The 63559-nt window shown below is 35.4% G+C and overlaps 1 protein-coding gene across 1 annotated transcript; it reads right to left on the reverse strand.

The window, feature by feature from the left end:
- Positions 1-1318: 1318 nt before the first annotated feature.
- LOC144967536 (uncharacterized) lies at positions 1319-57519 on the reverse strand. Its single transcript, XM_078904924.1, has 12 exons — positions 57003-57519; positions 51413-51714; positions 47653-47748; positions 47288-47484; positions 46540-46790; positions 46052-46195; positions 42894-43157; positions 41379-41486; positions 6543-8085; positions 5474-5885; positions 3738-3968; positions 1319-1485 (listed from the first exon to the last, which is right to left on the reverse strand). The coding sequence occupies exons 1-12, from the start codon at positions 57423-57425 to the stop codon at positions 1443-1445; spliced, it is 4014 nt and encodes a 1337-aa protein (XP_078761050.1). The 5' UTR covers positions 57426-57519; the 3' UTR covers positions 1319-1442.
- Between the last annotated feature and the right edge of the window lie 6040 nt (positions 57520-63559).

Here is a 63559-nt window from a genome sequence, read left to right on the forward strand (position 1 = left end):
AATTTTATGATGACTTTTTAAAAAGAAAGTGAAATGACAGCAATGGATAATGGATTATGGATATAGAATAATCAAATCAAGGCAAGAAAAACAAGAAAATCAATGTCAATCTTCTCAAGCTAAAAGTGAAAGCCCTGTCACGTGGTATCTTCAATGATTTCTGATAAATTTCGATAAATGCATTATTATTTCTAACATTTCATACATTTCAAAGACAGCACCTTGTTTTTTTTTTTAAGTGATAGCAATAGCACCTCTTAAAGTGAACCTAAAGCATAATTTTAATTTCAAGCTTATTTTATTCCAGTTTTGATCTTAAGTTCAGACTGACAATTTCCACTGTATAACTGAACTTTTTTGTTGTTGTTGGTTGTTATTATAGTTGTTGTAATTAATTCAAATGTCTTTCATTAGAAAAAGTTACTCATGTTAGTGAATAATATTGGTGTAAGTATGTGTGTGTGTATTCGTGTGTGCATTTGTGTATGTGTGTGTTTCTTCATACTTCATATGTATTCTTAAAATTGTCAAAGAATAAATGTTTGAATGACAATTAATATTGTAAAGCGCTGCTGAGCACTTATGTGGAAGTTGAGCGTTATAGGGAATGAGATTAGCGGAAGAGTAGCATCCCCTGATTGGACGTCACCGGTGGAGAAGATATTTGTAAACAAACCAACGACAAGCCAAGCGCTCCAAATAAAAATATTATTATTCATATTTCTGTATAAAAATGCATATATAATCAACGTTATGCATTTTTGTACAGAAATATGAATAATAAATTTTTTATTTGGAGCGCTTGGCTTGTAGTTGGTTTGTTTACAAATAACTCTCCACCGGTGACGTCCAATCAGGGGACGCTACTCTTCCGCTAATCTCATTCCCTATATAAATAACATCATTATTATTATTATTATTATATTATTATTATTATTATTATTATTATTATTATTATTATTATTATTATTATTATTATTATTATTATTTACATTCAAAAGGGGTAACTCTGCCTCTCGGAGAAATAGTTAATCTTTGAACCAACAACAGAGTATGTAGTTTCATTGCAGTCATTTATTTCACTTGACAATAATTCTCAAGGATAATTATGGCAATGACCAAGAATACTCAAATGCACCAAATCTGAACAAACTTAAGTTTCAAGAGTTCCCTCCGTGAGGCAAAGTGACCCTTTTTGACGGTGTGTGGAACAGAGCTTTTAAAAACTCTGTGGTAAGGAGAATGAAATTTCAAATGAGATTTGAACCATCAACAACTTGAGACAAAAGTGAATTCTGCAACAATTGCCATACTGATCCTTTCATATGAATGGACGGTTTTACTGCAACATGATTTCAGACTGCTTATTTTGTTAAGCCGCAGCATACACTTGGATGAGCAGGGAAGGGACAATCCCAGTTGCACTTCATTTGCAAGTTCCATCATCCTGTAGGAGCCTGTTCTGATGAATACGCCACCTTCACTCTGGAAAATAAAACAACAGAATTCTTTTTGTTACAGGAGATTCAACGTTCTCAACATAATATTATTACAAACTCTCTAATCTCCACTAGCTAAAGCGAGTTCTAAATTACTCTTTACTCACATTCTCTCACTGTAATCGGTTGTAAAATGAGTACCTGGCAGTTAACAGTGAATTCTCTGTCGGAAAAAAATGGTAATATCATCTAATATGCGTGCTTGATGTTGCTGTTGGTCAGGGACACACTGTAAAGCACTTTGAGCATGTTTAGTGGATATTGCGCTCTATAAAAGCTAAAGTTTTTTGGAGCTTTTTCTTTCAAATAATACAAATTTCATTTATTTCAATACAAGTATAAAATTTCAAAGGACAAAAATCTAGCAAGTTTTGTGTTGCATTGTTTAAGATTATTTTTTTTATTTCCTCTTTTCTTAAATGATGTATTTTAACTCCATACTGCATGTTCCCACTTAACATTCGTGTAAGTGCATGCGTGTCATGAACAAACAGTGCCTGTTCACACTGCATACGTGTCTAATCCATCGATTTATCAACATAGATGTCAAGACTCAAGTCACAGTTTTGATGTGGTTAAGAAAAAGGAACAAGAGAAGTAAAAGGAGATTTTGGATCCATCTGAATTTGACAGAGACGTTTATACAGCAAATGTCATCATCTGCTACCCAGGGTTTTGGGTGATGAGGATAAATGCATTGAATATATTCGAATAAGACCAGATACATTTAGAAACCTTTCGAATTTGCTCACATCATGCATAGATAAACAAAGCACAAATTTCAGGAAAGCTATTTCTGCAGATGATGTTTTTTTTGTTTTTAAGGGTTTTACGGCGCTTGCAACACATTTAGGTTATATCAGCGCCAGTAAAAAGGAAGAAAATGGGATAGTAAAAAGTTCTAGAATTACAATTAAAGCACCCAAGAAAAAGTAAGACAAAGGGGAATTGAGAACAAATAGGGATCAGATGTAGATTCCAAGAGCATACCACCAATGTACTTAGTTTGAAATCACCTACAAGTCTCATCCAGACACAAACACAAAATCCAACAAAGAGGAATACACTCAAATGCTTACATTATGCATTCAAAATAAAAATAATAATACATAACAGAGAGATGATTTACAAGGAAAAAAATATCATCTCCCAAAACAATAACTATGCATTTGACTGTTTCCCTCCCAGCTAGGACTCCGGCCAGAGCCAGGACAAAACCAAGTAATCTCATTCCGAGACAAAGACAGAAAGCATGTTGGAAAACAGATATAAGGGGATAGAAGACACAGTATGTACCTCCCTGCCCGCTATGGGAGGTCAGGATCCTCACCCAGTCTGCAGATGAACAACTGATCATAACCTTGAGGTATGTTTATACATTGAAATAAACACAGTTCAGTACGCATACACCAGTCCACTTAAACCCACATACGGAAACTTCTCCACAAACAGCTATACAAACGTTTCACATACACATTACTATACCATCTACCCTATCTACCCACATAAAGCACATTAATTGTCAAAATAAGCTTTCTAAATAATTCAATTTTTAATTTGTTTTTAAAGGTTTCTAAATTTTCACTATTTTTGGTATTGTATGAAATGGAATTCCACAACCTAGACGCTGTTGCTCTGAAGGATTTGTTGTGGAACAAAGACTTAGAGGGTACCTCTGTCATAAGATACATATTATTATCAATACATGAAATAAACTAATGTTATTTACCCGTTTGTTTTTAATGGTTTTACGGCGCTTGCAACACATTAAAGTTATATCAGCGCCAGTAAAAAGGAAGAAAATAGGATAGTAAAAAGTTCTAGAATTACAATTAAAGCACCCCATAAAAGGTAAGATAAAGGAGAATTGGTTCAAATAGCAAATAAAGATGTAGATTCCAAGAGTACACTGTCAATGTACTTAGTTTGAGATCACCTAAAAGTCTTATCCAGACACAAGCATAGGTTCCCACTAAGAGGAATACAGTCAACTGTTTACAAATCATATATATATAATGTATACAAAACATAATAGAGAGAGATGATTTACAAGGAAAAAATATCATCTCCCAAAACTATACATTTGACCGTTTCCCTCCCAACTAGGGTATCGGCCAGGGCCTGGACAAAACCAAGTAATCTCATTCCTAGACAAAGACAGATATAGGGGGATAGAAGACACATTAAGTGCATCCCTGCCCTCTATGAGAGGTAAGGAACCCCACCCAGGTTATTTACCTGATGGGTCTCCCTGCTAACATCTGTACACCTCTAGCTGGATGAAGCACTGGGCCTCCCAGATACCTCTGCCTCACTAATCTCTGCATCATGGAACCCTGTGCTGCAGCAGGGGTTTGTATCAACCGAGGCCCGAGAAGTGAAGATCCTCCAGCTCTGTGCAACACTGCTGTCCTGCGAGCTAAAGGTGGGGCTTGATACATTGAACCACCGACCACTGCTTGAGCAACTCTGTGAAAAAAGAAAAAGAAAACTTAAGGTCAAACACATTTGTATGAATAAGGGACAAAAATGTAACATTATCATGGGTAAGACAAATGTGTAAACATTGTTATTTGGATAAGATATATATTTAAAACTACAGACTAAATTGTCCTTTAATATTTTCTTTAAAATGTCCAAATAGGTAAAAATCTCTTGTAAGACTACGCCAGCGAACAAATAGTTTTTACATGAGACAAATATTCAAAATTTAATATCACAAAAATAGAACTTACAAAACCCGACTTTCTTAACAATTATCTGTAAGTCCATAATTTTGGTCTTTTTTTGGGACTGCAGACCTGCTGCTCACTTTAATCTTTTACCAAAGTTCTTAAAAGCGTTTTTTGACATCATGGCAAGAAGTGCAATGCACTGGCCAAACTTGGTTCTCTTGTGTGCATAAAATAAATATAAACTGTTTGGGTAGAATTCAGTATGTGAGGCTGTGTCAAAATGTTTTTGTAACATTAGACAAAAAGGCACCAATGTCAACTTCATCAGAAAAAAACTGTGGAAGGATTTCGGTTTCATCAGTTCCTCATGGTCAGTTTCAGAAAAATTAATCCAAATACTGATAGTTTAACACCAGCAGCACAGAAGAAATGGCTACTTTGTTCTCACTTTTTCAACACTTGAACTGCTATACTTTTGGTTGCAGACCCTCAGGTTTTTAAAATATATTTTTAACAATTCAACCATGAGAACCTAATGTAAAACTAGAGCAAGTAATTACTTTCAAATAACAATACTGTCACATTTTGGCACAGTCGCATACTTTAAATCATGACAGATCCCTTCAAAACTGGATTTTGTTGGTCACATCATACTAAAAATAGGATTTTAAAGTTAAAATGAAAACAAATTTGAAATTTTAATTTTCGACTCTTCAAGAAACTATCAAAGATATAAACATGGTTGCTTCATATATTTTAACTTCAATTTTTACCATCTAGATCACCACATTCAAAATACTGTTTTCAAACAGTGTTGTAGCCTTGACTCAAGACAGCATCGAAATGCATGGATTTCTGTATTTTCCTATAGCTCAGCGATTACAACTTATGCAACTGGCACAGAAGCAATATAAACTGATTAATCAATGTGACTTTCTGGATCACTGGCATCATCTCTATCATCAGTCGATTCTTGAAGAGGCCAAACTGGACTTGGTCGCAGTTACTTTCTTTCAGCGCCATTGGCCGCACTGTGCAGCCAAAGCAGAATCCGTTCTACTGGCCAGTGCGGCCGGTCTTGAAAGGCAAAAATTAATAATAATGTAATCCAATCCTACGTTCTACAAAAGTACTATAAATTGAACCAGTGGTATCATTTCTTTCATCAGAACATTCAATTGGGGGGGGGGGGGGGGGGGGCCTCAATCAGGTGTCAGCCAGTTTGTGACGGAAATGCGAATATAGCCTCAGCGCTGAAAGAGATAAATTGTAACAACCTGTGTCATTCATTCACCATACCTAATTCCTTGGTGCAAAGCGGTAGCTCGTGCTGCTGCCTGCTGCGATGCCAAAGCCTGAGCCTGATGTTGTCTCAAAGCTGAAGCATGAAGGGCAGCAGCCTGGGCGTGGGCTGCTATGTTTGTGGGGATGACTCGTTGCTGAACCACTGTCTGCTGAATTGTACCTCCAAGACCGTTGGTCATTGTACGTTGTTGGACCATCATGGTTTGACCGCCGTTGGTGATAGTCCTCTGCTGCACTACTGCCTGCCCACCGTTCGGTAAAGCCTGTTTTTGGAGGACGGTTGCTTGGGCTGACATGTTTCCACTTGGCCCTGCCCTCATTGTCTGTGTCTGCATGATGGTGGCTCCCCCTTGGTGCTGGGCTATGTGCATGGTGGAAGCAGACATCATGGATGCTGGGTTCAAACCTGAAGAAATTATGGGGAGATAAAAGGTTATTTCAACAACACCTAAAGAGGGTAAGCTGTTTTACTGAACTCCAATAAAAATTTATGTTATTTTTCATGGTTTAGATGAAAAGATAATAACAGTGATACAATTGAATCTCTTCAGCATCAGTTTAAATAGGTAATTTTAATATCACACTGGAAATATGTTAAAAGCTTGATCATTGATACTACTATCTGGATCAAAAAATTGTTTGTCAACAACAACAATACCAACGCCAACAACAACAAACAAAAACTTTTGGCAACAACAAAGAAAACCAAAGAAAAGGTATCTCCTGAGATTAAATTGATGATATCAAGATAAGAAGCTTAGTGGCTCCATGCATATGCATAACCTTCAAAGTTTGTCTTTTAGAGAGAATTTAATGAGGTTAGAAGCCGCAGAAAATTTGTACCAAATCTAAGTAAAATTAAAAATAAACACATGAGAGAGAGGATGTTTGCAGAGTGGACATGGCCTGATCGAGATACACATCATCAGCTATTAAAACTCTTTTGCCACTCAAGTTCCCCTATATGTATTTCAATTTCAGTCTCTGAGAAAAATAGATTTTGGAAACATGTTTTACTATAATTATGTGCTATAATATTTATAGGGAGAGAAAAAAAAGTTACCTCCTCCTGAAACTGCAAAGCTTCCTGACCCGGAAGATGGAGCAATGGATGCCAAAGCAGCCTCTCTGGATGCTTCCGTTTTGAAACTCTGGTCCCCTGTGCGGAAAACTTCATCGTGATCACTACTGTTGTTGCTTTTTTCTTCCCCAGTTGTTGATGACTGCTTCGACGAGTGATCGGATGTTTGAACTTCACATGGTGGTACATAAGGAACAAGTGCAGTATCTTGGGAACTTGACACTGGCGTTTGGGGGCATTCAACAACCGAACTGTTTTCTTCTGTTCCAGCTACTGAAGTATAGTGACTGGTCTCGTAGCTCTGATAAACATTCGAGTCTGTAGTCCTCATATCCGTTTCTGAATCACAGTTCTCAACTCCATCCGTATCCATATCTTCACTCTGGCCGGATAAGTTTTGTTTATACGAAGAAGAAACATAATCGGAGCTATAATAACAATCTTTACACGACTCGCCACTTTGTAAATTTGCGTAGCTGCCGTCTTCAAAATTTCGTGAGCTGTTTGTTGGTTGACTGTAATCAGAGTTTTCAACTTTTTCGTTAACTCTCTCTGACGTACAAGGCATTGTTTGATATTCAACAGTTTTATTAACATCAGTATTTAAATTAACACAGCCATTTGATTTGCTTTGAGGTAATAAATTTTGACTAGTTTTAGGAGTATCACAGGTGTCGTTATGGAAAGAGGCTGACGAGATCAACCCGTTTTCCTTGGAGTATGAAGTAGTTTGATAATTTGTAACATTTTCAATGTGAGAGGTGGTTGAAGTCACAGTATATGATGTGGAGGGGTGATGTGTGTGTGAGGAAGGACTCGAGTTGGACAAGTGTGATTGAGTACGAGCTGATGTCGAGTTATGATCATGATGGAAAATACTATCATTGGTATCATTGAGCAATAATGTGTCACGTTTGCAGGATGCGTTATCGACCCCATATTCAGGGTCAAGACTGTCACATGAACTACGCGTGTTGCTGTTGTGGTATATAAAATCATTATCATACCTTTTCAGGCTGTCATTTTCAGCAAAATTCTTATCATTTTCATAATCCTTTGCTTCATGAGGTGAAGGCTGGTGTGAAGATATTTTGGATTGACTGTCAGAATTGGAATTTTCAACTTGATGATCACAACTGATGTATTCATTCTTATCACTACCTAATGAATAGTGATCTTCACTAGTGTCTGTTTCTTCACCCAACATGCAGTTGGTACCAGGATATGGAGCAGAAATATCCATGTCCTCTTGCGCTCTTTCTTCTTTCAGCAAAGATGTTCCACTTTCAGAGGCACTTAAATCTGAACTGGACAACTCTGCATCTTCTTTATCATTTGTCCAAGGTGGTTTTGGGACAATTTCAAACTTTGAATTATCTGTAGTATACATGGAGTACTCCTGCCCTCTCATAGCAGGATGAATATCCACCGTGGATTTCAAGTTAGCTGCATCATCCTCAACATCAAGATCACCACTGTCAACCGCATAGACATCCTTACAAATGGGATCCTCACTGCTGCAATCCTGAGAATACGAGTAATGATAAAATAAGGTTATTTTTTATAAAAAGAAATTACACAGTATGAATTTCATGATAAGATTAAAATATCTCTACTGAAATTTATCAATATCGATATTTTCATAATCATGAATATAAGTAAATACACTTTATAATAGCACTGAACAAAACAATATGAAGGTACCAGGCAAACACATCAAAACATTCCATTCTGTCATTCTCTCAATCAGTTCCAAGCTTTCATCAAATGCGATTTGTCATTTAAAACCCAAATAAATGCAGACAAAGTCCATTTAAAATATTCGATTGGCAAATTCAGCTTCCAAAGGGGATGGGAAAATAAAGTGGGAATAAAGAAGACATAATCTTATAGCGGTCCATTCCATGTCAAGAACTGTCATTGATTGGCGAATCATTTTATAGTAAAAGTATAGTACAAGATTTTGCCTGGGATCTCATGTCTATCTGGTCTCTAGGATCAAATCACACTATATAAAATAATGAAACACCCTGTTAAAAGGTTGATAAATGTAACTGTGAAAAGCCTTTTATCATTCAAAAATAAAACAAGTGGAGTGTAGGAGTGATGGCTTCTGCTCTTGTGTTGTCTCAACAGGGTAAGCGATTTCAATTGACGAAGAATTTAGATGAAATAAATATTCGTCAAAATGTTTGAATCTGATAAAAGAAAGTATGATGGAAAAAATTGAGGGTCTTCAGAGTACGTAACGTAGAAAGTTTATTATTTGCAACATGCATGATGAACCTTAAAATGCTGTTTATATTTTTATCTAATATACATTTTTTGCCACCAAACATCAAACTGTGGGTTATCGACCTTTGTTTGATGTCAACATCATAATTTTTAGTACAGACACTATCATCAATCGTCACACCTTGCATTTCACTAGCTATGATTTTATTTCTCTCTGCACTACGGACAATATGTTAAATATAATTAAGAGGATTACAGATTGCTTTGTCAGATTAATAACTTCACAATAGTGGATATCCATTATGGAACCGATACTACTATTACATAATCACACAATTTTACCCAAGGATGACCATAAACCAGCGTGACCCAAACTGATATTTGCAAAATCATATCCATTTATTGTTTTCCCAGTCCGAGTTCAAGTGTATTTGCATCATACGCACACCCATGTGTAAGTAACGTAAACAGGTAAAAATCTACATTAAGTAATATTTTGAAATTATTTATTCAGACTCAGAAATGTTATGATCATTTTTTATAAGGCATGTCTATATAAATAAATAGGATAGCAGTCGAGTTCTTCAAATGCTTCATAGTACTTCTCTCCTGTTAACTCAAGAGTCATTTTCTCTGGAGTTGGAAAAAAAAAAAAAAAAAGGGGGGGGGGGGGGGGGGGGTTCCACGACAAAATTTATTCCTTAAGACAAATATTACCAAAAACAGGGACCCCAATTATTATTTTTTCCTTCAGTAACATTTAGAATTAGGCTGTGATCGCGTAGCACAAACCAAATAGAATTACATACATTATTCAAAGCACATGATGCAGCTGTTACCATAGATGAAATGAAGATAGCAAAAATCACAAGAGATGTCAATCTTACAAATCAGAAATGTGTGTGTGTGTGTGGGGGGGGGGGGGGGGGGGGGAAGAGGACAATCCAGTGCAGTCCCTATTTCATAAGTAAAATTGAAGGCCAATTACTGTCATGACAATGTATAAATATAGTCAGTTCGTATATTCAGAGCTATTAGGCCCATAGGGCCAGAGTTTATCCTGGTTTCTATAGCGTGAAATGGACAAAAGCAATTACTTGCTAATTTTTGGATAAGACACTTGTGTATCGCAAAGTACTTTCCACTAGATCTAACAGACTCAGCTATTCACTTCATATTAATAAAAGTAAAATGGCAGCTTGACCAAAATACACAATTTTCTATTCAACAGCATGTGGGCTTGTTGTCTGTCCATTTGATCTCCCTTTCATCACTTTCAATAGAAAATATCCACCCCCCACCCTAGCCCACCCAATGTGTCATTTTCTTTATCATCAGGGGTTTCGATTTTTACACTTTCTACAGCTCCAAAAAGTTCTGTACAAAATCAATATTGTATGAATCAATACGAGTGAAGATCTTTTGAAAAAGGCTGATTGACAGCAAATTTCATCAAAATGACAACAAATTTCATCAAAACATCATTCATTTTTTGGGTATATCCGTTCCCATCTAAAAACAAACGCAACTTTAATTCCTCGCTTACCTTACTGATCCCCGCAAAATTATTTGTAAAAAAATAAACAAAAAAAAAAAAAACAACAGAAAAACTGTCTCTTGTCAAACACCAATATCAATATCTTCATGAGAGTTAATTTCAGAGATTTTCGGAGATTCAAACTGATAGAAGAGCTGTGTGTTTTAAAGTTATGAAAACTATAAGTCCCATTACAAACCAGAGCACAGACGATGAACATAGAATATTTAACATAAGAAAAGCAAAGTAAAAAAAAAAAAAAAAAACATAGAGCCACACTTCCACATGTGTACTCTAATTGTGAGTGTAGAAATAGAAATATCTGTCTTAGAATACAGTTACCTTCTTTACGAGTATCAGACTGTTACCTCAACCTCAGCATCCACAGCTTTCATGCCAAAAGGCAAGTCGAAGACCCCCAGTCACTGATGACAGCTTGTTAGAGTTCGCTTGTTGATTTCTTGTATTAACTATCAAGAATGCTTGTAAGAAGAGAGTGACATGTGTAACAGAGCATAACGCAACAAAGCCATCTTGTTAAAAATAGAGCACCGTGACACTCAGTCACAATTACAAAGCTGCATCTTAAGCTGTGTTCATAAAGAGGGTTTTATCCTTTTGAAGGCCTGGTACTAATCTAACATCATCTTCTATTATTGAACCTCACTCTTTTCACTAGGAGAGCAATAAAAGTGATGCTGCATGTGCTCTTTTACTGCTCTCTTGGTGAAACAGTTTGGTCTGCAGTAATAACAAAATAGATGGGAGGAAATTCTTAAATTTAGTCAATAGTTTCAGCTAATTTATTTATACAGATTAAGACACAGCTGTGTACACGAATGGTTATGATGGTAAGAAAACGGATTAAAACACAAAGAGATCCCAATTTACATCTCCCATAAACCCTGTTTCCACCCCCCATCCCTTATATGCACACGGGAAATTGTGTAACGACACATATATTTTTTTTTAAAAGAATCAATATATATACAAAATACAGAAAGGCAAAGGTCCAAAAATTCTCAGAGCATGGAGGAAAGAAAAAACATTTCATTTTTAAGTGTTTAATATTTTTCAATCTCAATTAAAATTTGCATAATTTGCAGCATTCAAATTTCGATGTCATAACTACAAAATTCCTTTACTCGCCACTAACGCATAATAGATTGTCAGGACGCAAATTATAATGAGAATCAAACTAAATAGCAAGCAATTAAGAAAAGTCAAGATATATCATAATGAAAATTCCCCGTTCAAAAAAAAAAATCCTTTTTTTAAAACGGAACTAGACCAGGAGTATATCACGTCGTAAGTTTGTTCGTTACAATAGGATAAAAACCGAAGTTGAGAAGTGTCTCCATTATACTCGGAAATCGCAATTCACAATTTGTCAGTTAATCCTGGAGCAATGTTATTTTATTATATGAAAAGGAAAAGACATTTGATATCTTACCATTTAATACAAGAGAACAGAAACTGCAATGCAAACTTTAGCTTCAACAACTCAGTCAAAATTGTTTAGACTTGAGTTGTATAGTTGTTTAAAAGACAATTCAAATTCTGCGTATTTTGTGATTTGTCCACATCGATATCCATCCCATGTTTTTTTTAAATGTTTTCTAGTTAAATTTACAGTGCCGATGTGTTGCCAGATTAATTTGCATGCACCCACAGACTATTACCCGACCAATTTTGATCGTTATTGATCAAAATATTTGTCTCGATCTGTGTTAATTTCCAAAATATTGAGGTTCTCCACTAGTTTATTTAAATAAATTGACAAAGATAGATACACATCAAAATAGTCAGAACCAAACGTCCATTCTTGCTCTTGAGCAATAAAATGATGGGCATAATACAAGTGCTGCCTCGATGTAGGTACCACAAGAGACAAATTATAAATATTTAAAATTTATTTTTCTTAATATATTCATAAAGCATTCTGATAGTCATGGAAAACACTTTTTAAATTTTTAAAATCCATACATAAATAAGAAATTGAGAGCAAATTCATTTTTCAAGAAGAATTTTTTGGCTTGCTAACTGATGTAAGAAAATGTTCCAACTTTGACGTCATGTAACTAACCCCTAAAAAGATTTATCATACTTGTGAAACACATTTTTAAAGCAAAGTGAACAGGTAAATAAAATATTACAAGATTTGAACCAGACACAATTTTTTTTCCTAAATCGACAATCTGTTGAAATTCCCCCAAAACACTCGCGAAAGTATGTTTTGGTCTCCAGGCATGACGAAATAGCATATTCAATATACTATATAAACATAATGCTCATACAAAATGACATGTAATTCACGTCAACAGGTAGAGAGTACTCCTGGGAAGAGATCCAATTTTTTTCAGACATTTTCTTCAAATAGTCTTTGAAAGATAAAGTAGTAAACATCAGGAAACACGCAATTTTGCATGTTGGCAGAAAAATAGCTAAAGCACAAGCAAAACTTATAAAAGATTAAATATCTCTCAAGATAATGGAGGTAGAAGAAAATTATCACATGCTATAGGAAACCAGACCTGCTGAATTAAAAAATCATCTTAACTTTTTGGTAATGTCAATATTTCCTTCTCAAAACTCAACATGAAATCATGAATGATAAGCACAATGTTCGAACCAGCAGCATAAAATAATAAATCAACCTCTTAAGACACCCCTATAATCACAAGACATCATGTTTTTACTACAACGTCTGTTTTCACTTCCATTCTACTTTATGGACTTGTCTGGTACTGGTAATTATATTGCGTGGTTTTGCTTTGGCCCTCTCCGGGATCCTTAACCGAAAGGGTGCAGTAAAATGTATTATTCCTCTTATGGGGGATGGTTTTTCCACTGTAAATCGTCTCTTTGTATATTATTAGGTGGGTATCTATATATTATATGTTGGCAGTAGAGTGCTTTCCTCTTATACTGGATCATGCACTTGTGCCCAGCATGTGTGTCTTTTGTGCCCTCAACTCCCTATCACTCCAAAGTCTTTAAGCGTATCCTGATTTCTGTGTTACTGAATGAAATGCTACCCTTTAGATAGGACGCTAGTCTGAAATAAAGTACTTTCCGCCACACACACCCTAAAGACCTAGCCGATCAACATGATGATTAACATACCTTTGCTTGAGAGGCACGTATGGTACGAATTGAGACATCACAAATCTCACCAAAACCAAAACTGAAGAAAAGATCTCTTTATTTGCTTCTTTTCTCGTCTTAAATTTATATCTCTTCCCGATTTAAAACAAAAACATACAAAAGAATAATATACAAACAAACAAAAACAAATAAATAGACGCCATCCTATTATCCATTTTGATCCAGTTTTTAGTGGCTCAAAGAGTGATTATTGAACTTCTACAGATAAACTGCTTCATTATCCACCAGCAACTCTTATTGTTCCAATACATAGTCTATCACTATCATGAAAGCATCAGAAAAAAAATTGTTAGAAAACATAGTGGCACTTCGAAGTCTTCTTTCTTACAAGTACCACTTTTCCCAAATAAAATAAACAATATCAATGCTTTTTCAATTTTCTAACATTCTAACACATTGGGACGAATCATTGTGTATCTTTTGTCTATTTATAAACTACAAGTAGTGGGTATTCCTATGCAATTGTTTTAAAAACGACATTAAACCTTCGACCGTAAAAACCTACTTCAGCTCTAACGATGTTAAACAATCATTTTGTTATAGCAACAACATGGCCGCCATGAGTGGAGAGTGAGTGTATAAATTCGTCCTTTGTTATTTGTTTAGCAATAAATAAACGTCAAGAGACAAACCAGAAATGAAAAAAAATTACATGTATAAATTGATAAAAACAAAACGTCGTTCAATGAAAACAAAGGCTAGAAAGTCTTCCAAAAAAAGATTACAGGTTAATAAAAACCGGAAAAATGATGGGTTTATGTAGGCTGTTCGATCATTAAAACATACCCACTTACCGACTTATCAATTGAAATAACAATGTTTATCTTATTTATTTTGTTTTAAACCATCTAAAACATAAACTATGAAGGTACTTTAATAAAATATTCATGTGGTTTTCGTGAACTCTATTCTTTTTGTCAATAATTTGAGATCTCATTCTCACGGCATTTTGAGTGCTGTTACAAACTACAATGCAGTGTAAAAATAAATCCGATAACACCTAAAGCTGAAGTCAAGGATTCGGTGGGCTTTTTAAAATTGTGATACCCCGGCCATTAAACAACCCTCATTAAAACAAATTGGTAGAAATAGAGATAAGATGTTTGTCTTTTAGACAGACTCGGTTCAAATTTTATATCAATAAAATGTCAGGATTTTTAGCTGATGTAGTTTTAAACAGCATTTTTGAACCTTTAATGCTCATTTTTTATTTTTGAAGTAGTATAGGAATATAAAGCTGAACCTTCCTCTTTAAGACGATACCAAATTTAGCCCTGTACGTTTTTTAATGGCCGAAGTATTAATGGTTGAATGGCCCAGTTTAAAATCAGTCCTTTTCTCGACGTGTGAGACGCAAAATATATAGGTTTTTTTCTGCCACAAAAATGACATCTATTGAGGTACCTACTCGATGGCAGATGCAGTACCCTGAACGCAAATCATCGGAGTGAAATGATAAAATAAAGATTACCAGAAGTTATGAATGCCCCAACCAGGAAATGGTTTGATTTATCACCGATATTTTTCTATACCTATACAAGTTATTAATTTCACTAGAATAGAGAGCTTGGCCATTGGCTAAGAAAAACTCATTAATTCAAAGAGGCTTAATACTATTATTAATAATAGATTAAACCATTATCTACACAAAGTATTAAGAGCATCATTGAAGAACTATTTAAAAAAAAAAGATTAAGAAAAATAATAAAAAATCAAGACACAAAACAAAACAAACAAAAGATTAAATTCGCATGCAAGCTAAATTATTGTCTTCCTGGCACTTTGAAAAGATCAACGTTGCAGGAAGGATGAGAGAGAGAGAGAGAGAGAGAGAGAGAGAGAGAGAGAGAGAGAGAGAGAGAGAGAGAGAGAGAGAGAGAGAGAGAGAGAGAGAGAGGGAGGGGGGGGGAGGGAGAAAATGGGAGAGGGAAGAATATAGTTTTGGTCTAAAAGATGCAAAGAGACAACACGGAATTATCCGGACATGTTCATACATACCTGCAAGCGAGTGAACAACAGTTGAAGGTTGAATTGTGAAGATCACTAATAATATGCAAGAGCAGAGCATCTAGTCTCCATTGATAAAAAAGTTATCCCGTCCCAGAGATGTCCCGTCTTCCAATATTAGACAGCAAATTAAGATAAATACTGGACAAAAAATAAGCTTTCCTTAAATAAAGATATCGCAAATATAAATGACACTGTAAGATAAGATTGATACAGCTGTTGCTGAGAGGAGTTTGTAAAAAGTAAAGTAAGCGAGCGCTGTTGATAAATTATTTCGGATGAGGCTTGTTATATTTAAAATTCAATGCGAAGCTGAAGTCAAAGATGTGAGCAATGCATGCAGCTGAAACTTTCTTTCATAAGTCTGCAATTCCTATAAATTTTAAACAAAATGATAAGTGATTGGCACGGGTTCAGATAACAAAATTTTCCTCAGGTTCGGATAAGAGAAAACAACATATCTCACAAATAAAATCGACACCATGTCATTATGTATATCGCAAAAATTATGCCGACGGTCAATTGCAATTCTCGCTCTTGGTTTTTCATCTTTTTTGTATATGGCACGTTGCAAATTGAATGAAGATCCATCCCATGGTATAAAACCCCACTCCAGCCATGACCTTCATGTTTCGTGTGACCACAAAGGCTGTGCTCCGGTCCCCACCCCCCATCCCCATAAAATACAATTGTAATCAACCAGTTTTCACACCTCAAATCCATTTTGAAAAGTAAAAAAAACAAAGAAAAATTCCATGTTACAAGACGCATAAAAATATTTCTCTGAACCTGTGGAAGAAAATGGAGAAAAAACTGGAAATATATAATATAATTATAATATTTATTTAAAATTTCCAGTCGACACAAATGTCACTGACAGTTAAAATGTTATAAAAATGTTTTTGTCAGTCTCTTGGGCGAATCAATGTGAAAATGACCAATAAAAAAGCAAAGCACGCAAATATCTTGTTATACCTTCAAATAAGCCTTCTCAAAATGCTCTAATACCAACTATAATTTGATCGTATGGCACAATTAAAATTCAGGTTTTAAGTAGGCAACTGGTTTTTCTGTATCAAAATAAAATATTTCGTTTGGTCAACTTCTTAACATTGTCTCCTCCAGAGTCCGGTTTGTATATTGTTTATGTTTTGAGAATTTTATTGCAAATTCAAAACCTCCCCGATCCCTGGGGGGTATATTTGCACCTTTACTTTGCATGTCAATCTTAGCGGCTTTGTCTCCACAACCTCCTCTGGAAATTCTGTCTTGTATTCCCCTGAGCCAGGCAAAAAGACATAATTCCTTTCATATTTTTGTATTCTTTGGAAAATGGAAAAAAAAAAATTCTACTCAATCTTCAAACACTCGATTTTTATTTTTTCTACTAAAATAAAATAAATCTCTAAAATAAAATAAAGAAAAAGGAAAAGAAAAAGAGCATCAACTAAGTTGGTAGAAGCCAGGATCAGTTTTCGTAAGCTGGCGTACATTGGAAGAAGTTTTTTTTCTCTATTTGAGCATTTATGATTACAATTACAATGACCCTCAACTTGTCAAGAAGGTGAGAATAGGGTGGTTTTTTTTTAATTAGTTCAATAAGTATATATTAAGGTAACCCCCAACTTGAACTAAGATAACAAAAAAAAACTTTTTTCACCCTATTTTGACAAGTTGGGGGTCATTGTAATCAAATCTTCTAAACTGGAGTGAATGGGAGGGGGGGGGGGGGGGGAAGAAAGAGAGAGAGAGAGAGAGAGAGAGAGAGAGAGAGAGAGAGAGAGAGAGAGAGAGAGAGAGAGAGAGAGAGAGAGAGAGAGAGAGGGGAGAGAGAGAGAGAGAGAGAGAGAGAGAGAGAGAGGAGAGAGAGAGAGAGAGAGAGAGAGAGAGAGAGAGAGAGAGAGGAGAGAGAGAGAGAGAGGAGGTAAGAATTAGCATCACCTGAGTCGGGGGAGGAGAGTCTGTATATACATATATCGAAATCATTTGATTATTCTTAGACGATTATTGACCAATATCAGGAATTACATTGACCAGAGAGCAGAAAGACGGAGTCGACCAGATCCATAAATTATCTATTTCTGTAAAAAATTGGATAACATCATCTTATTCTTATATCTACAATAATACAAAAAGGTAAAAATAAAAACTAAAAACTATTTGCTTATTTACCACATTCATCATTCGGTCGATATCACTACTTATCTGACCAGTATTTGAAGAGGAATAGAAACAAATAAAAAAAAAGAATGGGGGTGTTATTATTTATAATACATTTCCAGTCTGTCTGTAGTATGACTATCCAACAGTCTTTTTTTTTTTTTTAAACTCTCCTCCATCACGAGGAATAGTAAGTTTCCATAACACTAAAAACTATTTGTTTATATACCACATTCATCAATCGGCCGATATTACTATTTATCTGACCTGTATTTGAAAAAGAATAGGAACTAAAAAAAGAAAGGGGGTGTTATAATTCATAATACATATTCCAGTTTGTCTGTAGTAGGACTATCCAACAGTCTTTTAAAACTCTCCCCATCACAAGGAGTAGTAACAATTTCCACCGGAGACTGAAATTTATGAGACAGGAGACAGAGAGAGGGGGGGGGGGGGAGGAGAGGGAGAGTCATTAAGAGATAGGAGCGAGGGGTAGGAGCTAATCAGCTTTTCCCGTATCGCCAAAGGAAATGTGAAAAGTGTTATCTATGCTGTGAAATCAGATTATAACTTTTCATATCTTTTTTACCAACCTATTAAAATAATTTGGTTATTTGTAACAGAAGGTGTAAATACATAACACTTATAAAACTTAAAATCCTTGTCAGGAAAGCATATAGGCCGCTGGGTCTTTCCTCTAATTGACGGCTTATTATGCCATTTCACATGTAAGATCTATATTCAATAAAATGGGTCCAGAATTATTCAACTTCTTTCTTCTTTCAGCTTATCCCACATTTTGCAGGGTTGCCATAATGAAAGCCACATCTCCATGCAACTTGGTTAATAGCATCCAGAATTTAAAAAATATCCTCTGCTAACAACATGTCTCAAAATAAAAGTGAACTTTCGAAATAAATCCAGCGATATACTATCAAATAATGTATAATTTAACCACATAAAAATATTTGGGTTTAGTTTAAGGACAACTGGGCTATTCTGCATTATAAAAAGGTTAATTTGATGCAATTCTGTTGTTTTTGTTTTTTTTTTCATATTAGACCATAATATAAAAATCATTATTTTTTTTAAACGGGTTACATTGACTTGACATTGCGTCGTTAAACGAAACTTGCTAACTTGGGCGCTTATTTTAAAGTTAAAGTGAGAGTATTTGGACATGTGAGTTTTGAAAATTCATAAGATAGCCCACTTGCCCTTAATACCGTCCAAATCAAATTGTGCAATGTTCGCAAGTAGAGCCAACTTACCCATCTTTTGACACTTTTGCCAAGCGGCTCAGTACATTTATTAATAACACTGGGGCATTTGAATTTTCATTTACGTAATGTGATTCAATGCCTTAAAATGGTATTATGTAGGGGTGATTAAGGTGTTGAAAAATTAATTTATTGCGATAAATACAAGATTGGACTGTTTTTAACGAGTTTCAAAGAAAAAGAGTATATATAAATATAGAAAAGTGAGTGGAGCAGGCACTTATGTTGGTAACAACAAGATATGAAGTGAGTAGAAAAGTGCCAGAAGACAATAGAGAATAAAAAAATTTTTCCGCGGCGGTGGTGGGGTTTGAACCTGCGACCTTATTGGTACGACAACTCCGCCTGGCAGGTGAGAGCGTGGCTCTACCGTGTGAGCTATCCACGAACACAAAATATTTGTTTCAAACCCAAAGTCATTTCTAGATCCCTCTCTCACCCACTTCTTGAGATCGCCGATTCGTTCACCACCATCGCGAAGTAATTTTGACCAGCAGTTAAGCTTAATAGCCAATATTCTCATCACAAACATATAACACAGAAACGATTGAGACATTGAGTATGCTCCGGTGAATTTTTAATTCAGAAAAGTGAGTGGAGCAGGCACTTATGTTGGTAACAACAAGATATGAAGTGAGTAGAAAAGTGCCAGAAGACAATAGAGAATAAAAAATTTTTCCGCGGCGGTGGTGGGGTTTGAACCTGCGACCTTATTGGTACGACAACTCCGCCTGGCAGGTGAGAGCGTGGCTCTACCGTGTGAGCTATCCACGAACACAAAATATTCGTTTCAAACCCAAAGTCATTTCTAGATCCCTCTCTCACCCACTTCTTGAGATCGCGATTCGTTCACCACCATCGCGAAGTAATTTTGACCAGCAGTTAAGCTTAATAGCCAATATTCTCATCACAAACATATAACATAGAAACGATTGAGACATTGAGTATGCTCCGGTTGAATTTTTAATTCAGAAAAGTGAGTGGAGCAGGCACTTATGTTGGTAACAACAAGATATGAAGTGAGTAGAAAAGTGCCAGAAGACAATAGAGAATAAAAAATTTTTTCCGCGGCGGTGGTGGGGTTTGAACCTGCGACCTTATTGGTACAACAACTCCGCCCGGCAGGTGAGAGCGTGGCTCTACCGTGTGAGCTATCCACGAACACAAAATATTCGTTTCAAACCCAAAGTCATTTCTAGATCCCTCTCTCACCCACTTCTTGAGATCGCCGATTCGTTCACCACCATCGCGAAGTAATTTTGACCAGCAGTTAAGCTTAATAGCCAATATTCTCATCACAAACATATAACATAGAAACGATTGAGACATTGAGTATGCTCCGGTTGAATTTTTAATTCAGAAAAGTGAGTGGAGCAGGCACTTATGTTGGTAACAACAAGATATGAAGTGAGTAGAAAAGTGCCAGAAGACAATAGAGAATAAAAATTTTTTTTCCGCGGCGGTGGTGGGGTTTGAACCTGCGACCTTATTGGTACAACAACTCCGCCCGGCAGGTGAGAGCGTGGCTCTACCGTGTGAGCTATCCACGAACACAAAATATTCGTTTCAGTTTTCTAGATCCCTCTCTCACCCACTTCTTGAGATCGCCGATTCGTTCACCACCATCGCGAAGTAATTTTGACCAGCAGTTAAGCTTAATAGCCAATATTCTCATCACAAACATATAACATAGAAACGATTGAGACATTGAGTATGCTCCGGTGTATGGGGTGAATTTTTAATTCAGAAAAGTGAGTGGAGCAGGCACTTATGTTGGTAACAACAAGATATGAAGTGAGTAGAAAAGTGCCAGAAGACAATAGAGAATAAAAAAAAATTTTCCGCGGCGGTGGTGGGGTTTGAACCTGCGACCTTATTGGTACGACAACTCCGCCTGGCAGGTGCTCCACTCACTTTTCTGAATTAAAAATTCACCCCATACACCGGAGCATACTCAATGTCTCAATCGTTTCTATGTTATATGTTTGTGATGAGAATATTGGCTATTAAGCTTAACTGCTGGTCAAAATTACTTCGCGATGGTGGTGAACGAATCGGCGATCTCAAGAAGTGGGTGAGAGAGGGATCTAGAAATGACTTTGGGTTTGAAACGAATATTTTGTGTTCGTGGATAGCTCACACGGTAGAGCCACGCTCTCACCTGCCAGGCGGAGTTGTCGTACCAATAAGGTCGCAGGTTCAAACCCCACCACCGCCGGGAAAAATTTTTTTATTCTCTATTGTCTTCTGGCACTTTTCTACTCACTTCATATCTTGTTGTTACCAACATAAGTGCCTGCTCCACTCACTTTTCTGAATTAAAAATTCACCGGAGCATACTCAATGTCTCAATCGTTTCTATGTTATATGTTTGTGATGAGAATATTGGCTATTAAGCTTAACTGCTGGTCAAAATTACTTCGCGATGGTGGTGAACGAATCGGCGATCTCAAGAAGTGGGTGAGAGAGGGATCTAGAAATGACTTTGGTTTGAAACGAATATTTTGTGTTCGTGGATAGCTCACACGGTAGAGCCACGCTCTCACCTGCCAGGCGGAGTTGTCGTACCAATAAGGTCGCAGGTTCAAACCCCACCACCGCCGCGGAAAAAAATTTTTATTCTCTATTGTCTTCTGGCACTTTTCTACTCACTTCATATCTTATATATAAATATAACTGCCTAAAGAGTGGAAAATAGAACATTCTTATTTTTTATCATTTTAATTATTCGATATTTACGTCATCCGGACATAATACCAGATTTGACCCAGTGGATTACAATCAGTAATCAGCATGTGTAAATTCCATACCTACCCATAGTTACCAATAGAAAGATACTTGGTCGCAACTTGACAACTTTATGGACTGCACGGACAGCAACTGATGAAAGCATTGTTACTGTTAGTTATTGTAAAAGGTTATTGATATAGTAGAATCCTGATGTCATCAGGATGGAAGAACGAGAGCACAATTCCTGTTACATCTGATCTCTGTTGTATCGGACATGCCAGGAAAATAGTAGTAGTAGTAGTAGTAGTAGTAGTAGTAGTAGTAGTAGTAGTAGTAGTAGTAGTAGTAGTAGTAGTAGTATGTAGTTAGTAGTAGTAGTAGTAGTAGTAGTAGTAGTAGTAGTAGTAGTAGTAGTAGTAGTAGTAGTAGTAGTAGTAGTAGTAGTAGTAGTAGTAGTAGTAGTAGTAGTAGTAGTAGTAGTAGTAGTAGTAGTAGTAGTAGTAGTAGTAGTAGTAGTAGTAGTAGTAGTAGTAGTAGTAGTAGATAGTAGTAGTAGTAGTAGTAGTATAGTAGTAGTAGTAGTAGTAGTAGTAGTAGTAGTAGTAGTAGTAGTAGTAGTAGTAGTAGTAGTAGTTAGTAGTAGTAGTAGTAGTAGTAGTAGTAGTATGTAGTAGTAGTAGTAGTAGTAGTAGTATAGTAGTAGTAGTAGTAGTAGTAGTAGTATGTAGTAGTAGTAGTAGTAGTAGTAGTAGTAGTAGTAGTAGTAGTAGTAGTAGTAGTAGTAGTATGTAGAGTAGTATAGTAGTTAGTAGTAGTATAGTAGTAGTAGTAGTAGTAGTAGTAGTAGTAGTAGTAGTAGTAGTAGTAGTAGTAGTAGTAGTAGTAGTAGTAGTAGTAGTAGTAGTAGTATAGTAGTAGTAGTAGTAGTATGTAGTAGTAGTAGTAGTAGTAGTAGTAGTAGTAGTAGTAGTAGTAGTAGTAGTAGTAGTAGTAGTAGTAGTAGTAGTAGTAGTAGTAGTAGTAGTAGTAGTAGTAGTAGTAGTAGTAGTAGTAGTAGTAGTCATTGTTTTTAAAAACTAACGGTCTTTAAGAATCGCCATTTTTGTTCCTTATCATAACAGATAAATTTTACCTTAGAAGCAGAGGATGAAAAAAAAAAAGATTAAAAAAAAAAAACTGATATCGCTGGACCCCTTTTATATCTGTGTCTGTTGTATACAACAGAATCATGGCTTCATTCCAACGGAGATTATAGAAACAAAACTGACTACTCCAAAGAACATTTTAACATTGATTAAAGCAAAAACCAAGAGAAGTATAGGGAGATATCTGTATTATGAACACAAAATATATACTATAAAAGAATTCCTTTGAAACACTTGGAAGACTGGGAGTGTATTTTGAAAATATATGTATACACATTTGCCCATATTACAAATTTTACTAAGAAAAATATCATGATCTCTTGGAATGCTACAAGGATCAACAATCGATCAAAAACTTATTTTTGGTGATTATAATAACAAATTTGAAAACACCGCATTAGTAGCTAGCTAGAGCACCAATGCCATTAGCTATACTTACACATAGCTATAATCAACCCATCACTACTCGCAATACACAAGAAAAGTCAAACGTTGGATTGGGTAATGAACACAAGGATGTCCATCAGACGACTATACTTTAGAAATGTTCAAGAACAAACCAAAAAAAGGAGATAACATTGATATTGATAGAAAAAAAGATCGATGACATCAGCTTAGTAATAATTGAGCTCAAATTAATCCTGAAATTTTTTATGCAGAAGGCAAATGTAACAAAGAACTAACAAAACTCCTACAGGCATCAATAGAGTAATGCAAGGCCATAAAACTATCAATGGATGCCCCTTCACAACATCAAACTCACAAAAGCCAATAGAAAGGAATAGTACTCATCGGGGAACATTACATCTAAGAAGCGAAAGAAAAAAGTTATCTTCTCTGGAGCACTAGCTTCTGTAGCCAAAACATAGCCAAGAGAGAAAATGTGAGTCTTTCTAAAGCGTCATAATCTCGGAGCAGAATCAATGAGAAGTATTCTTAAACTATTTCCAAGAGAAAAATCATAAGTTACCTGGACAACATCACCTGTGACTTACCATTATTCTTTTGAAAAAAAACCCAGTCTTTTTCCAATGCGAGGAGGAAGTCTAGGATGTGATAAAAACATCGGTGGCAAATACTTGCTGTTTGGACCCACTCACTACCCAGTAACATAATCGTTAACAACTTGCTTGGATACGCTCTTACCTTTAACTTCTCTTGATCATTGATGAATCTTTTCAACGATGAATTATGCCTCATTGTTTTCAATTGGCCAGAACTGCATCTTTATTTATTTCTTTTTTTTTTCTTTTTTTTTAAAATCTTATTTGCTCCCCTTTCCCCTCCCACCTCACCTTCCAAATCCCAAATCCGTTTGTTTTTTGGGGTTTTTTTTTTTCTTTTTGGGTCATGAAATGCCTGAAACTCCTTCAAAAGGCAAGTCCGGTTTTACCATCAAACTCAAACAGAACATAAAGAAAACAACGACTAGTAAAAGAAAAAAAGTAAAAAGAGAGAGAGATAGAGAGAGAAAGAAAAGGAAAAAAATAAATAAATAAGAAAAGAAAAAAAAAGAGAGAAAAAAAAAGAAAAGTAAAAGAAACACTTTAATATAATAATAATAATAATAATAATAATAATAATAATAATAATAATAATAATAATAATAATAATAATAATAATAATAATAATAATAATAATAATAATAATAATAATGGACGCTACTCTTCTTCATTCTTTCTCCACAGCCAAAACATCGAAATCAAAAGGTTAACCCCCCCCCCAAAAAGTGAAATAATTTTAATGTCAGAATATAGAGCTAAATAGAAATGGATTATTTTTTATCTGCTAACAAATAAATACGGTTACGAATTATCAGATGTGCGTTAAGACAACGACAACAACAGTACAGACGACTACATACATTGGCAACATTGGCAACAACGACAACAGCAACAATTTACAACAGATATCAGTATCAGTCAGAGATCTACTGTTGGTAGATTTGTAATTGCTGGGAAGTTCCGAAAAGAATTTTTCTCCCATAACCAAACAATACAATATACAGTTTTCAAGAAATTTATTCTAAACATCATAGGATCACAGGAAAACAAATTACCTGGAGTCTTAAAATTTAAGTTTAAGGCAGCACTTGGCAGACAAACATATAGAACTTCCAAGCACATTTTGTTTTTCAAGAAATGTTTTCGTCTCAAAATTCTAAAAAAAGGCATTTCTTTTAATATCTTTATTTCAATTTGCTTTTTCCTGCAAATGTATTCTCAGCGCTTTACTTAGTCAAATCACTTTTGGTCAATGGAAATGGATGAATTAACTTTCTTTCGATGTTTTAAAGTTTAGGTTTAAGGATTTCATTAGTCATTCAGTCATGGTTTGTTTTTTTTTTGGTGCATATGAGTGAATTTTCCTTCCAGCATGATGCTTAAAGTTTTAATCTTTGGAGTTGATGCTAGAGTCTGTACGAAAGAGGTGAAGGGACCAATTTTAGTCCATTCAATTTATCAACAGTGTCTCCATCGAGTTCATCTAACATTTTACGATCAGAATACGAGCCTTAACGCTTACCAAATCAAAACATAATTTCTTTCCACCCATTTACAGATAGCTTAGTTCAAATCTAAAATATTTCAATCTGAACAAGTGTCTTACCAAATCCAAGTACAAAAATGAACTGACAAAAAGATATATGCTTTTTTACCAGCTCAGATGTTCGTATAATCTGGCATGGCAGTTACTTGCATCGCTTGCGGACGCAAAAGATCGCAGAATATCACTGATTTGCATTGTGGCCGCAAAATCTGCAAAGAGTAGTTTCTTTTTTACTATCCCATTTTCTTCTTTTTTTACTGGCGCTGATATGGCCATACCTTTACCTTTCATGAAATAAGTATAGGTTTTTAGGAAAATTAACCGCAAATTTTTTGCTAATTTTGCTGTTTTTAGCTTGCAAAATTATGGATTTTTTTTTTTTTTTTTTTAAAACCACCATATCAGTATAATCTATCCCATGGTTGGCCAGCCTACGATAGACAGGACACCTAGATGGGATCCTCGTATATTCAATTCGTTGATTTCTTCCAAAGGTGGAAGATTGTGTTTTTAAAGAGAGAAGGGGAGAGAGAGAGAGAGAAAGGGGGAAAGGGAGAGAGAGAAAGGGGGAGAGAGAGAGAGAGAGAGAGAGAGAGAGAGAGAGAGAGAGAGAGAGAGAGAGAGAGAGAGAGAGATTGTATGTATATATATATATATATATATATATATATATATATATATATATATATATATATATATATATATTATATATATATATATATATATATATATATATATATATATATATATATATATATATATATATATATTTTTTTTTTTTTTATTTTTTTTTAAATTTTTTTTTGACTGTCTACCTTTCCAAGATCGATCATTTCTTCACTCCCTCACGAGGACAAAAAGTCACATTTACAAAATACCAAAGATTTATATGGACAGAAGTCACCGCCAAGCCAATATAAGTTTCATATGTTTTTTTTTTAAATGCTGTTTACAGAAGTTTTACGACTCTTGTGACGCCTGTAAGTCATTTCAGCAACAGCAAAAAGTAGGGTAGGTAGTCAAGAGTTTAGATGTGCACATAAAAAAAGTCAACAAAAGGGGGGAAAAGTAATCCCAAGAGCAATCTTGCAGTGTGTCCAGACGCATTTTTGTTTTTGTGTGTGTGCGAGTGTGTTTATTTAAAGGCTTTTATGGCACTTACAACACCTTTAGGTCATACCAGCACTAATACAAAGGAAGAACTTGGGTCGTCAAAAAAAATTATAAATTTAAAAGTAAAAAAGCACCCAAGAAAAAGCAAGATAAAGGGAATAGGTTCAAATTGGGAACATAAGTAGATTTACACTATTACCGATAGTATCAGTGAGCTCAGTATGATGTCACCTTAAAGTCCCATCCAGACATAAGCACAGGATACCACTATGAGGAATACACTCAAATGTTTATAATAACAGATTCACAAGGTAAAACAAAATTTCATCTCCCAAAACTATGAAACTATACATATGAATTTTTTTCTTCTCAGCCATGGGCAAGGGCCAGGACAAAACCAAATCATCACATTCCAAGGTAAAGGCAGAAAGCAACCCGGAAAACAGATAGGAGGATATAAGACATAGCAAGTGCCCTTTACAGGAGTATCCCAACATGACACATGATACCTGAAAGTGGAAAACACTAAAATGGTAAAGTTATCTATAAACTAAAATGAACATATAAAGAATAAAGATTCTAAGGAAAGTGGATGAAAGAAAATAAATCGTCAAAAATATCTCCTGGACTATTTCCCTTTCTATAAAAGATTCTAGTCGAGGACAGAAAACTAAATAGAAGGGAGTAAAGATTATATATAGGAATAGAAGACATTATAGTTATAGTACATTAGAGAAATTGGAATATTTGGGTTCGAGGTAAGTGGCACAATTACCATTCCAGCTGGAATAAGATTTGATCTAGGAATCACGCATTTCTCAAATTCCACATATCCAGTTGAATCTTCAAAGATGCAAGTTTTCTACTATTTTCTCTGAAAATCATCAAAGAATATTGATGACTGTTCAATGTGCGTCTCGCAGTGTCTTCGGCTTCTTTGAAATTGTGTAATGTTCTGTAAACAATAAGGGAACATGTTACAGGAGTCTGCATTGGCTGCCTGTTGAGAAAAGGATTAAATTCAAAGCTTGTGTTTTTGGTGTATCATTGTCTTGATGAAAGTACAGCCCCTGACTACCTTTCAGAACTAATTGAAAGATATTTAAAGCCCCGCCTCTTACATTTGGCCAGTGATTACAATAAACTAGTTGTCCCTCGATTACACAAAAATGCTGGAATGAGATCCTTTTCTCATTTCGGGCCCTCTGTTTGGAAGGCCTTACCACAGAGCATTTGTGAAAAAGATTCTTTGTCTATTTCTTATCGTTCGTTCGCTGAAAACATATGTTTCGATTTTAGTAGATGAGAAGTCGTCAGATTTGTGTTGTGTTGTGTTGAGTGTGTGTGTGTGTGTGTGAATGAGCATGTTTCAGCCAAAGTAATTTGTAATTTAAGCGCTTAGATTCTGGTGTCTCGGAGTTATAGCGCTTTATAAGTTTTCAGCATTATTATTATTATGTGATTTGAATAGATATCATACCAAAACCGTGATAAACGATTCCAAGTAGGAAAACTATCCTCCGAATCGGATAATTGCATTAACAGCGCTGTTTTAATCTAGCAGCTTCTACTATGATAATAAATTGTTGACGACATCCCTATTCTTTGGCATCTCTGCAGTTTCCTAGAAGAAAATAGATGTCAAGCAAAGACTGAAATTTCAATCTGCATTATTTTTGTGTATCGTTTGTATTTGTTTTGTTTTTAAATCTATTTAAATTTACTCCCTTACTCAGATACAAGGAATTCACTCCCACTTGAATGCCAGGAAGTAAATACGGTAAATAAGGCAAGAAATGAATGAGGCTGTGAAAGTTGTCTTAAGAGTCTTGGAGGTGATGTACGACAATAATATTCCTATACTTTGAAATGATGAAACACTGTTGAACGTCAATCCATGGAACAAAAGTAAATGGTGTATATTTATATAGCTTGATAGTTGAGTATGAAGTGCTCCATGACAAATTATATTTATATCTGTAGGATTTTGTGGGTTTAGTTTGATGTTTCTTTTCAATTTTTTAATTGTCTTCACTGTTTTGTTTCATTGTTTTTCTTTGGAAGGGTGGTAGTGAAGGGTGGATTCAGATTTTTCTAACCACATTCAAAAGCATTAAAGAGTAGAACGCAAAATTTGCACCAAGAATGGAGCAAACATTCTCATAATATGAAAATGTTGGAGCTTAAAGTCTATTCGATTTGATTTAACGGTCAACAGTTAAATATCATTTAAAAATACAGAGCATGAAACTTGTACAAAGAAAATAAGGAAATGTATAGATGTCGGATATTTAGATTGATACAAGGGTTGCGTGAAAATAATAAAGAGGACGAGTAATATAAATTGCACGGTATACAGCATTTAAACATAGGTTGATTGAAAATTTGAGGGGAAATGTTTGCTATTTACAGTAGTTTGTGAGCCCTTGAATCCAAAAAAAAAAAAAAAACTATGCTTAGTCAAGTCCAAATCATAAGACCAATAAGTGACTGGAGGGCTTTGTAATGCATTGGCTCTTAAGGACAGAACTTGGATCTTATTTACTGCCCAACTTACAAATGTATAACATTTAGGTTGTGTGATTTAAATATTTCAAAGCATATTAAGAACAAATAGGCAAAACCGATTGATAAATTATATATTGAATTTTCAGATCACGAGAATATGTATGAAAAAGAAACAGTTAGATAATAGAATATCACCGCATCACCTACAAGACACCGCAACACTTTACACAGCTCGACAATCAATCTCATATCTTAGCAGAGAGAAGATTTAAATAGAAGATATTATTAACGCACATTTATAGCACATGTCTAATTATTCAATATGCTCGCTGCGCTTACTTAGAAAAACCATGAAGAACTAAAATTCCCATTTCATACACAGCCTCGAGCAATAATTAATTCCCTACAAATGGGATAATTAGTGTAAAGTGTCTTGCTCATTTTCGCTCACCCAGTCTGTGAAGTTGTTACAAGACAAAACATGTCATCACGTGGTTGTTGACACACTTCGTTGTCTCCCAAGCGTTGGGAACAAGTACTAATTTATAAAACAGTGACATCTGATCTGATTCAATTCTGCATTCTCTTCCTCCTGCCCCCCAAATGAGAGAAAAAGAAAACAAAACCAGGAGTATGCACTTAAATTTGACAAAGCACATGTCACTATTTTATTCAAACATTACATCAGCTGATCTTGAACTTGTCATAACCCAATAATCCAAATGCCTTGACAATCCAAAGATGGCAACGATGGATAATTCACAGATCTAGAAACAACTTGAAATATTTCAAAGGATTCTAATTATCAAGGTGAGACTGACTGTTACCTCTAAGAACATTTTTTGTTCTTTTTACTGGGCTTTCATCTTATCACCATAGCCACAACCATATAAGTCGTTTTTTTCACAACTTTAATGTTCATAAACCCAGCAAAGACTGTAAACAAATCAGTTGTTGATAAAAGTGAGGTGAAGGAAAATAAAGGATGCTCAGAAATAGCCTAAACAAGAGCCTGTTACAAACGGTCATTTCCATGACAATTCAGTGAAGAGATAAACAAGTTATTTTGGAGAACTGCGAAAGACGGGGCAAAAACAGGCTTTCATTGATTTTGCCGATTTGAATATTAAAAATAATCAGACTGAGAAACTGACTCAAAACAATTGGGCAGGGTCAGCAGAGAGTAATGGTTGTCAGTGTGCAAGAATTTTATTATTTTTTAAATTGTGTGTAGAATTACAAAGATTCCAAATCTAGACTTGATAATAAATCAAAACAGTTCAAGCACATTTTTTTTAATTTAGTGAACAGCAACTTCAAAAAATAAAACTTTGCTTTTGCTTCACACAAGAAATGTTATGAAGTTATGACCTTTGACACAGTCTCACAAAATCATCTTTCTGACTATCCCTTAGCCAGTGACTTAAAGAACAAAGCTATTTCATTGCTGAAAGAAGTTTGAAATTATTTTGTAAAAACAAAAACAAAAAAGAACAAAACAAAAAACGATTTAGATCAATTTAAAAGAGGAATAAAAAGGAAAACATGAGCATCGAAAGCTGCACACCTTTTCAGCAAATGAAAATATGCTTTGCCAGATGGAATTCAAAATTGAGCCAGATGAGAAAAGAAGAATTGGGTATTTTAAGGACTAAAAGACGAAAACAACAAAAATATTTCCAGACCAAGATAAAGTAACGTTGATGGACACATCTTTTTTTCTTTCCAACTTTATTGACAAGACACAGACACAACAGTTAAAATAATTCTTTAGTCAATAAATACAATGACCAATCAAAATATTTCTACTGATACATTTCCATATCCTTCCCTTGGTAAAAAGGCATCCGAATCACGCATTCCTCTTTCATTCTCTCCCAACTCCTTTAACAATTTCAATACCGCATGATCAATTTACCAAAGGTATTGGCACGCGCTGAGTCCCACCTATCCATCAGTATTTGAGATTACAATGAGGTAAATTTTTCAAACTGGATGATACACGAATAACGTTTAAAAAAAAAAAATACAAATGGGTTTGTCATTAAGGTAAAATAATATCTTCATATTTCATTCAACATTATTTCAGTTATAATTTTTAATACCATAAAAGCGAAACAACATTGAAATGAGAAAAACACTTACAATGACTTATTCGTGAGCACCCTGACCGTATCAATGAATTGGATGAGTATGATTGTTTTTTTTGTTTTTTTTGTTTAATTTAAAAGCTCCGTCTGAATCAATATCCTCATGAGCTATGTACTGAACAGAATTGATGATAAATGATAAAAAAGTAATAATTTGCAAAATGTCATTAACTATTTTCAGTACATATTTAGTAAGTGATCATTTTTATACAATATTTTTTTTAAAAACTTATTTCAGAAAAGGTATTAAAATCGACGCATACGCTTGATATTTTCCATCTCTTCTCGGGCAGCAGCTTCGCGGCGACGATCCATAAGCATACGGTCATTCATGTTCCCCATATTGCCCTGAAACATGTTGGGACTACCTCCTCCCATACCCCCAGGTCCCGCCCCTCTCAGCTGACCAGCTATAGCTGCTGCTGCGGCACCTAGTGCACCAGCAACAGGACCAGTTCCAAGCACACCTCGCTGATTTTGGAAATTTTCAAATGCATTGGTAACACCTTGCTCAAGGCGCCTTCTCTGAGCCTGCTGCTTTCCATAATATGAATAAAATGTTGAATCGTCACAGCATAATGTCGGTCATCGTGAGGTGATCACAAGTTTTGGGAGATCCAAGTGGGGAAGCGGGGGGATAGAAAAAAAAGGTAGCAAAAAAAGCATAAGAACATCTGTCAGACAAGAGGCAAAGTACGAACCCTCCAATAAAAACATGGAGGACGCAGTATAAAGTGTTAAAGCTTTGGTACCTGGGAAAAAAATATTGACTATATGGATAAATCATTGCAGTGAGTGTCATAGAAAACTTTGAAAATACCCATCACAAACAATAAACGCAAATATAATTTGAAAGAAAGATATCTTTCACATTGTATCCTGAACCAGCAAGGCATTTTATACCATCGTGTTGGACAAAGGGGAGGGGGGAAGGGGTTCAAAAGTGAGAAAGTTTAATAAATTATCCTGTACACTAAGCATGACTTATGTTTAACAATATACACACTCACACAATGCATACAATCTGAATCATGAGTTCATTTGCATTCATCATAATTTACCTATAAGCATGAGCTTTTAAACATTCCTCCCAAACTTCTGTACATCGGACTTCCATTTCAATGTGAAATGTGTATATATACAGATAATACAGATCAAGCTTGATTTAAACAGTATGCAGAAATCTTTGTAGAGTAATACCCAAAACACCCCATCAAAAGTCGCAAAGAGCAAAAAAGGAAAGGTGTCAAGTTTGCCCCTTTCCAACCGTAAATAAGACAGTATTTCTTTCTTTTTTTCTCCAACTCGGAAGTGCCAGCGGAAACCAATCAAGTCGACGAATATACTTTTCTGTCCATTTATCGTAAAACTTGTTTAGCAGTCTCATAAATTCAAATTTAATACATAAAGCTCAATATTTGAAAGAAAAAAAAATTATATATATATATATATATATATATATATATATATATATATATATATATATATATATATATATATATATATATATATATATATATATATATATATATATATATATATATATATATTCGGATCAAGATGTATATAAAAGTCAAATAACATGTATGCTTTAGAACCCATTCCCAAGTCTTTACTTCGCCCAACAGAGAAGAAATCAAATCTAGCGCTCATTTAGAATCAAGTTTTCATTTCAAACAATGTAATTTTAAAAATTTTTATACTTGCATATTATCTGTAATAGGCTATAATCCAGTCCTCACTAGTTGAGTTGGATAATGTGTGATAAGTGCCTTGCCTATTCATAAAATAAAGAAGTCTGAATTGTTATCATTTGATGATCGTCACCCAAATAGTGTGAGAAACCATGCTGTCATGTCTTTATCGAGGCAAGACAGTTCCTACTCAACCGTCAATGTAAAATGCTATAATATGTGCTGAACACCAGATAAATTCAACATGTTCCTTATGCATCCCCACTTGCATAATTGCAAAATAAAACTACAGAAGTCATTAGAAAAGAGTTAAAGTAAACTCAAATAGAGCTAATGGCAGAGAAATATGACATGGCTAGCCATCAATGGTACATAATCGGACAAATAAATTTTTTTTACTATCATTGTTTATAAATTACTCAACAAATATTTGGCATCATGAAAGACAGCGGTGAATAGATTTGTACAATTGTAAAGTGGATGTGTAAGCTTTTTGATCATTAATTGCTCTGCTTTTTATGTTTTTAAGGGTTTTACTGCACTTGCGACACATGTAGGCTATATCAGAACCAGAAAAAGACAAAAAAAAGGAAAAGTTTTAAAAAAGTCTATGAATTTATTAAAAACTCGCGAGAATATGACTTGAGCTTGAGCTTTTATATAGCGCAATATCCACTAAACATGTTCAAAGCGCTTTACAAGTGATCAGCAGCCAACAGCAACACTTAACATGACGCTTCAGCGACATTACAATTTTTTTTGGAAAGAGACAACACCAGGTACTCATCTTACACACGAGTACAGTGAGAGAATGCAAGTCTTTTCCAAGGACTCAACTGTGCGCAGAGCGAGATTCGAACCCAGGTCCTTCCGATTCGAAAGTGAGTGTCATACCACAAGACCACATAGTCGCACAAAGACAAAGTGGAAAGGTTCAAATTGGGAACAGATGTAAATTCCAAGAGTCCACTATCAGTGTAATTAGTTTGAGATCATCTAAAATTTCATCCAGACACAACTCATCGTTAGGAATACACTCAAATGCTTACAAAGTATGATATTCAAAATAAAACAAACAAAAATAATATAAAATGACAGAGAGATGATTTACAATGAAAAATATCACCAAAAGCTAATACTATACATATGCTGTCTCCCTCTCAACCAATTTCTCTTGTCATAGCCAGGACAAACATCATTAATAGTTATCTCATTCCAAGACAAAATAGAAAGGAACTCGGAAAACAGATATAGGGGGATAGAGACACAGCAAGTGGCCTCCCCACCCAGCCACCATTATCATTAATTGACAAATAGCAGGTTTTGTAGACTATTATCATTTGGTCCCCCACATGATAAGATATTTATGCATCGGTAGAATAAATCTTTATATAAATGAGGTGAACACAGACCATCACATTTGTACACAAGTTATGGTTTAAAAGAAAAATTGAAATTCAGGCATATAAGGTTAAAAATTATAAATGTGATGTCAAAATGATTTTCCACCTGGCCAACTTATTCTTTGACATCGTTCATCGCCAAACATGTATACTAGGAAAACCAATTTTTCAGGGCATATATAACACTGATATACTGTAAAGATGTTGATACCCCCAAAAATACCACAAAATTTTATCAGTGTAAAGAAAACCAATGGGAAACGGATTGCCGCTCTCCTCTAAATGAAAACCAGCGCATAAATGGAACATCTTCGGAATAAAAAAATATTTTTATAAGTTTATCCACCAAATACATAATTCGCATGGTATGAAGTATAGACTTTTACTATGAACCTCACTGCAATATTTCACCAAAACAATAATTCAAATATTAAGCCATTTTTTTTACCAAGTACCAAAGCTTTCAATCTGTGTGAGATATATCATGAGAAAAATAAATTCATGTAATGGTATTAGAGGTTATCGCAGACCTGCCACAAGAAACAAACAATAAATCTGTAAATCTAAACAGAGAAATTGGATATTTAGAGAGAAAAATTGTATATTTCTCTCAAAATTCCAAGGAGAAAGAAAAACTTAGTATGACCAAAGAAATAAAAACAAGGCTCTGCTCCTATTTCTATGAATTTGTCACTATGAAAGTGACGTTATGTCCATTCAGTTTGGTCACAGATCCATTTCTTGCAAAAAATTAATTAATTAAATTAAATTCAATTAAAAATTACATTTTTAACAATTTTTCTCTAAACATTTTTGAGCAAGTCGGAATTTGGCCAATTTTGGCTTCTAAAAAAACTGAATATACTGATTACCTCTCTGTATCAGTGGCAGGTCTGTAGTAACTTATTTTCCAGCTAGCATACATTTTTTAAAAACACGTAAAAATGACCCTATATATAGAGCAATTCTCCTTTATATATGCTCAAATAGGTTGATCAAGTAGTCCCAAGCCAACAGCAACTCTGCATGTAGGACGATTCAAGACGCCTGTAAGGCACTATTACAATTTTTTTTCTGCCCCAACAAAATCAATGCCAACTGGCCAAGTACTCATTTTACTAAGAGAAAAAGTCTTTACCAAGGAAATAAATCTTCATCCCCCAACAATGAGATCAATCACTGACCATTGGTCTAGAGGCGAGTATCATACCACTAGACCACCAAGACCCACAGCATACTTGGCTCAATAATATTTCTATATGAAGGATGCCGGCTTTCAACAGAGACAGCACTGTTATCGGAAAAGCACTGATTTTACACCCAAGTATGGTGAGAAAAGGTGAGAAAAGAGCCTTTCCCCAGAGACCTGCAGTAGGACTCGAACCCAGGTCTTGCAGGCCACAAACCCAGTGCCAAACTACTATGGACTAAAACCCAATAGGTCACTCACAAGCCCAATGTCAAATTACAAGACCACAAAATTGCATCATGAGATGCAGTCATCTCTGTCTTCCGTGAAGGGATATTGATAATCCATCTATCAAATGTCTGACATTGACAAGAATCAACAATGTTGTCCGAGTGAGAAAATTTAGGGGTTATGTTATGATCTTTCTCCAAAAAAAAAAAAAAAAAAGAAAAAAGCACCTGAAGAGGAGCTTGCACCCAAGGACCAGATAGGTCACAGTGCAATGTCAAACAGTATGGCCAACTCGTCCAAATGTAATATATATAAACTATAGAGAAAATGTTGGAATGTCTCGTATCACAGTGTATCAATAGGGACAAGATATTCCATGATAAGAACATATAATTTGAAAAGATTCCATTAGAAATTATTCATAATTCACAGACACTAAGAAAAGCAACACTTGACAAGGCAACCATTTCATAAAGCAAATTGATTTCAGCAAATGCAAGAAGAAAGTGGAATTAGAGACTCTGATGAAGTGTATATTTCACAAAGGGATCAGCATGAAGATGAAATTATAGATCGTGACCAATGTGCATAATTTTATGAAGAGGTGGGAGTTCCTGTTGTCAATGAATTACCTCTTCAGTTTCTGAAATGGCTGCCTAATAAGTTATGTTATGTACAGGAGAGTAGAAGAATTTAAGAAAAGTAAAATTGGAAGTTTTGGATACAAAAGCCTAGAGATGCTTCACTTGATAGAAATTTTGTACCCAATTGGAACTTGACGTTCAGGAGAGTGAAGGTTATAGTTGCATCAATCCCAACTAAGTAAGGTCTGAATTATGGGATGATGATGATGATGATGATGATGATGGTGGTGGTGGTGGTAGGTGATGATGAAGATGTCGAAAACTATAATGACCAAGTGTTATTATCAGGCAGGCGGACAATCATATGCTGAATTTAGTTCCAACACATCATTTCAAATTAAGAAGTCGGAATAACAAGGAGAATGTTATTATGAAATAACTATTGTCTAGGATTAAGACAATTTTAACTACTTCAGAAAGGGATTTTTATTTAACAAGACCTACCCCTGAATCTTATCAGTTTTGATGAGTCTATCTATCTATAATAATAATAATAATAATAATAATAATAATAATAATAATAATAATAATAATATAATAATAATAATAATAAATAATAATAATAATAATAAAAATAATAATAATAATAAAATAATAATAACAATAGTAATTTTTTTTCCATGAACAAAATTCTTCAGAAAATAATTCATTTTCCATTAACAATTTGTCAAATATTTTTTCTTCAGTCAAACGGAATGGTGGGAAATAGGCTTTCAAAAGATTTATCCCACAATACGTCGAGCTGCCAACCCATAATGCCTCTTTAGACAGGAATAAACAGAACTATGTTAAAGAGAAAACAAGAACATTTAAAGACTCTCCGATCAGTAAAATTAATTTGTTTACATTACTAAATCATCAATGAGAAAAAAAATAATAAATCAAGCAAAAAAAATGCAACCTTAAAAAAATATTGCAATGGTCTTTTTAACCAGTTAACTGTCATGATATGGAAAGGCACATTTGGCCAGTGACATCCTTCAAATATTGATCAATTTAAACGACCCTCGTCGTGGCAAAATATTGTGTATGGCGATGTCACAGGTTTTGAGAGTTATTGCCAAGATAAGCATGGTTTAAATGCATATATATTTGAAGGATGAATTTTCTGGCTAATTTTTAAATATGAGTTTCTTCCAATAATGGCAGTTAACTAAAAGAAAACAAAGCGTGGGAAATCTTGGGAGAAAAAAAAAAAAAGCAGCTTTGGCAGCCATGGATATGTATCAAGAATAGAACAAAATTCACAAAGAGAATAAAAGGTAAGGACAAAGGAACTTATAGGAACTTCTTTGAGATATCTGCTGCGGTGAAATAACTTATGAATTAATTAAACAGGTAGATGAACTTTTCTAACTTCCAAGTTTAACATAGCCAGAGATCACGACATCATAAAATGAATTTTTACTTTATTTTGTGATTCAAATAATTTGGGAAAGCTCCCGATTCCTCCTTTTTTTTTCCACCTCCGACATTTCCTTCCATTTAAACCAACCAAAAAAAAAGGGTATGAAATATCTATAAAGATAAAAGTTTCTATTGGGTAAACAAACCTCAAGGAACTATATTTTTTTTCTTTTCTGGAGACAAATGGAGAAGCGTTAACAAATCAAGCCTGAAAATTTCCCAACACTGCATTCCATATTTTCTTTTCTCTAAAACCGGAAACATTCTGATGTAACTTCAAATATATTGAAAGATGAAAAAACTGATATTTTGCACAAAGTTTTTGATGACGGAGTCTATTCCTTTTACGGAATCACACATCATAAAACTGTTCAGCCAGCAATTGCTTGTGGCTTGTGGTCACATCCATGCTCAACAATAACCTTGGGCAATTTCAAATTTATCAATGTTTATATCGGCTTATAAAAAATGTTAGAGGATTTCCCACCTTGCTCCCCCACCCCCATTCATCTGAAGAAATAATTTCAATTACAAGTTGAAGATCAACATGTTCTTTCACAACTGCTCCAAAATACAATAACTCAACAACTCATTGTATTTTCATATCAGGTAAAAGTCATTGTTAACTGATAATCTCAATTCTTTCAATATTGACGTTTTGCCCTGACCCCCTGATCCCTCAAATAATTTTTTTTTTTTAATAAAAACATCAGACTTCCACATTGAGGACTTCAAGGCCTCCTTCAAAAGTTTATTATACCCTCCCTCCCTATTTCTTTTTTTTTTTTAAACTTAATTTTGAAAATGGTCAAATGTCCAACTATGCCAAATTATTATTAACCATATATTAGTCAAATCCTTTCAAGATGGATCTGATGGTTGGGAAGGGGAGGGAAGAGCTAAAAATTAATATTTAATAATTTACTGGTCCAATGCTCCTCGAATTTTGAGCTGGACCCTTGTAATAAAATGATATGATAGGGGTGTAAAAAAGATCAATGGTGTAAAAAAGATCAATAGATTGGTAGGAATTCTTTACTTTAATTTCAATTATTTTCCATAATCAACTGTAAACTGCGGAAGAGCAATCAATTTTCTTTCATCAGAGAAGAGAGAAGACACAAAAATTAATTATTGAAATGCTTATACTTGGACTTTCCTTCCTCAAGTTTTTTGTGAAAAGTATACGATTTGCATTGATTGAATGTGTAAACCTATCTTTTTTTTTTAATAATACAGATTAGGAGAATAGTCAAATTATAGAATCCGATTACGTAATGATAGGTCTCCTTTGTAAACATTAACTCAATTCAGTTTTTTTTAAAAGGTAATGAAGTTTTGAATTTTTTTTTGTCTTTTGTATGTCAGATGTGATATATCATCGTAGCTCAAAATGCGACATACTTTGGTCACACAATTGTCCAGATGTGTTGTGGCACCTTTCACAGGATATACCACTCATCTGTGGGTTCTTTTAAAATCATCCTCAGGCATAGACAATGTAGTAATGATATCAGCTACAACCTTGTTAGGCAACAGGTTTAAAAGGTTGAAATATAACTGAAGAACTTTTTTAGACCTGCAATACACCATGTTTTCTATTTTTTTGTTTATAGCAGAGAGAGAGAGAGAGAGAGAGAGAGAGAGAGAGAGAGAGAGAGAGAGAGAGAGAGAGAGAGAGAGAGAGAGAGAGAGAGAGAGAGAGAGAGAGAGAGAGAGAGAGAGAGAGAGAGAGAGAGAGCTGCCAACCTTTTACATCAGTTGAGAAGGTAGTATTAGAATAAAAATCCGGGAGATTATGCTAAAATGCAAGAGATTGCAGCTTTTCCATGGGTGCAAGTAAGTTAGGCCAAAAAGAAAGAAAAACAAATATTCTGAAATCCATTTCCGACAAATTCAAAAAGCCTGCAACTTGGCTTTGAAATGTGATCTATTGTCTGAAAACAGTTATGTTGGTTTGACCTTGATGCCGGAAAGAAATTAAGATCCATTTGAAAAAGCCAGAAATCCCATGCACCCATGAGTTTTACTAACCCAAGGTTTAACAGCAATGTTTCAACAATGACAAGCATTTCTTTCTTTGCCTCTTCGTAGTAGAGGAAGTAAAGAGAACCTCTAAATAGCAGGGGGGAATTTCCCCTATAAACTTTGACAAGATGAACATATATATAAATGGTGTATATAATTATGTCTTAAGAACCTACACCTGAGAACCAAAAGTCACGATCAGAACAGAAAAAAAGGCCAAGTTAATTTTGACACATCTTTCAAGGTCAATAAACCTGTGAGTTTATCTTAATAAGCATTTAATTTTCTGCTCGAATGTCTTCTTGTCAAAGATGCCGATTAAATTTTCTTTTTACTTCACAAAATTTCTGTAACAAATAGTGAAATTATGAATAAGATCTGAGAACGTTCAAAGTATATCTCATACTTACATCCATATTTTTTTGCAAATCCTCAAGACAAGTTTTAGAGAAAAACGAGTCTTTTAAAACCAACTGAAATTAATGATAAAGTTTAAAATCAAATAGTTATGGACCTTCTGTAGTAAATAGAGAATTGTTAAATAAATTTACCAACTGATAATTTTCAACAAAACACTTAAAACTATAAAATTCCAGGAGATAAAAATAACCTGCAGGAGAGCGGGAGATGGTTAGTAATTCAGGGAGACCCCCGCAGTTTATGGGAGGGTTGGCAGCTATGGAGAGAGAGAGAGAGAGCGAGAAACTGGGTTGCTGATTCAGGAGGCAAAAATTTACTGAATTTTTAAAGGAACACATTGATCGATCTGTTTCTGATGGGTACTTAAATTTTTCCATTTGGCAGGAATTTGGATAATTTACAGAGGTTTTTTAACTTACTGAATTCAGTAAATATACGGCAAATCAGCAAACTGGGGGGATATAGGAAAGAGAGAGCAAAACTGAGAGAGAGAGAGAGAGAGAGATAGATATATATATATATATATATATATATATATAATATATATATATATATATATATATATATATATATTTGACTGTCTACCATTCCCAGATTGATCACTTCTTCATTTCATCACGAGGACAGACAATACCTCTTTTTGATATTTGAATTAATAATTCTGGTAACAGATATCAAGAACATGAAGTCATAATGATGGATTATTGGTAACCGCATGAGGGGTGGGGTGAGGGAGGGTTTTTTTTTTGTTTTTATTTTATTTCCCAAAGAAATTGGTTTATTTCTAGGAAATGAAAAGTCTGCTTCTACTGTCAGAAAACTTTCTAGGTGAAGATAAATGAAGATTTTCAAGAAAGTGTGAACATTTCAGTTGAATAAAACATGTCTTTTCTTTAAAATCTAGTATTTTTTAGAGATGACTAAAATTTAAATTTTTTTTTTAAATTCTTTATTTTTTATGGGTACCAAGTAGGTACGAGGTTCATGTCTTGAATTGCATTGAGCTGAAAAATTCTTATTTTTATGAAAATAGGATAATTTCATAGATAAATTTCAATAAATGACAAAAAAAAAAAAAGAGAAAGAGAAAGAAGTCGAGATGTTTTTTCTTGGATATCCGGTTGACCTTTAGTAGCATACGTGTGACAGCACACCGCTTAATCATGAGAAACTGAGTGTTGGAATTATTGAGTTTCAGAAAAGGCTGATTTGTACTCACCATACTGTTCCCTTCAGGACCAGCATTTGGATTGGTTGGTGGTCCATTGTTGCCAGGACTATTTGAATTGAAGCCCGGTCCCTGCTGCATCAAAGGTTTAGGTCCTTCCTGGAAAGCACAGATTGAAATTACGTATTTGAAGATGCAATACTTGACAATGGAGAATCCAATAATCTTATGAGCTCACTGGCCTTACAGAAGATATTTGAGACTTTAGGAGATGGAAATAACTAAAATTTCTCTTCTTGAACACTTTAAAAAATAGTCTAAAAAATATCGGAGAAAAAAAAAAAAGGATCAAACAAACTCCATCAGAAAATGTATCCTCAGTAAAAGTTCGGAACAGGTCTGTGAAAGATTTTTCATCATTTGGAGCATTGGGTAGCATACTGATCCTTGCACTCGTTGTTCTTTAACTCACAAGTCTATTTTGAATGTCGATCGAAAGTTACAGAAATGCAACAGATACAGTATGTTTTAACAATAGAAAAAGTACAAAGCTCATTCAAATTTTTTAGGTAAGTGATTTGTTTTCTTTTTCTATTATGATCTCTTTTTTACTTGGAAAGTTTTTCTTACTGTTGCACTGGAAGGAACCTTTACGAAATGTAATAATACATTCTGGACAAAATTTAAACTCCCTACCATATTCATCCAGTGTTTCATCATCTAATATCGGAGTCGTATGTAGTATGACAATATCTTACTACATTTCTGATTTCCCCCCCCCCCCCCCCCCCCCCCCCCAACGGTTCATACTATCAGACTACCTACAAAACAATTGAGAAGACAGTAATGCTCAGTCTGTTTTTAAAGAGGTTTACAGCGGTTGCAACACATTCAGGTCATTTCAGCGCCAGTAAACAGGAAGAAAATGGGACAGTAAAAAGTTATAGATTTACAATTAAAAGCCATCGAGAAAACGTAAGACAAACGTAAATGGTTCAAATAGGGAACAGGTGTACATTCCAAGAGGACACTATCAGTGTACTTAGTTTGAGATCACCTAAAAGTCTCATCCAGACACAAGCACAGGTCCCCACTACGAGGAACACACTCAAACGTTTACAAACCATTATATATTTAAAACAAAACAAAAATGTCAAAGTACATAACAGAGAGATGATTTACAAGGAAAAAATATCTCCTAAAACTTTAACTATATATTTGATTGTTTCCCTCCCAGTCAAGGACCCCGGCCAGGGCTAGGACAAAACTAAGTCAAAAAGCAACTAGGAAAAAAGATACAGGGAATAGAAGACCCAGGGCGACCTCCTGCCCATCATAGGAGGCCAAAGACCCCATCCAGTGAGTCTGTTCATGACGAAAGAAAAAGAAGAGGAAAAAACATTGTGCATCATTCTTGCAACTGAATTTTAGATCTCCATGATCATACACCTCAAAGAGTATAATGGAATCTGATGTAATAAAATTTACGAGTTCAGCATGCTCAAGACAATAGAAATATCATGGATGTTGGTAAAGAGTCAGAAAAACATAGAACTAGTGGCTGACCTTGTTGCTAGGGCCAGCAGGGCCAGCAGGACCAGGACCTGATGGTCCAGCTCCAACACCAGGACCACCAGGTCCACCACGTTCCATTCCACCAGGTGGTCCACCCTGAGGTCCGCCTTGAGGTCCACCCTGTGGCCCACCCTGAGGTCCACCCTGTGGTCCACCTTGAGGTCCTCCTGGCATGGCTTGCTGGGGTCCTTGTGGTGGTCCTCGCATGTCCCTACCACCACGGTTTGGTGGCTGGTCATTTACTCCACGCATACCCTGAGAAAATCAACAACAAAAACAATGAGAAACAGAATAAAAACTTTTTACATTAAAATGATAGGATTTGAAAAAAAAACCAAAAAAAACATGAGAATCTGAGAGAAAAGCATAAAATCTGACTAAGTTGAAAAAAGGCATACAAATATGCTTTCTTGGCAGCCCTGTGTTGAGTGGATATTAAGCGATATAAATGTTCCAGTTTGTTTTGTTTTCAACTGTTGGTACAACTAAATTCACAGGCATGCTTAAAACTCGGGAATCATTCCAAGAAAAGTTAATCAATGCCTTTAAATTCCATCACAGTATTTCTAAAACAACTACAGGTTGAATTACGTGTCTTGAGTAGTTGAGAATTTGTATGACAATGGAAGTATTCAAAAAGAAAGAAAAAGAAAAACTCAATTTAGCATATATTTTTTTTGTTTGTTTGTTGCTTTAGGTCTCTTCCAACACAATTGAGGTTATATGAGAGACCGCTGAAACAAAAAAAACAAGCAATCTAACAAAAATAGTACAAATGTAAATCAAAATCACAACCTAAAGATATCATAAGCTAAATTATAAATAACCAAGAACAAACAGGCAGAAGATTTACAGAAAAAAAAATATCCCCTGTCAAAAATACAATCACAAACCAAAGAAGCAGGATAGGCTAGTAAAGAGAAGAAGAAACAACATCACTATCGGATCGTACACCCATGAGAACATCATAGGTATACGATTCAAGGGTGATGCTCCCATCCAACCACCCGCCAATTTAGCATAGGACAATTGTCACATGACATTCAATGAATAGGATAATAGGAACTACTCAATAACAGATGGTGAGAGCGATACAGGGTTGCCAATTCAGCAGGCAAGAATTAACTGAACTTTTACACAAACACATTGATCAACCACTTTCTGAGGGCTGAACTCCAGTAAAAACACGTTATGTACTTCGTTTTCTTCCATCTTGCAGGTGACTGTAAGGTTTTATAACATAATTCTGTAAATATACGGAAAATTGGTAACCCTGGTGATAATTTCTAAGAAATATAAAAATTTCAAATCTTTTTTTTTTCCACTTTAAAGGAGGATTCCAAGGTGGGGGGAAAAAAAAGAAAAAGAAAAAGAAAATCAAAAATCTCTATTCCGTAAGTTACTGAAAGGGAACAAAAGCAATTTAGGGATCCCAATAGCTGAGTTGGAAGAGCACTTGCTTCACACACAAAGGAACTGTTATTGACCTAAGAATTATTTTTTTTTTCTGATCACCCTGTCCACCCAGCAGTAACTAGAGTAGCTGGGTCTGTTGGATCTGGTAGAGTCCTTTACATTAACAAATGCTAGACTGTCAGGAATGTCCTTTACTAAAAAAAAATTTTTCAAAGCCTGAAAATTTTTATCGTAAAAAGCATACATAGCTGCCAACTTTTAAAAAATAAAATAAGGAATGACCATTTGGCCTAGAACAAGGGGATGACGTGAAGTTACCCGAATATGTAAAAAATGAACCTGAGCACCCATATGGAAATCACCATTGTAGCTTTCATTGAATCGCAACATATAAAAGGTAGCCTTTTAATTACTATTACCAATACTATCAAGTTTAAGACGACAGGGCTAGTCCAAATATTCCTAAATAATCAGGTTTATTTCAAGCACATTTGAATTGTTATGAAGTAACTGAAATAACACTTTCCAAAATGAGATCAAAAAACAGACAAAATATATAAAGAATCCAACTGTTCCAACTTAGATAATGACCAAAGCACAAGCACGATTGTAAAATAAATGAAATAACATGTTTAGAAATGCATAACTGCAAACCTGTTACACCACTTGAGAGGGAGTTTGGGACAAAAGTAGGGAGATTCGCTAAACTGTAGAAGATTGCATATTTATTTTCTTTGATGCAATATAATGGTCTTTCAGTAGTAATAGTAGTTTTGAGTAAATAGAACCTCTAAATACTGAAGAATTCCTACCTATCTGCTTTGACAAACACCTAAAAATGGAGTGTAAACTTGCTTGAAAAAAAAAAATTAGAATCAGATCAAGAATTTTTTTTTTCAAAGGGACAGAGTTTATATTTCATAAATTAATAAAGGGAAATAATCAATTTTATGTTTAATCTTTATAAGCTTTTAATTTTCTGATTGAATACCTTCCAATCAAAGATGCTGATTTAATTTTATTTTTAATTAACACAATATTTGTAACAAATAGAGACAGTATGAATAATATCTGAGAACATTGAAAGTATCTTCGATGCTAACATGCATATTTTTATGAAACCATTTATGATAGTTATAATTCAAATAAAAGAGCTATATAGAAATGAAGAATACACTGTATTGATTCCACCCCTACTCATCATCTCTGTCCTCGCTGGACAACCTGAATAATAATAATAATAATAATAATAATAATAATAATAATAATAATAATAATAATAATAATGCTTTGATTACCACAAATCAGCTAAAAATTACAAAATAAGGATTTTAATCTAAAAATACGGAATTACGGACTCAGGAAGGCAGATACGGAACAAATCCGTTTTTTACGGAACGGTTGGCAGCTATGAGCATATATAGGAAAATACTTCATACAAAGCTTCTCTTCATCAAATGGTATCTCACCCTTGAATCATAGAAAAGAATACACATCTATCTCGCTTCCCCTAACCATTTGCCTTTAGACAACCAATGCCCTCAACTTTAAAAAAATAAATCTCCTAACAAATATACAGAAGACGGTCGTCAGAAGATTTAAAAATTTTAGCTGGAAAAAGGGCATCCCTGCCTGTATAACACTAAGGTAATCTGGATAAAGTCAAGCACCATGAACCTTTTGGCTCTTCAGGAACGACGAGGAGTGAGTTACATACAAGACAATATACACACCTTCATTTGTGCTTCATTGCGCTGCTGTTCCTCTTTCCACATATTGAATCCAGGGCCTGACTGGCCTCCCATTCGGTCGCCCATGCGGTCTGGCATTCTGTCACCCATTCTATCCCCCATGCGGTCTCCAAAACGGTCGGCCATCTGTGGAAACATGTCATTAAGCAATCAAATTGAGACAAACTGATCAGTCTTCAGGTTTGAACAATGAAATTTTGATTTAATTGAGAACTCTGCAAACTGTTAAATCTGTAGAGAAAGAAAAAGAACATTTAATCACATTTTCTCATATCTTGGTCTTAAAATTTACTTCTATGATTCCAATCTCGTACAAAAAAAATCTGAAATTGTTCCCAAAAAAATTTGACCCATAAAAAAACTATACATACCAATTAAATACATATTTTGCGGGTCTGGATCTCTGATTAATATAAAGGATTCTACTTCCTCAACATTAAAAAAAAATAAAATTGTGATTTGAAACGTACAATCATTTCTTCTCTTGACCTCATGCCGCTCATGCTACCCATGCCGCCAGGTCCATCAATTGGTCCAGCACCGCCTCTTCCTCGAGCCAGTTCCTGTCTGCTTGCGTTCATCTTCATCATCATCTCACGACGCCTGTCTTCTTGTTCAGCCATTTCACGCTCCTCCTTCTGACGTCTCATTTCTAATCTCATTCTCTCATTAGTCCTCAGCTCCTCGAGCCTCCTCAATTCTTCTTGCTGTCTGATCAGATCTGTACACACCAAGCACAGAGAGGATTTTATTAAATGGCATATGAATTTCCACTTTTAATCTAATTTAAATACAAATTGCGACTCCATACATTTAGGCATTTAGAATTATGAAAACTGATGAAGCTTGAAAACTAGAAACAATTTCCACTGTTCCTCTGAATTTTTCCCTATTCTTATAAAGTCATCTTTTTTTGTATCCCTTCATGATTTAAATGACTTATTTAAAGAGCTTGAAATGTATATGTTACTTCAAGCTTGAAAAAAAAAAAGGATAAACAAGCATAAAAGTAACTTTAGCTTCAGACAAATGGTGTGGAAGATTTCTAGTTTCCCATTTATAATAATACAATAAGGATGATCAAAAAGTCACAAAACAAAAGGTAGTGACAGGTCTTTGTCCTGTCTCATGATTGAGGGTACTGCAAATCATTAGAAAACTAAAAGTTATTAATCCCGAAAAGCAAGTCTCATTTTTTAAATTAAAAAGCTCACCAACCTTGTCTAATTTGTTCTGCCTGATAGTCATACAAAGCATTTTGCATCTCGTCTTCTAGCTCAATGCGAGCTTTCTCTGTGTCTTTTTTCACTTGTTCAATGCGCTGTTTCTCAAGCTCGTCTAGTTGTTTCCATCTCATTCCAAACTCATATTCAAATGTGCCAGGAGGGGCAAACCTTGGTTCTTTTTCTCTCTCTCTGCAACAAATGCCAAATTCATAAATATTTAAATACTTGTTTTCATAAATCTCATTTAATCAGAATTGGAAAGAACTCAATAATAAAAAATTGACCACATAGCCACATTTTTCAAAATATATTTCGAATCACGTCATGGCATCCAAAAACATAATAAATTCAACTCACTTTTTGTACTGATCTGTCTTAGTCAGAAACTTTTCAGGCATACCATCTTCTTCATCTTTTTGTTCAAGTGGCTCAACTGAGACTGGTTTTGGATCTCTAAAATAAAAAGAAAAATAAAAGATCATGACACATAAATCTTTGAGGACATGACAAAGTGCTGCTAATATTTTAGTTTTAAATGTTATGACAAAAACAAACATATATATTAGACTTGTAAATGAGCTCTATAAAAATGGACTGAAACTCTTCGACAAACTGAAGATTCAATTATTTTTTTTAAAATAAGGGCATCATTGGTGAGGAGAGGGATAAATAGAATACATTAAAATAGTGGGTGTTATTTCTTACTGGAAGTATGACTGCCATAAGTTGATGTAGAAGGAATGCTAAGTAGACCTGCATGCGAGTCCTGACCAAATTGTCTGAACTTTTTCACACATATCGCATTACCGGATCTTTTATTTTGTAACTCAGTACTTAGTCATATACATTTTCTTTTGGATTGTCCTACCGAATATATTTATTTTAAAATGTTAAAAAGTACCAAACATTTATAGGGACAAGTGACAGCATGGAGGTAGAGTGGTAGTTTGATATTTTTTCAAAAATAAAAATTAATAATTATTTTTTACATAGACAGATAGGCCTTTAAAAACCATTTAATAAGATACCTTACTTTTGGATCTAGGATAAACGGTTCCAAAGTTATGATGATTTTACTACTCTAAATTTAGTCTTACAAAAAGCTCAAAATTGATTCAGAATTCCCCCACTGGGAAACCTCTCGATAAGGTGACGACTGATTAAAACGGGATCTTAGCATAGAGAAAAGAGGGTTGGTCACTTGTGGTCAACATTAAACATACTGCACTGCCTTCAATCTTTATGAAATTTGATAAAGACACAGACAAATGATTTATCTAGATGCCTTCTCTTTTATTTTTTTGCTATCTCAATTTTGAAAAAAGATTTCAAAAGTTTTAAAATGATGTTATTTTTATCAAATTATAATTTTGGATACAATATGTGAACATTGATTTCTATCACATCAAAAGAAATCTTGATCTCTGCCCTTTAAAATGATACCAGAGACGTTCATACACTGTGAAAAATAATGCAACGGCAACAGTGATTATAATTATGTGAAATTGTGTTATACAAATTTTAACCCACAGTTGCGCTTCACTTGTCCAATGGCTAATCGGCAACTGTCTACCTACAGACTGGGCTAGGGCTAGGATTGAGTGAGTTAAGAAATCTTGTGAAACTTGGAGAGAGGACGAGTCTCTGTCTCAGCAGTGAAAACAGCCGTCAACGACTGAGGTGTTTTTCTTTTTTCTCTCTTGTATTACTCACTTTGACTTTGACTGTCTGTGAGAATGCCTCTTTATGAATGATTTTCCTTTGCCACCGTAATCGGACCCCCACAGTAGTTTTTAACCTGGAATAATTGATCTTATCTCTAACTCTAAAGAGCAATAACCTTCCCAATCATTAGACTTTAATCCACTGGCAAAAAAAAAATACAAAATGCAGCACCCGGCTGGGCTGGCTTTCTCACGTACTCCGAAAGAAAATCATCGCCAATTCCATTTGAATAGATTTCGAACACCATTCTCAACTGACTTCAGATCCAACGAACGGTCAAAGAATTGTTCAGGCATGATAACAAAAAATAATGTAAAAGAGTAATAGATCAAAATATACAACGACAAATCCCGAAAGTTTATTGATAGAGCGAATAAAATTGAAATGTAGCAACGTTCAATTGAACAAACAAAAGTTACTTGAATGGAATACCGAAAGTATGAAAACGAAAGTTAACGAACTGCGCATGCTCGATTATATCGACACACTACTCGTTTTTCAGACAATGAAGAGTTGCGGTCGAATCGAAGACTAGCGGAGTTTCCCGATAATTGCCGAACGAGCGTAACGAGGGCTTGAAAGTGCCGACAATATTGTCGGCAATCCGACGCCCATTCGTCGGCACTTGACTGCTCGCCGCCGGTCGAGTTGGGGCTCGCCGACACTCCGACAATTGACGTCACTCGCAATCAGATTACTTTAGCAATAAAATAAAAATAAGTGATCCGGGAGATCGCAACTACCGTGATTGTCGGAAAACCGACAATTGTCGGCACACATGCAGGTCTAATATATATATATTAGACTTGTAAATGAGCTCTATAAAAATGGACTGAAACTCTTCGACAAACTGAAGATTCAATTATTTTTTTTAAAATAAGGGCATCATTGGTGAGGAGAGGGATAAATAGAATACATTAAAATAGTGGGTGTTATTTCTTACTGGAAGTATGACTGCCATAAGTTGATGTAGAAGGAATGCTAAATAAGCATGTCATTCATATAGTAGGCACTTAAATGAAAATTCAGTTTTCAAATGACAGTATAAAATCTGGTTTACTATGATGCAGTTTACCATCCCAATGATAAAACCGTTTGAATTTTGTCTCTAGGTTAAATAGAAGCAGAGTTATTCAATTCTTTATGCCTTAAAAACACCCAAAAAATTACTATAGGAATCAGCCTGAAATTGGGCACCAGCTGACTGAAAAAAAGAAAGGGGATTCCCCTGAAACACTGTGACGTCACGAGGCTAGGAGCCAATGACCGACGCTGACCATGGCAGTCCAAGCTGAAATGGCGTTACTTTGGTAGATTTTGCAATGAGTGTGATTTTATGGAATGCTCAAAGGGTATCCTGGAAGCAGTTTTGAAAGTTGAAACTGGTATCATTGGAAAGGAAAATGATTGAATTTTATGATTATTTATGTTTTAAGGGAATTTTTTCATGAATAATGATAAACGGCTTGATTTTCTTGCCCACTAAAATTAAGCTATCTTTCCATTAAAATATCTTCTAAATGAATTTAAGGAGGGAGACGGTAATTGTACCAAATGATAGAGTTCAATGTCCTTTATTTTGGTATTTAATTTATCCAATTCTGTAAATAAATACCAGAGATATCTCAATTTAACCAAGTCATGGTTTTAGCCTGCAGCTCACAAACAATAACTAGTGGTCACACAGGTGAATGGGAGAACTGTGACACAGATCTAGCCCTTCATTTAAGTGCCTACATATAGGTAAAGATGACTTCATCAAAGTCATATTCCTGCCTTTGGAATTTTTCTGACATAGAAAAATAATCACCATTATTATCTTTAACTTCTAGCCATGACCAATTGAATTTATTCCTCACATCTTTATCGATGCTCGACAAGTCTGAATTGCGATCCATGAACAGCTCAGCCATTGTGAGAACATTAGAATAGAATAATGTAGCAACGAGCACACTTGATTTTCAATCAGTTAATGACAGAAAGAAAAACTTAAATAAATATGACTTCTGGCCAATACACTGAATTACTTAGAAGTGAATTATCAAGAAGAAACTTCGGCAGGCGTAGCGGAAAACATAAAATGATTGTCTTGTTGTAAATACATCTTATTTATTATTACTGTTACAGCTGTCAAAAAAAGATAAGCTTATGGAGCACAAAAGAATGTGCCACGCTTTCAATGTAAATAATAGAAATCATGGCAGAGAGAGGGTTCAAAATGAACAGTTGTGTCTGAAGTTAAGAACATGAGAATATGTTGACAATACCAAAAATTACCAGATAACATTTAGATTTGCTTTTGGTTTCTATAGTTAACAGGGTTAGCCATTTAGTGGAACCAGTTTTTCACAACTCCTTCCACTTAAAAATGCATTTGATAGAAAACACTTACACTCCCATGAGGAAAACGCCCTCTGTAATTCTTCTGAGTGCTGAGTTGGCACCTGGTTTTCTGGCGAACTCAACGATTCCTTCTCCTGTTGACTTTCCTCTGTCATCTACTATGACAACACATCTTTCTAACTCTCCAAACTGAACAAAAGACTGTTCCAGAAGTTCATTTGATACATGACTGTGAAGATTCTTTACTTTCAAGGCAGCACCATGTGTGGCAAATCGAACTCTCAAGATCCTTCCTTTTCTAACCATTCCATCAAATGCTGCCTTCGCTGCTTCAGCATTGTGTCTGTAGTCCTATATTTTAAAAAAAGACATGAATCAAATAAAATGGGTATAATTTATTTATACAACAATAATGATGCGAATAATAAATGGAACATAATGTACATTAATTTCTAAATTCAATTTCCCAGTTAGGTTTTCGACTGGCAAAGGAGAAAAAAAATTAAAAATGGTGCTTTTGTATATAGTGGGTTATCCAATCAGTAGGCTCAGCTCAAAGCCGTGTTAGAACCTTGTACAATAAAAAAAAATCTAATTTTTAAAAAGTCCTCTGGATAACATCAGCTACCAAAAGGGTAACTGAAAGGAAGACTCTTCTCTTCTAGACATTTAATTCAATACCAATTTTATCAATGAAGCATAAAAAGGGACAAAGTTATCGTAAATCAAATTTCTTTGATGTACAAATGTGTTATGTAATCTGCTTTTTTTTTTAGCGAAGGATGTACAAAAATAATTAAATATCCATTAATTTTAAGCTCACTACTTTTCTGAAAGTGTCTGAGAAAAAATAAATGAGCTAACTTTAACATTCTAAAAGTTATTGACATTTGTTGAGTGCGAAAACAACAGCTTCTTGGTCAAAAAGTTTGGGAATAAATTACAAAGGAATACCTAAGGCGCATTTTTCACCCAGTTAATGTCTTTTACATAACTTTTTAACTATTTATCCCAATTCATATTCATATACGTAAATATAAGTAAAAGCTTGTTTTGCCTCCTAAAATTATACCAACCAATGGCGCTAAAATAAAACCACAATAGCAAACTTGTTCCCGAAATTTCAAACCTCAGCTACAAAGATAAACTCAGAGCATAAGACCTCCCTAGCCTCATAGAAGACTCAGAGGAGATCTAATTTAAACTTATAAATTGACCAACGGTCTCTACAAAGTAAACGTAGAAGATTACCTCACATTTAACAAGGACAAAAGAACAAGAGGCCACTGCTATAAACTTGCCAAACAAACGCTGTGATTATCCCCAGACACCTGTCTGGAGATAATGAAAATTCGTATTCCCCAGACACCTATCTGGGGATAAACAAATTTCGTTGTCCCCAGACAGATATTTTAAACTCTGTTCTTTTAAACAATTATCCACAGTCCAGAATATGGAATGTTTCCAAATGCACAAAGAAATAAGGGAAGTTAATAAAATATCTATAAAAACAAAAAATTAACCAACATTAAATCAGTTGTTACTACAGAAACACAATATGCGCCGACTTCGAAGTGGGTGTCATGGCCGATTGGTCGTCCGCCCTGAAAGTTTTACCAGAAATGACGTTGTGGGTTCGAATCCTGGTTTCGCCACTTTTTTTTTTTTTTTAAATTCCATCCCCCCCCCCCCCCCCCCCCCCCCCCTTTTTTTTTTTTTTTTTTGTGCGAGTCTATTCTTTTCTCCTTTTTGTTTGACCTTTTGTTCCGTTAAAATTGTTTTTTTTTTTTAATTATTGTTTGTTTTTTTCTCCTCTATCTGACCATTTGGTCGCTCTCTCAATATTTCTGTTTGTTTGCTTTTTAATTATTTATCCTTTTTAGACACTTTTTGTTTGCTTTTTAATTATTTATCCTTTTTAGACACTTTTTGAGATCGGAGTGGGGATGAATGACAATTTGCTAGAAACTAGAAAGGAAGAGAGAGAGAGAGAGAGAGAGAGAGAGAGAGAGAGAGAGAGAGAGAGAGAGAGAGAGAGAGAGAGAGAGAGAGAGAGAGAGAGAGAGTTTAAAAAAAAAAGAAAAAGAGGTGGGGGGAGGATGGATGGGACATTTAACCCTGCACCGTTCTGTAAAAAGAAAACGGAATGTAAAAAAAAAAATTTTTTTTAAGTGGCGGAACCAGGATTTGAACCCGCAACGTCGCTTCTGGTAAAACTTCCAGGGCAGACGACTAAACCATTCGGCCATGACACCCACTTCGAAGTCGACGCATAATAGATATTTTATTAACTTTCCTTATTTCTATGTGCATTTGGAAACATTCCATATTCTGGATAATTGTTTAAAAGAGCAGAGTTTCAAATATCTGTCTGGGAATAACGAAATTTGGTTAAACGAATTTTCATTATCCCCAGACAGGTGTCTGGGGATAATGACAGCCCCAAACAAAATTGCCCTTTAAACATCGGAAAAAATGTCTTTAGTCAGCGAATTGTTGAGACATGGAATAGCCTGCCAAGCATAAACAGCTTTAAAAGCCAAATTGACAGTTTCCTGCAGGATCTAAAAAACAGCACCGATTTCCCATTGATGAAGCCAGCCTTTCGACCTCCACAAGTTGGTGGAGACCGATCCAAAGCCAAAGACCATCATTCATCAACGGGCCAGCGGTCCTCTACGATGAACTCATACTCAACAAAATTACAATATGTATATAATATCAAAGTTAAAAGGCTTTTTTTTTTTAATGTTAAAATAACATTACAATTTATGGGAGGCCGAAAGCTCCAACTTCCCCAGAATTCTTTGTTTTTTATATAATTTATAATTAACAATTAATAGGGGGTTTGGGAGGGGGGAAACTTTTTGCTTTAGAAAAAGTCTCCCCCCCCCCCCCTCTCCCAAACTCCCTACTAGAACATTATAAAAAACAAAGAATACTGGGAATGTAGGATCTTTCGGAAGGCCTCCCCAATTACCCAAAAAATAATGATTTTAGTAGGCACTTGCAAGAATATTTCAAAATAGTGATATCGGTATTAATTTAGCGTAGAAAAATAAAGGGGAGTGAAACATTTACTAAAGTGAAAAAATTATCGCTCTATCTCAACTAGTTAAAAAGTTATGACCTTTTATGTGGTGAAAAATCTCTATAGAAGCTTAATAGGAAAATATGTGACCAAAACACAGCAACCCAATGGATAATCAAGTATAATTCAGAAACGACTTCAGATACAACTTTGAAATTTTTACATGTGGTAATTCAACATCTCTGTAATCCATTGAAAACTGAAAAATAATTATCTATTGAGAGAGAAAGGTATAGTTTAGAGCTGAAACAGCTGAAATCAAGGAAAAATAGAGCACGACATGCAAATGAATGACCTATTGGAATTTTGGAAAAGTCGACAAATATTTATTCACATGTAGATAGACCAAATACACCACTGAATCGGCGTCATTTAGTTGTTCACTGTGAACTTTTCAAAATGAAAATAGACCTCATAAAAGCAGAGATATGGACTGATAAATGTTTGAGGTGGTGTATTAGTGTTTAAAATGGTCGAAAATAGGTGATTTTAAAAACTTTCGCTCCCCCGTTCCCCTAAATTGGACAGACGTCCGTCTAAGGATGAAAAACGTCAAAATCAACAGTGAAAAATCAATCGGAAAAAAAAGGAAGAGAATTGTAAATTATAAAATGAATGCATGGACATGAAAACGCCAATTAACTGAATAATTTAAAACAAAAATAACTTCCATAAATGTAAAGTTTTGATGTGGATTGACGAAGTTATCTTTCAAACCCAGCAGACGACAGGAAGTGAATCAGTATAAGAAAATGGCAGCTTCTGTAAACAATCGAGGCCAATTACTGTTTTTTGGGGAGCTCTAACTTTTGAGTGCAAACATATTTTGCTCTGAAATTTTTAGAGAAGCTACTTTAATATGTATCTCAGAAGGACTTTTTTTTATTAAGAAGGACCATCTCTGGTTTAAAAGTTATAAGCGTTTAAACACATATACTCTCTTTACGCAAAGATTTCTCAAAATCATGACATAGAGAGGTGGGCCGGTGTTACCAATACTTAGCTTCTATACCAGGATAAATCATTCGTTTGGACCGAAAAATAAATAAAAAACTTACCGCTTACCGTCAGCAGTTTAGATTTGAAGATGCATTTGTTTTCTATCAAAAAACATTCGGTAATAGACAATCCTTGATGAATTTCAAAAGTTGTGTTGAAATTATATCCTAATTGTTTTCATGATTAATTCCTCGCGAAATCGTGTGGGTATCGTTTCTGTTATCAAGGTACCGCCTAGCCAGGCAGGGTTGCCAGATCATTTTTGAGTAAGAGACCAAACTAGCTATAGCAAGAGGCCAGATTCCTCGGCAGGAGCCCAAATACCACCAAACCCACCTTAGCCTCGCGAAAACTCTTTAGATTTGTTAAACAATTTAGATAGGATAAGGAAAATTCGTATATATAGAAGCATTAGCAAATGCAGTCTGTGGCGTTAGCACGTGTTGTATTTAGATATTTAGATTGCCAAATAAAATAAGTTTTACCGGTACCAGAGTAAAACGATATAACGGGGAAAGTCAGAGGAAGCCAAAAAGTTGGTTACAGGAGGCCAAGTGGCCAAACCAAATTTTGGGAGGCCAAATGGCTTGGGAAAAGGCCAAATTTCTCAAATTTGGCCACCAGGAGGCCAAACTAGCAACCCTGGCCCCAGGTTTTTAAAAAAGTTTATTGGGAAAAAGATACGGAACAAAGTGTCCATAGATAGGTATGCAATTTGGTGCATTAGTGCAGTAAAAAGGCCTTTTTTTCTTTTATTCAATAAACTTGACTGCTGGTGGACCTAGGCCTCTCTACAAGTCCAAGAAATAATACTCACTTTTTCTCTGCTCCAACGAAAATATCTACCCCCTACCGGTCTAATTATTTGTAGCAGACGACAAATTTCTCAAAACGGTCACGTGACACTGTAAAAACAACACAGGAAGTCCATGAAAGCTTATTTACGGCATTTCCTTTGAACCGTGTAAACAAAATTTCGTTTTCATTCAACTCAACGGGTCAGATTGGCCGGTATTTTTTAACGAACTAAAGTTCTGAAAAATCAAAATGTTTCTTAGAAAGGTGAAAGATGCTAGTTTTTGAAACAGAGGTAGGTTTTTAAAAAAAATCTTTATATTTTACGCGAATGCATGCTCAAGGCGAGTTGGACGTGCAGCGGAGGTTGGTAGGCCAAAGGCCCTCCTCTCTAGGAAGATAATAATATTAGCATCATTGTATGCAGAATTTTATGCCCTTTCCAATGATATATAAATACATGCCATTTCATTCCACTGAGAAAGAAGAATGAGCATTTTAAAATCACTCCTAAAATTTTTCCCCTCAAAAACGGAAACAGAAATCCTCGCCTGTTTTCAACTCGCGAGAGCTACTTCTTGCAAGTGCCTAATTTTAGTCATTTTCACTTTCACCTTCCAGTTCCAGTTCCAGGCCCGGCCACTGAACTTGTGCTTACTTTGAAATTCTTACAAGAAAGAATTGTGTAAATGATAAATCTTAAATATATCCATAGACATCTATCTATATACATAGATTCAAATCATGACATTACCAATCTGATGAATCCAAAGCCTCTTTGTGTGTTCACATACACCTCAGAAATTTCTCCATAGGTTTCGAACATCTTTCTGAACTCGGCCTCGGAGACGTCTGGAGTCAAATTACCGACGAATAACCTGCATCGTCCTGTAAATTTCTTCTCTCCCTGAGTAGTATCCTTGTCTTTATCACCATGAGCACTTTCAGAGTCATGTCGTTGATCATTTCTTTCATGCTTTTCTCTCAATTCTCTGTTCTGATTCTGGTTCATGTTTGTCCTGTTACTGTTGTTGGTGTTGGGGCTGGGACGTTCATTTTTAGCAAAGTTTCCCGAATGACGTTTGTCACCTGGTGTGTTGTGTCCTCTGTTGTCTTTCTTATAGGGACTGTTGTCTTGTTTTACAGGAGGATGGCTCATCCCAGCTTTGGACATCATTGATCCAAAATATGAAGAATCTTTATTCCCAATCACGCAACCAACGACTAGAAAATGGCGTCTCTTTCTTCTCCGGTTCTTTTTGTCAGATCGAGGCTCATTTCCGTATTTACGTTCACTTTCCCCTCCCCTCCCCTCCCCTTCCCTTTTATTTTTTTTTTTTTAATTTTATTTGGACTACTTCTGGAACCGCCAGATCAAACACGAAATGCCTCGCTTAATCTGTCCCTACCTACCCGAAGAACTGATCGACCTCAATCTCCAAAGACTGCACTCGTCACTGTCACGAAAGCAACCGGCAGCTGCGTCTCGATGCCTCTAACAAAATACATTACAAAAAAATAATGCTGGGTACTCATTCACACCCGAGTCGAGTTGGGAATGTGTGTTAAGTACCTTACCCGGGCCAGAGTTTTATCAGCATTTGGTTATTCAACAAGCCCAACATTGCTATGTCGGAAAATGTAATACATAACGCCTTTCAGCGCCATTATTTCTCACAGTGTCTTTTACTGCTAAAGAAAAGAACACGAAACGTCCATACCATTTGCCTGAATTGGTTGAAGCTTCTACTAATTATAATAATGTACTTTATTATTCATCCAAAAGGAAATGTTTGTACAGACGTACAAAATGCCGACAATGATACATACATAAACATAATATACGTAAATATAATGTGGTAAAGTAAAATTTAGAGCACAGCCAAAACACGTCTGCGGTCGCCGGAGACCAGCGTCCCGTTATTTCGTTGTTATCTACTTTCTCAACCTTCAAGCAGCAAAACTTGTATTATACCCGATGTATTGATTACCTATAGGCCTACTCCCCTTTCGATTGTGGAGTAACGCAAGTGGATGTTTTTTATCCCTCCAGATGTTGTTCTCTATATACACAGAAAAAAAAATAAAGAGAAAGATCAAGGATTAGGGGTAAATAAATTAAATAAACACGAACATGTCAACAGATCTACCATGCTCAATGCGCTTCACAATGTTTCATTTATTCCACCAGCAGGCCATTTATGGAACCATATCATTTCCATTGCCATTTCATCAATTATATATCGTACCAGGCGTTCTGTTTGCACTAACAGTCTTGCAATATCCGACATTGCCTATAGCCAGGTACTCATTCATACCGGAGTCGAGTGGGACAGTTTGTGTAAAGTGTCTTACCCAAAGGACACAACGTCGGGATTAAATTTTCATTTTCACGACCACGCTCGGTCATTTGGGCACAGTCAAGCTTAACATTTCTTGACTTTTGTGACACGACGAGACATCATACCGCTGAGTCACCGAGCCACACAAATGGGTAAATTAAATGAGCAAATTATCAACAAGCCGGCAGAATGCATATCTAACAATCGATGGATTGTTGTGCATTTTGTGGATCCACGGAAAGCGCTACGCGATCCATCGATCGCGCCGTCGAGAGAACGCGCCAAAAATACTAAAGCGAAGAAAACAATATTTTAAAAAGCAAAGACATTAATTGACCAAAATAAATCAATGAATAAATTAAAACATAAAAATAACATTATCGTTTTAATTGTCAGTTTCATAAATCTTGTTTTCCAACAGCGACGATACGACGTGTCTCGTGGGATGAGTAGAAAACAAATAAAGATGTGTTGAAGGATCCTGATAATGGTGTTGATGTTGATAATAATTATACCCATTCTACCTGAGTAATTGGAGGGGAACGACAGGAGGCAACAACATAAACTTACTCTGTCGGCTTCTGCCACCACCCTTGTAGGAAGAGACCAATGTCACGACAAACTCGTAAAAGTTACACGTCAGTCCTGTTGCTATTGGAAAAAAAGATTTATAAAACTGATAATTAAAGCGGTAAATTAATTTTTATGTTTTTATTTATTTTATTTTGGTCATTAATGTCTTTATTATTTTTTTTTTTTTTACACTTTAGTATTTAAGGCGCGTTCTCTCGATTGGCGCGTATCGCAAGCGCTTTTCATGGATTCACAGAATTCGAAAAACATCCATCGATTGCATTCTGCGCATCGGTGGATCGCGCAGCACTTTCTGTGAATCCACAGAATCCGAAACAATCCATCAATTGTTCGCATTTTTGCAGATTGGCAGATCGCACAGTGCTCTATATTTCTTTCTTTCTTTTTTTTTTTTTTTTTTTTTTTTTTTTTGTTTGTTTGTTTGTTTCCCCATGGAAGACGGAAACTCTCTTTGTTGGGCATTTTGTAGATCGCCTTCTATGGATCGACGCAAAGCGCTGCGTGATCTATCAATCTACATAATTCGTAACAATCGATGGATTGTTGCACATGGTATGGATCCTTGATAAATGAATTCAAGAATTCAGTAGACTTCTTCAACAATATGTCAATGAATACCAATGAACTCCTTTTCAGCGAGAGATGGTAGAGACGATTTTATAACTTGATTAGTTCAGCGAAAGTCAAGATGTGAAAAGGTTATAATTTGTCCATCTGCAGAGGTAGTGCATCCTATAAAAAGGAACTCCCCTTTAAGATCCCCAACACGCACACACACACACACACACTAACACACACACACACACACACATTATTATTATTACCATTTGTGAATACGCATTTACTGCCTAATAAGTATCTCTACATTTTTAGGGTGTAATCTCTCTCTCTCTCTCTCTCTCTCTCTCTCTCTCTCTCTCTCTCTCTCTCTCTCTCTCTCTCTCTCTCTCTCTTTCTCTCTCTCTCTCTCACACTATCTATCTATCTATCTATATATATATATATATCTCAATATACGGTCTATGTATATAATAGCATTATAAATAAGGACGGTTAGATAATAATATACGATGTAAAGAAGGGGTGAAATTTAAAAAAAAAACAACAAAAAAACCCCAAAAACAATCTATAACTACAATTGAAGAACTGCACTCTCAAAAGTAGATTTGATGCCATTACAAACTTGAACAGAAGAAAACATTGACGATAAAGGGGAAAACTACACTATCCTCTGCACATAATGGCTGTCATCAGTCACCTGAAAGTTGGGAATAGATAACGCTAAGGAATACACACACTGTACTAAAACAACTTGAGTTTGAGCTTGATCTTTTAATATAGCGCAATATCCACTAAACGTGCCCAAAGCGCTTTACAAAAGCTCCCTTACCAACAGCAACACGTAACATGTAGAACAAGACATAATGCCTGTTAGGCGATATTACAGTGTTTTATTTCCGGACAGAGACAACGCTGTTAACGGCCAGGTAATTATTTTACACCTGAGTACGTTGAGAGAATATGAGTAAAGAGCTTTTTCCAAGGACTCAACTATGCGCCAAGCGAGACTCAAACCCAAGACATTCCGATCCGAAAGCGAATGTCATAGAAAGACCACATAGCCTCACATACACTTATCGCTAACACTAACAGATCCCCCCGGAAAAGACAAAAATGCACGCACACTATTGGGAAGCTAACCGACCAATCAAACCGCGTGGAAAGCAAAACCTTATGTAAAGAACAACAAAATCCAAAACCAAAGACTACATAATAACACATTAAGGTAAAATTAATATAGTCTTTCATAGCCATTCGGCCCATGGAGCCGGAGTTTATCCCGGTTTCTATGGCGTGAAACGGACAACAGCGATTGCTTGCTATCCTTTGGATAGGACGCTAGTCTGTCGCAAAGATTGAACCACTTCATGCAACTCACTTCTTCCTTTCTTGAAGTTGTCACCGCCTTATATTGTGAGGAAATACGATGCTCTAATAACTTGTGATTCGAAATACACATCTCAACCACGGAAAATTGTGCGGCTATGTGGTCTAGTAGTATGACACTCACTTTCGGATCGGAAGGTCCTGGGTTCGAGCCTCGCTCGGGGCATAGTCGAGCCCTCGGAGAAGGCTCTTTACCCATATTCTCTCACCTACTCAAGTGTAAAACGAGCACCTGGTCGTTAACAGCGTTGTCTATGTCCGAACACAAAAATGTGATATCGCCTAACAGGCGTCATGAATGTTAAATGTTGCTGTTGTCCAGGGACCCCTTGTAAAGCGTTTTGAGCACGTTTAGTGGATATTGCGATATACAAAAGCCCAATTTAATTTAACCCTGGAAAATGACCGGCTCTCCTTCTTGGTAAAAACCATCACTGACTTGAACCGTGTAGACGAAATTAAAAAAAAAAATGCCTACCGCGTGGCATCGTGAGATAACGTCGCCTCGGCATTCCGTGACGAAATATAGAAAATCCATCAAACAAACGCACAGGAGTCACCCATGTTGTCCAAAGTGAGCAAATTGGGGGTTAATAATCTTGCCGAGGAAACAAAACAAAACAAAACAAAACAAACGAAATAAATAATTTAAAAAATTAAAAAAAAATCCCATAAGGGAAATTTGTCTCTTGGGTCTATTCCAATGGAAGACTGGAATAACCTAGGCGTCACCCGCAGTGCAGCGCCGCAATTGAGCTAGGTCGAGGTGACCTGCTCAAGGCCACACAGCGCAGCTGTGGGTGATCGAACTCGGTACCTTTTGGGTACGAAGCAAAGACCGTACCGCTGAGGCACGCTGCGTGAAGCTGGGCTCAAACCAGGTACTTTCCAACCCCCCCCCCCCCCTTTCCCATCATCTCGACAAATAGACTGTGTTCACTAGTTGGCAGCAGCTGCTTCTTATGGTTCACACTATTATGTTATGACGATCGACCCAATCAGCAAAGTCCGGTCCGCATTCGTGCACCGTCGCGAACCCGCCCGGTAGCATCGTCACAGCACACCTTTCGACTAGATGCTCTGCCGTTTCGGGTTCTTGCCCACAGCGTGGACATAAAGGACAGGAAGTTAGACCCCACTGATGTAACGCACCGGCCGTTAGGCAGCTCCTCGACCGAAGCCGATTCGCAGCTACCCAGTGTCTCCTCTTACTGGTATCAAAGCCTGGCAACTTCTCACCAAGCTTAGAGGAGTGTAGGTCCCCGCCCCCACGAGGGATTGAATTCGTCCAAACCGACTTCCATCTCGTATGTGCAGCTCTGTCCACTAGTTGGCTAGTGCGGCTATGTGATCTTGTGGTATGACACTCGTTTTCGGATTGGAAGGTCCTGATTCTCGGCGCATAGTTGAGTCCTTGGAAAATGCTCTTTTCTCACATTTTCTCACCGTACTCAGGTGTAAAATGAGTACCTGACCGTTAACAGCGTTGTCTCTGTCGAGAAAAAAAATGTAATATCGCCTAACAGGCGTCATGTCTCGTTCTATATTTTACGTGTTGCTGTTGGCCAGGGACCCCATGTAAAGCGCTTTAAGCACGTTTAGTAGATATTGCACAATGTAAAAGCTCAATTTTTTAATAGACCTGCAGCGTATGGCACAGAAATGAGAATTGAATTGGTTATTTCTAAGAGAAAGATAAGCTTAGCGCTAAAGACGAATGAGAAATGAAAGAACGGCGTTGGATTAAGACGTAACTGTTAATAATTTTTAAAAATGTACGTAGTATGGGATTTATTATTATTGAAAGATTAATCATAAGAGTGACAAAGAAATGACAGCGAGCGAGACCTGGGGAATTTATAAGATTACAAGTTGTCGTTCAAAGAACATGTTCAAAGGACCACTTATAGAGCAAATAATATAATAGATGGTGTAGTAAAAAGTTTTAAAAAAATAATTACTTGTTGGATGAATAAAGTACATTATTATTATTATTATTATTATTATTATTATTATTATTTATTATTATTATTATTATTATTATTATTATTATTATTATTATTATTTATTATTATTATTATTATTATTATTATTATTATTATTATTATTATTATTATTAATTATTATTATTATTATTATTATTATTATTATTATTATTATTATTATTATTATTATTATTCGATTTTCTAACAAAGGTAATTCTTGTCCTCCTATTCAAAGGTCTTGTCCGGCCAATCCTGGCATAATATGGAAACTCAGTGATTTAACCTAGTAATAAATCATTATGCCAAGACGTTGAAGATGTCCAAAGACGGGCCACAAAATTATTGTCTTCACTTAAATACTTGTCATACCCAGTGGCGTGGCATGCTTATAGTAATATAAGGTGGTGCCAAAATCAGATGCAAATAACTTAAAACATGTTATA

Source organism: Berghia stephanieae, chromosome 3, assembly GCF_034508935.2.
Source record: "Berghia stephanieae isolate SIO BIC M18660-M18661 chromosome 3, UCSD_Bste_1.3, whole genome shotgun sequence".
Classification (NCBI taxonomy): domain Eukaryota; kingdom Metazoa; phylum Mollusca; class Gastropoda; order Nudibranchia; family Aeolidiidae; genus Berghia; species Berghia stephanieae.

Bases quoted from the DNA above. Each gene is read 5' to 3' on its own strand.
- LOC144967536 (XM_078904924.1), bottom strand. From the start codon at position 57,425: ATGATGTCCAAAGCTGGGATGAGCCATCCTCCTGTAAAACAAGACAAC. The intron at 46,791-47,287 runs GTTGGTGAGCTT...TGGTGTGTACAG, and splicing joins GGCAGAACAAATTAGACAAG to ATCTGATCAGACAGCAAGAA. The intron at 1,486-3,737 runs GTAAATAACCTG...TTTATTTTCCAG, and splicing joins TTAGCAGGGAGACCCATCAG to AGTGAAGGTGGCGTATTCAT.